The sequence below is a fragment of the Leptidea sinapis genome, chromosome 28 (assembly GCF_905404315.1).
Source record: "Leptidea sinapis chromosome 28, ilLepSina1.1, whole genome shotgun sequence".
Lineage (NCBI taxonomy): Eukaryota > Metazoa > Arthropoda > Insecta > Lepidoptera > Pieridae > Leptidea > Leptidea sinapis.
The window spans coordinates 6901923-6955559 of record NC_066292.1 but is presented as its reverse complement, the minus strand read 5'-3'; the positions used below and the strand labels follow the sequence as shown (position 1 = coordinate 6955559).

At 34.4% G+C, this 53637-nt stretch overlaps 1 protein-coding gene across 1 annotated transcript; it reads left to right on the top strand.

Moving 5' to 3' along the window:
* The first annotated feature begins 13159 nt into the window (after positions 1 to 13159).
* Positions 13160 to 53434, top strand: LOC126973061 (sodium channel protein Nach-like). Its single transcript, XM_050820175.1, has 9 exons — positions 13160 to 13229; positions 14244 to 14364; positions 21542 to 21703; positions 22473 to 22569; positions 23003 to 23077; positions 25392 to 25506; positions 27145 to 27239; positions 27763 to 27861; positions 53406 to 53434. The coding sequence occupies exons 1-9, from the start codon at positions 13168 to 13170 to the stop codon at positions 53432 to 53434; spliced, it is 855 nt and encodes a 284-aa protein (XP_050676132.1). The 5' UTR covers positions 13160 to 13167.
* Positions 53435 to 53637: the final 203 nt, after the last annotated feature.

The following is a 53637-nucleotide window of genomic DNA, read 5'->3' as shown; positions in this document are numbered from 1 at the left end:
TTTGGTGATATTCCATCTAAAAACGTTAAAAATGTATTTGGTCTTTAATAAGAATACAAAATACCTAATAAAGAATATCTGTTGTACTATTTATCCATTCCTGTTATATTTAATGCTCGTGCCACGAACTGAAACATAAAACAGAATATTTAAATTAGATGAAAGAATGTTCACATTGTAACGCTGAAGCGGAAATAATTTATTTTTATTTTTTACCGTTTAAAATCTAACATACATTTTTATAGTTATCGTATGAATATTGTATATACAATTAGGTATATTTTTATCACAATTGAATATCACAAATAATATTATAAGGTAATAGTTTATATCATAATATTATTAATACAGATCAAATTCACATATAATTAGACATTGTTTATAAGATGTCAAATGGTGTTGTTACTGTACAAATTTAATCATTTTTGAATTAAAGAAAAAACTGCAAGATACAATACAATTTTAACAGGTTAAAACACATCACAAGTCATTTGTTTGATAAGATCTCAACGTCTGTTTCAGTTGTAGTGTGTAGAAAGACCCTTACTACATGTATATGTAGTAAGGGTCGTTCTACACTCTACTGTAGAACTGCGCAAAAGTAGCTTTCTCGGTGTTACTTATTAGAAAGCTAATGGTTTGAGTCTTGATGGAATTGTTTTTGTACGAACTCACGAAAGTATTTCGAACCATTGATTTTGTCTTTTTTAAATATAAGATAGTTAACCCAGAATACATTGCAACATATAACGTTAACTAAACCATTTAAATGTATCGGGTTCAAATACCATACACATTTCATTGTTAATTACATTCTACATCAATAAGAATTAAAAATAATAACGATCTTTTAGCGGTATCTTACATTTGTTAATATAAGCTAATACGTAATTATATTAATATTTAATAAGATATAGAATGATTCCATATTACAACTATTAACAACATTTTAATATTGACAATTATTAGCAACAACTGAACTAATAGCGTAGATGTTTAGCTACAATTACCTTTTACTTTTACAAAGAAGGTATTAAGGCGACACTAAATGCCTGCGACCTTGAGCGATATGAGTTCACCACTGCCGGCCCGTCATCTATGTAACAAAGCCAATATTTTCAAAATTCTTGCGTGGAAAACAGTTTATATGCTTACAATCCTCGTAAGTCACTACTAATCTGAACCTACACAAAAAAGTACAAGCTATAAGAATAGCTTTTATGAGAGAAGTACCAAAAAAATGCGTCACGCCATGCCAAAAAACTTGTTTAACTTCAAAGAAAAGTGGAAAATCAAAAAGGCTCAGCAGTGTTAACTATAACCAAAAGCAAGCATTAGCAACCTACAAATCAAACCTACTAAGACTTAAAGATATGTGTAACAGGATTAAGTAGTGTTCATAGCTCGAAATGCTACACTTTCACCACAAAACTTGTCTAAAAACACGTAAGTCACTACTAATCTGAATAAATGAACCTACACAAAAAAGTACAAGCTATAAGAATAACTTTATGAGAGAAGTACCAAAAAAATGCGTCACGCCATGCCAAAAAACTTGTTTACCTTCAAAGAAAAGTGTAAGTTCAAAAAGGCTCGGCAGTGTTAACTATAACCAACAGCAAGCATTAGCAACCTACAAATAAGACTTAAGGATATGTGTAACAGGATTAAGTAGTGTTCATACCTCGAAATGCTACACTTTCACCACAAAACTTGTCTAAAAACACCATTCTTGCGTGTTTTCAGCTTACTCTTCGTTCTTTAAATTTTAAAAACATACGCTATTTTTAATAAAATCTCCCTCCGCTACGCTCAACACAGTAACAATTTAAAAAGTAATTATTTTTTATTCAATCTATTCCAATTAAATAGAAATCTTCGAAACAGAAAAGTTCCTAAACTAACGCTACTTTCTTATTCGTGAACATATTTGATATTATCAATCTATAATTTGTGTCAAAAACCATTACTCGAAACTACCATGTAATAAAAACACTAATACATATCAAATAAATATAGGCTAGAGCCTCGTATCCTTTTACAAATTGAATATAAAAAACCTACGGCTGCGTTGGTTTTGGATTGATTTTATAAAGAGACGAAAGCTTGTATTTAGATTAAGGATTGGTTCCGCTGCGCTCCAACTAAGATACCTACGGCTTCCTAAGAACAATAGCTTTTTTATTACGGCAGCTATAAGATGCTTGTGGGCGTGGCATCTTGACACTCAATGGCATCTTTCGAATTTCGTAAGATACGCTTCGAGTTATTTTACATTGTAATGATTAAAATACAAAATACTTACTGATGATAATATATGATCCCAGTGTCTCTTTTATTTCTTGTAGTATTATTTTTACAAAGTTTTACTACGCATACCGGCATTTTAGTTTCAATTATTAGCAAAAATTACCAGAACTTGTGGCTCGAGTACGCCCACTTGGACGTAGTATTAGTTGCCGCGCTTTGCGACTACGCCTACGGTATCTAGTTGGAGCGCAGCGGAGACCAATCCTTAATCTAAGAATGTGTCATTTATTTATAATGCTTAAAAGGCAGATTATTGGCCTTCTGTCAGACTCCTAGGGACAGCTCTGATTGTCTGGATAAGATCAATTCATGAAACAATATTATATGGATTTATAAATTACATTTCCCATCACTCCTTTGGTCATCTGTTTTATAACATAATGTAAATCCCTACTAATATTATAAATGTGGATGTAAGTTTGTTTGTTACACGTTTACGCCGGGGCTATTAAACCGTTTTTTATGAAATTTGGTACAGCGATAGACTACAGCTTGGGAAAGGACATAGGCTACATTTTACCTCGGAAAAATCCATAGTTACCGTGGGATTTGTGAAAAACTGAAATTCACATCGATAAGTTTTAACTATGCCAAAAGTAGATTTAGTTTGCCATAGCAATCTTCCTCGAAATAAGAATCATAGAATATGTTGGGAACGTGAGCGAAAACGGGACCCGGAACTAGAATAGGACATGAGATAATCTTCAATTCTTGCCTATTATTTTTAAAAAGCCCTTTTCCTACGCGAACGAAGTCGCGGGCATCAGCTAGTATAGAAATAAAACAGCAAAAAAAATACTAACCTATATCTTATGTATAAAATTCTCGTGTCGCAGTGTTTATAGTTACACTCCTCTGAAACGGCTTGGGTAGGTCTGAGAATCGAATAACATCTATTTTTCATCCTAAATGTTAAGGGTAGTCCACCCCAAATTTTTCTTCTAATTTAATTGTTTTTTTTTTTTGAAATTATTATTCAGCATTTAAAATACATACAAATTCTAATTTTCACCTATCTACGATCAACACCTACTTTTGTATCGCGATTTTAATATTATTCTAATCCATCCACAGGCACGCAATAGAGTTTCAATATGGCAATCGAATATAATGATTATTGTAGTACGATAAATTTAATTTACGATATATTTGGTAGGTCTGAGAATTGGTCGTCATCTATTTTATCAGCTAAAAATTTTAATTATTGATTTTTTTTTTATTACTTTATATGGCAATACAACGTTTGCTGGGTCAGCTAGTTGTGTTATAAAATTTTATATGGTGAATAATTATTATTGAAATTAACTTAGACTCAAATAACACATAGCAATATAACTGTGTACGTTATTAAACAAAAGTTATTAACGACCCTTTGTTAGAGTGCTACATTCAAACTTGAACGGGCAATCGTGTGAGTTGGTTTAGTAAAGATTCAAATTATATATTTTATTAATGGTACTGTTTGATTTTGTTATTAAGGATAGTATATTATTTTGGTGATAAGAGATAGATATAGGACAATTGCGTTTTGGTATTAATTATAACTACAGTGTGGTAGTATAGTATTTTGCTAGGGTTTGTGTTATCTTGTGAGAAACTTCCTTCCTTCTTTTAATGTGCATGTTCTCAACTTTAAAATGTATTAATAGATTTAGCAATAATTACCTAATAAGCCTATTCTATTAGATTATAGCAATCTTAAACTAAATTGGTAACCACCGTATGACTTACGGCCGTTCCCAATATTCAGTCTATCTCTAACTTGATATAAAAATCGTAACTATTGTTGTCTTTACTGTCCCAATAAACTTATTGACGGTAACTCACCTTATCCGTACACGCTGTCTGTCAATGGGACGACGTATAGCTTACCAGCGATAGCACTTTGTATGGAAATTGTAATCACGCGTCCCAATATAAGGCGATAAGAATGACTTATAGTAATTAGCTGTAAATTATCTGAAGCTGTCCCAATATACCCGATATGTCATTCCTTATATTGGGACCCAATATAACTTACCAGTGATAGAAGTTTGTATGAAAATTGCAATTCACGCGTCCCAATATAAGGCGATAAGAATGACTTATCGGGTATGTTAGGACCGCTTCCGATTATTGACAAATAATTAAGTAAGGTTAAAAAAAATGCAGTGATTTTCTTGCACAAAGTAAGTATTATTTTCAAGACACATCAAAAGCTATTTGTCGATATTGTATAAAATCGAGTTATACCAATATTTCCTATGTCAGTGACGATAGAAGATAACGGCTAATTAACTTCAAAGTTTGTCGAATATGAATCCAAAAAAAGATCTCCTGAAAAATACTTCAAGTTCAGTTTCTGCCCTCTGTTAAAAATCCATGTTGTGAACACGGACTAGTAGAAAAAGAAGGACTCCGCGCCGTGTTATTAGCAAGTGAAGCACCTTTATGCTAGTGTGTGTGACGGAGTATACCAGTTACACAATTTTTTCTCCCTTAAATAATCATATATCCACAAATACTTTTATAGTATTGTATTTACACTTTTACACAACGCACGACGGCATTTTTAAAATATTTTATTGCGACGCAAACTGATCTTTCACAGACTATGGCAAATCTCATAATGGCGGCCGATCGGCTTGTATTAGTGTAAGTGTATGCGTGGGGCTATGTATTTACACGTTTACCGGCTTTTTTTGGTGCCTCACTGGTGTAAGGTGACACCGAGTCCTTGTTTTTTTTATTCGTCCGTGGTTGTTAATCCAAGCTTTATTCCAGCAAAGGAAATTACGCCAAAATGTAAAATTCTAGCCGCATCATGTAGAGGTCTGGTTGTTGCCTCGCACTATGCCACTAACGGCCGTTCCCAGTATTCAGTCTATCTCTAACTTGAGATAAAAATCGGAACTATCCTTGACTTTTCTGTCCCAATAAACTTATCGACGGTAACTCACCACCTCCGTAAACGCTGTCCGTCAATCGGACGACGTATAGCTTACCAGCGATAGCACTTTGTATGGAAATTGTAATCACGCGTACCAATATAAGGCGACAAGAATGACTTATAGTAATTAGCTGTAAATTATCTGCAGCTATCCCAATATACCCGATATGTCATTCCTTATATTGGGACGCGTGAATTGCAATTTCCATACAAACTTCTATCGCTGGTAAATTTGAATTTGAATAAGTTTATTGGGACAGAAAAGTCAACGATAGTTACGATTTTTATCTAAAATAGGCCACAGCCGGAGATAAACTGAATATGGGAATGGTTGTTAGGGATATTCAAATTAAAAGATAATAAGACTATGAAATTCGTTGAATTCTAGGATAACGAACTACGTTATTATTAGTACTTTTACGGCTATTCCCAATATTCAGTCTATCTCTTAGTTGAGATCATCAATCGTCACTATGGTTAACTTTTTTGTCCCAATAAACTTATCGACGGTAACTCACCTTATGCGTACATGCTGTCTGTCAATGGGACGACGTTTACCTTACCAGCGATAGAAGTTTGGAAATTGCAATTCACACGTCCCAATATAAGGCGATAAGAATGACTTATCAGGTATATTGGAACAGCTTCAGATTATTGACAGCTAATTACTGACAGTAGATGGTAGTAATATATCTCGTAGATAGTATATTGGGAACGGCCGTAAGTAAAAGTTGTAGTTACATACACAGATTACTAATAATACACTCAAATAATTTTATAACAGCAGCTTCAATCGGCAGTATAAATTGAAGTTTGTCAGAAAATCTCATTGTAGCAAATACGCAATGAGTGCAAAAGTACTTGGGAGAGTGTTAAGAGCAAGATTCCAGGAATTCTGCGGTCACTGCACTCTTCACGGTTTCTACTACTTCTCAGTGAGCGCCCATTATGTCGTCTACTTCACGTGGGCTCTGGTGCTTATATCCAGTGTTTGTCTGTGGGCTTTTCTAAGCCACATGATTTGGATAAAGTTTCGACAGGACCCCACATTTACAGTGGTGAGTTTGGCTTTTAGCTAAATTATATCTCCTCCTATAAAGTCACTCGAGAGAGAATTTCTTGCACGTACAAGAATACTGTCAAGTGAACCTTATACATTGCTTGCAGGACGATACTGTCGACATGGATTTTTCGGTAGAGCGTTTTGTGAAACCAGTGCTTTATAATTTAAAATATTATTCTTTCTTTTTATCGTCCGCCTTATGGCGAGTTATGTATCTTTAAATGTGTCTAGGTCGTTTCTGATTGTATAATTATTTATTAATGTTAATAATCTATCACAACTTACTAAATTTTGTTCATATAAAAATATCTAAAATTTTCTAAACATTTTCATTTGATTAGAATAAACGCTTACAGTTGAAAACTTTCCAAATAATCCTATAAATCTCTAGATCATCATAGAATTTTCTAGAACAATCCAAATCATTTTTAACACATTTTTAACAATCACACATTTTTAACACATAAATCACATGTTTCGTAAATTTTGTGCACGATGGGAGCCTATTGCGAACACACACACAAAAATATTCATATATGTAATATATAAAATTCTCGTGTCACGGTGTATATAATTATACATATCTGCTAGGGTGGTGAATCGGCCAACATCTATTTTTCATCCCCCTAAATGTTAAGGGTGGTCGTTCACCCGAAAATTTTATTTTTTTATTTTTTTACATTTTTGTTTGTGATTCAGCATCAAAAAATACATACAATTTCAAGCAAGACACGCAATAGAGTTGCAATATGGCAATCGAACATAATGATTATTGTACTACGATAAATTTTATCTATATTAATATTATAAAGCTGCAGTGTTTGTTTGTTTGTTTGAACGCGCTAATCTCTGGTACAACTGGTCCGATTTGAATGATTCTTTCAGTGTTGGGTAGTCCATTTATTGAGGAAGGCTATAGGCTATGTTTTTTTTTTTCAAAATTAGGGATCCGTAATAAAATTGCTATTTTGTAACACAAGGTGTAAAATCGAAAACCTATTTTTGCGTGCGCTGCAAAAATTATTGACAATAGAACAAAATGATGTACAGGCTATAATATAGGCAATATTTTATTACTTATAAAACTATCGCGTGAATTATACTTTATATAGCAAAACAACGTTTGCCGGGTCAGCTAGTGTATGATATATTTGGTAGGTCTGAGTATCGGTCGCCATCTATTTTTATACCCTAAAAATTTTTTTTTTGTACTTTATATAGCAATACAACGTTTACTGGGTCAGCTAGTAAATATATATATCGATTATTAAGATTTGGGAGGGCAGCTGATATTGTTCAGGTCTTAATATGAAATAAGAAACCGGTATGTTAAACTTACGGCATGTCAGGTAGAGAGTCATAATCTAGGCTGGTTGACGTGGTACTGTTGGCACCTTAACTCTGTTACGGTGCTGAGTTTGCTGTTTGTTCTCTTCTAGTGGGAGGCTCCTTTGAACAGGAAGCCGGCTAGATTATGAGTCCACAACGGCGCCTATTTCAGCCGTGAAGCAGTAATGTGTACACGTTACTGTGTTTCGGTCTGAAGGGCGCCGTAGCTAGATTTAATTACTGGGCAAATGAGACTTAACATCTTATATCTCAAGGTGACGAGCGCAATTGTAGTGCCGCTCAGAATGCTGCATTGTAATGGGTAGGGCGTATCAAGTACCATGACCTGAACGTCCTCCTCGTCTCGTCCTTTATTTTCATATAAAAAAACATGTAACAACTCACTGAGATGGTCAGCATCACATTGTTTTATAACATTAAGAAATGAGACGAGCAGAACGTTCAGCTGATGGTAATTGATACGCCCTGCCCATTACAATGCAGTCTCGCTCAGAATACTTGCAAATCCCAAAAAACAAAATTCAACGCTCATCTCTTTGAGACACTAGATATAATTGTTTATTTGCTCAGTAATTTTACTAGCTACGGCGCCCTTCTAACCGAAACACAATAATGCTTACACATTATTGATTGACGGCAGAGTAAGGTGCCGTTATGGTACCTATAATCTATATAGCCGGCATCCTGTGCTGAGGAGCCTCCCACTGGTGAACCATAGGCAGTGGACTCTCTGAATTAAACATTTACCGAAAGAAAGAAGTAGTGGGATTCACCGTTTTGGTACCTGTCAGTTTGGGTTACCTTTCTCTTGGGTTTCTTTTCGCTTTGCGTATAACTAAAAAGTCCAAATAATTCGGTAGTAACTTTCTATTTACTATGTGAACTAATAATTGGATGAATTGAATAAATATGTTCTAGGAATGCAAATAATTTCGTTAGTCTCAGCTCAATAATATTAAGAAATCTAATTTCAAGTACATGTGACATTTTATCTTTAACAATGCGGGTGATGGGTCCAGTGTATTGTGTTCGAGGTAACGCACGCTCCGCTTTAAGGCTAGGGTTACTATGGATGCGAGTTCTGACGAAAATTTGTTCTGACGAGTACGTCCGAAATCCTCGTCATTCTTGAAAATTCGTTCGTTCTTGAAAGTCCATTATTTAAATTATTATTGTTAAATGGTGGAAAGACAGAGCATGTCAACGAGTTATTTTCTATAAGAGACGACAAAGGATAGTTTAAAATGTAGAGTGTTGAGTTTTGCTACTTTTGCCGAGAAATATATCTGTTGTGATAATTTTCGTCTCTCATATCCCACAAACACCTGTTCTCTTACACGAGACTGATCAATTTATCGTTATCCATGGTGGAAACCATATCACTCGAAATTCGCAGACGCAGGTCGTGCGAAAAAATCAAACTCGTTTGAACGCTCGAGTGGTACTGACGACGTCGTGCATGTTCTGACGCGTTCGTCGTTGCCAGTGTAAACACTGTCATTGGATACCTGGCGTTTGTTTCTTCTGACGAATCCGTCAGAACTCGTCAGAACAAATTTTCGTCAGAACTCGCATCCATAGTAACCCTGGCCTAAGGCGCTTATTATTGTGCTTTTCAACTGAGATTAATAGCTTTGCGTATCACGTTTTTGACTCGGCTAAAAGAGGTACTTCATCAAAATTATATTTTTTATGTTGCTATGGAAAAAACAGTACAGTCACTTAAATATACTCTGTTGTTAAGGAATATTTACTTCAGATATCCTAAGGGTGATACTAGGAATAAGTCATCGCTTTATATCCCACCAACAAGTACTAAATATGTTCAAAATACCTTTATTTAACGAGCTTGTAATAAGTGTAATGTAAAATTTAATAATATTGATTTGCATACTTGCTCGATCACACAATTTGAAAAATATATTAGAGAATACTTGTGTTAATAATTTGTTTTAAGCTAGCAATAATCCATTTCTTGTTTTTATTTTATTTTTTTCAAGTTTGTTTTTTATCCTCTGTTTGACTTCTCACGTCATATGTATATGTATATTTGTGTAAACTTAATTGGTTTGTGTACAATATTTTATGTATTTTTGTAAATGTTTTTAAATACTTTTTGTTTCCCAAATATTAAAAAATAAAATAGATCAAAGCCAGAGAAGTAGGTATTTGTTGTATGTAACACACATTCTAGTCAGTAATAGTCTTCAACCTAAACCTTTCTACATTAAATATTGAACAGCACATTACTTAGTACCGAAATAGTTTTATTTGGACGTTTTTTCCCAGCCTTTATCCTAAATTATAAGCGAGAAATTTTGCAGGTGGAATCTATTCACTATTCAACTGAAAACATTCCATTCCCCGCCGTAAGTATTTGCGATTCGAAAATGATTTACAGACCAGCTACTCGGAATATCACTGATATTTTGTAAGTTGGATTTATTATTTCTTTTAGTTGACATTTCTATATTTCCACTATATCGCAATATATAACACGTTATAACTATTTATAAAATATTCATCAAAATCAATGCTTATCATATCTGCTTATAACATGGAACTATTGCATGTGTGTGTAAATATTATGTGGTTTTTACGCAACTTCAATCCCGGGTATAACATCCCTTCAACACGGGGATTTTCCACATACATATTTCTGTAGGTACTGTTAAATTTATAAAAATTTGTACAGATCATAATAAGCTTCACGTACTGCACGTGTGTCAATTGTGTTATAACAAATTACTTTAATTAATTTGTGTATCAAAACCGTAATGAAATAGTAACACGAGGCAAACAATTGGAAATACTTGTTTCGGATTGTGATTATTTTTATTACGAATTACGAGTTCGTAAAAGGTGTTATACGAGAATACCCCTATAACACCTAACCTATAACGCGGATACACTCTACCGCTGTGAAATAACATGTGAAATAGGTATGAAAACATAGTTTTTCATAGCTTTGATCAACGCGAGTGTTATACATTTTAATAAAACACTTTAAAAGGATAAAAACCCGTGTAATTTAATAAATGTATTTTTACATTAGATTTTCGCCCAGAACTATCCAGATCTGTACCCAGTCCCCCTGAAAATGGGGTGTGTCAAGATCTTGAAACTGAATTGATTGAAATATTGAAGGATTGGCGAACAGACTTAGTTCAGCAGCATATCATAACCAGGAACAGACATAAACTTATAATGCCTACTAATCGGCTAAGTCAATTTAGTAAGTCGTTTGTCGGGCGATGTATATGCTTTTACAACAAAATCTCAGAAAATGTTCAAAACAAAAGTATTACGTTATTCATAAAAATTGTTTAAAAAAGGATTGTGTGGTAAAGGTATAACATAAATGACTCTCTTAATGTTACCACAGATTGGGAACAGAGCGACCTCCCTCAGACTATTATATAATAATAAGTTTAATTGTACAATATTATTTTGTAAACATATTTTTTCGATAAAATTTTGAATTGGAAAAAAAGATTGTTGTGCCCGTTCTTCTCATGTATGAGGCATTCGATTTGGAAAGGGTGGTAAGTTTTTAGCTCCTATTTTGAATAAAAACATTTGAATTTGAACCTATGGATTAAGTAAAATAAAAATAAAACTCTCTTTTTTCGAAAAAATTAAATTTTAGAACATAATGAAAATTACACGCGTTTTAATCCTTTAATAGCGTTTTATATGAAGGTATGAAAACAGTTTTTATTAGATTTCGTTGCTTAAATTTTATCTTTTCATCCTAAAGGTATCTTCGGGGATACAGAGAAGAGGATATAGAGCTGTTTCTTGATAGTTTTACAAGTATGAGGAGTAAGGCCTACAAAGTTACAAATGTTGTAAAAAGAATTCATAACGTTTTAGATGAGCTTGCTTACAGTTACAGTAATCTCATGTATAAGGCCAGTATCACTATCACTAATTGTTATATCAAACGAGACACTATATTCAACGTCACTTTGTATAATAACGTCACATTTAAGTAGATATTATACAGTAGGTACCCGATTTACCGAAGTAATCACAGTAATGTCGTTAGTAAATAATCAGTCATCGTCGTAAATCGTCAGTAATCAGTTATTATAGAGCAAGAGCCCGTGGACCACACACCAATGTCATTTTATAAAAGCTGAAAGTTTGTCAGCGCATGCTCCCAACACAGGTAAGAACGATGTTCCATTTTGGAGTTTGGGTTACAGTAGCTATGGCAGGTAAACGGTACTAAAGGTGTGTACCGATCTCAATACATCAAAGAATAAAGTGAGATTTTTTAGTATTACCTTCAGAATAATATTAAAAATCATGTTTTTCATTGAACGACACTTCATATCGGTGGCAAACGATTACCCTTAATGTTTATGAAATTACATACATACATAAAATCACGCCTCTTTCCCGTAGGGGTAGGCAGAGACCACTTCTTTCCACTTGCTACGATCCTTACATACTTGTTTCGCTTCGTCCACTTACATTATTCCTTTCATACATGCTCTCTGGTTTAGGGTACTCTTGACCTGCCCTTTTTTCAAGACGTCTCTGACTTGATCTTGAAACGTCCGCCTAGGTACTACCCCTTCCAACACTTTCATTCACACTAGCCTTATACACTTTCTTCGTCAATCGTTCTTCATTCATTCTCTCGACATGTCCAAGCCATCTTAGCATACCTTTCTCGATTTTTGTCACAACATCTTCTTTCAGACCACAACGTTTCCTTATCTCATTATTTCTTATCCTGGCACTCAGTTTAACTCCTATCATACTTCTAAGGCTCTCATCTCAACTGCATTTATCCTGATTTCATGTTTCTTCTGCCATACCCAACTTTCACTTCCGTACATGAGTGTTGGAACCAACACCCCCTCATACACAGCCAAACGAGCCGTATTAGACCTTCTGCCTACTCATAAAGGAGTGCAAAGCTCCATCCACCATGTTTCCTGCATTCACTCTTCTTTCAATATCACTCTCATACTTTCCATGAAATTATACCTATACTTATGAAAATACCTAGCGTGTGTAAGCCACGACTGTAAGTGTCTGGCAATGAATTACGTGATTTTTAATAATATTCTGAAGGTAATACCGAAAAATCGCACTTTATTATTTGATGTATTTAGATCGGTATTTTACACACCTTAAGTACCGTTTACCTGCCAAAGCCACTGTAACCCAAACTCCATAATGGAACATCGTTCTTACCTGTGTTGGGAGCATGCGCTGACAAACATTCAGCTTTTATAAAATGACGTAGGTCTGGAGTCCACGGGCTCTTAGACCATTATTTATGTATTATATAAAATATTTTTTAAATAAAACAGTTAGTCAGATATGCAAAGGTATTTCTGAATCAATAATCGATATTTTTTTTTTAAATATCTACTTTAACTTGAATCTTTACTTACGAAATTAAATATTTTGTTTATGGTTACAGTTCAGGACTCCGTGTGAAATAATGCTTAAATCATGTTATTGGAGATCTAATTTATATGACTGCTCATTGATGTTTCGAGAAGTGTTAACAATAAATGGATACTGTTGTCAATTCGACATCACTTATTTTAGGTGAGAATTTAGGATATCACACGAAATAAATTGTTGAATGATAACTTCAATACCAAAGTTAATTGAAATCCTGTAAGCAATATTTCTTTTATGACAGTAATTTACGAGACGAGTATGACGTTCAGCTGATGGTAATTAATACACCCTGCCATTAATTAAATAAAATACTTTTTTCCACTTTCCACCTTCGCACATTCCACCTTCGCACGACACGCCACAAGTTAGGATATCATCCCCACCATCTGGATTTGTGGCGGTCCTCCACAGTGCGGTTTTCAAGGAGCTTTCTTCCATGTACTACTAAGCTGTGGAATGAGCTTCATTGTGCGGTGTTTCCGGGACGATACGACATGGGTACCTTCAACAAAAACGCGTACATCTTCCTTAAAGGCCGGCAACGCTCTTGTGATTCCTCTGGTGTTGCAAGAGAATGTGGGCGGCGGTGATCACTTAACAACAGGTGACCTCCAACAGGTACGCTCGTTTGTCCTCCTATTCCATAAAAAAAACTTTTTAAGGTTTCAGGCAATGACGTTCTATGCATAGAACGGTTTCAGGCAAAGACGTGAGAGTGGAATGGAATGTCAACATAAACAAATAATATTATTTTTCAAGCAAACAAGCAATTTATTAAATTAGGCGTTTTGTTGGGAAAATCCATAACTTTCAAAAAATTTAATTATCTAATAGTCTAGTTGGTCTACATGCAGATTCGGCTATAAGACCAACCGCACGGCTTACGGTTTCTACCGAAGAATCGGTCCCCGCTGAACACCCGACAAAACGATCATGAAAATCTCTTGAGAGTGATCTCTCGATCCAGAGTGCGGCGAGACAACATCTTCTGAGGAATCTCCTTAAGATAATTCATAACACTTAGATAAAAAAGAAATAATAATGTCAATTCCACTTGCAGTTCAAACATATGATAACATTCATCAACAATCCTAAAGATTGATGTGCGCTTAGTTCGAGCTTGTAGATTTTGTAGTATTAAGTTATTATTATTTTCAGTCAATTCGTTTCAAATACTACTTACTTGAGAGCTGGCACAGAAGTATCGGATGCGCTTGAAATCAAAGTAAAAACACAAAAAATAGAGAGCAATGGGACTTCAACAGATAGTTATCTTCTGGTAAGGAACAACATATTTCTACTAGCCAAATTAGTTATAAATGATGGTCTTTGTAAATTATTTAAGGATTCCCGGCTCTAGAAGCTAAAATTTTACCTATTATTCCATAGAATTTCTATAGCAGAAACCAATTGTACCTATATTACTTTAAAAATATAATTAAAAATATATTATAACTGATAACCACAATATTCAATAAAATTTAATAAGTAAGAAATAAAAACAAAAACGTATTTCTGAATGATGCATATTATATTATCTTTTCATTTGGATAATGAAATCAAAAGGCAGCCATATTAGAAGAAGAAATGTTGTTTGACACCGAACCAAAGCTCAATAAATAAACCCAAAATTTGGAAGCCTCCTTCGGTCATAACTTATACCAATATATAAGAATTAAGATTATAAATACGTTGGTTACACTTAAATTTTTCCATAACTTAAAAAAACAACATGTTAAAATTCAAATTCAAATACTTTAATTCAAAACATCACTTATTGAATGTCATAAACTACCACCCATTCCAAAATGAATGCCTCGGACCTGAGAAGAACGGGCGCAACAACTCAGCGAGCTTTATTTTTCATCGAAAAAATATGTTTACAAAGTAATATTGTACAATTAAACTTATTATTTAACAGCTTGAGGGCGGTCACTCCATTCCCAATCTGTGGTATCATTAAGAAAGTCATTTATGTTATAGTAACCTTTACCACACAAACGTTTTTTAACAATTCTTTTGAATAACGTAATACTTTTATTTTGAACATTTCTGGAATCTTGTTGTAAAAGCATATATATCGTCCCACAAAAGACTTACTAACTCGACTTAGCCGAGTAGTAGACATTATAAGTTTATGTCTGTTCCTGGTGGTAACATTATGGTTATGACAATGTCTAACAAATTCACTTATGTGCCTATGAACATACATAACATTATCAAGAATATATTGTGAAGCAACAGTCAAGATGTTAATTTCTTTGAATTTTGTGAGTCTCTCAATGATTCTTTAGGACCTAGGTTATAAATAGCGCGAATAGCCCTCTTCTGCAGCACAAATATTGTATTAATATCGACAGCGTTGCCCGATAATAATATACCATAGAACATAATACTATGGAAATAAATAAAGTATTTAAAACATTGTTTCTGAACGGAAGTAACTAAGTGGTACTTGAGTTCAGAAAAACCAGAGTTACCCTCAAGTGGCGCCTAAAGAAGTCTTACTTTAACAAAGTCGCGCCGAATCTATGTCATTTAATTGTCTAATCTTTTTAATCGCATATGCTGCAGAACTAAGTCTGTTCGCCAATCCTTTCCGTTCGGTAGTTAAAGAAATTCGTCATGTAAAGAAACCCGACAACTCTCAAATTCAGCAAACCATCGCTTCACGGTGCTCAAAAGCATTTTGAAGACGAGCGGTACAGTCTTGCGGAGAGAGAGAACTTTTAAAATCATAAAAAATCATCGCCCTAAAATCTTTTCGACTTAATTCCATTTTCGTTGCGTACGTAGAACTTTGATGTGTGATAAAAAACAACAGAGAAATGATTTCCCGCCAATTGTTTTTTAATTACTAAGAAGGTTGCAACGCTTCAAGAAATATAAAAGGCATCAAGGCATAAAAGGCATTTACTTTCTCAAAATTGATTCCTTTAGAATTCTTTTTGATGTCATTTCTTATAACTACTAGATACTACTACCGCTTAAAAAAGGTAGACTAAAATAAGAAAAAGGGACCAAATAAATCAGTAGGTACTCATTCTTTTAAGTCAACATTTAAAGGTTTAAGAATTATATATAAAATATATTAAGACAACAAAAAAATACTGCGACTACCTTAAAGTACCTACATATAAAATATGTTTAGGCAAAAAAGTGTGTGCGTGTAATCTTAGCGCGATTGAAGTAAAACTGAATATTAGTTAACTTTAAGAATAAGTATCAGATATGTAAATATATAAATATATATTGGAATAGAAATAATAAAGAGGGTCCGTAGCTACTACGTACGTCGGTACTGGCTAGGCTGATCTACGGCCGTTTTCAATAACCTATCGACATAAAGCATTGGACTATAACTATATACATACATTCATAAGGATAGATAAGATCTTGTCATTAAACGGTGACATCAATGTAATAAAACTGAATGAAACACATCAATGTAGATGTGGCGTTCAGGTAGATGCTCTTGGACGCCACGGGTTATCCTGCCTAAAATTGGCAGGCCGTATCAGTCGTCACGCCAGCATTAATGAAGTCATTCGCAGGGCATTTGCCGCTCTTAATATACCAGCTGTTTAAGAGCCAAATGGTATAACCCGCCGCGATGGCAAGCGTCCTGATGGAATGACGCTGGTGGCTTGGGCACGGGGAAGGGCGCTGGTGTGGGACGCTACTTGCGTCGACACTCTGGCTCCTTCTCATGTCCAAGTTACGTCAGTTGGTGCTGGGGCTGCTGCTTCAACTGCCGAAGACAGCAAGCATCGCAAATATGTTGGTCTCAGTGAGTCACACATCTTTGTGCCGTTTGTTGTCGAGACACTTGGCCCGTGGGGCCCAGAGGCGCGGAGAATGTTCAAAATACTATCTTCGCGCCTCAATAAGGCTACTGGAAACCCAAGCGCTAGCAGCTATTTCGGTCAACGGATCAGCCTTGCTATCCAACGCGGTAATGCTGCCAGTATTCTTGGTACGCTTCCACGTAATGATAGTTTTAATTTTATGTAGTCGTAGTATTGTAAATATAGTTATAAGATTTGTTTTGATTCAATGTAATGAATGTGAACTTATAATGTCAAGAAAATATTACTAAACACTCACGTACTGCTAGAGATCTAGAAGCATTTTTGGATTATTTTCGGACCTCATAATTTGAGCAGCGTTGGCATATTCTCTACCAATAATAATTCTTCTCTACCTTTTACGTGGGTAACACTGAAAATGTTTAGAACTGGCCTGTTAGAAACATTGCTAATGAAAACTTTTTTTGAATTGCAATTTTAGAACTCTTTGGTAACCTAATGAAGTATATTGCATTTATATGTCATTTTGTTTTTGTGAATTGGCGGAAAATCTTAAACTCTTCTTACACGTGAAAAAGGATAGTTACTGCATACTCGTATGTCAATCGCTGTTTGCCTGTTGTCTTGGAAAAAAATCGGCAGCAGCGCCCTCGAAGCAGGATCCTCCTTCACCACGTTGTCGTTGCTACAGCGCACTCCGCTAAACGGACTGTTGAATATTTGACTATGGCAGGTGTCGAGATAATGAGTCATCCGCCATACAGTCCTGACCTGTCGCCCTGCGATATTTATTTATTCCCAAGAACTAAAGATAAAATTCAAGGTATTCGCTTTACGAGTCCTGAAGATGCAGTGAAAGCGTATGAAAATGCCATAGACGAGACCCCTAACGAAGAATGGGCCCACTGCTTATCTCAGTGGTTTCATCGAATGCAACGATGTGTAGAGAGGAACGGAGATTACTTCGTTTTTCATTTTCTTAACATTTTCAGTGTTATCTAGGTACCAGGTTCATTTTCTCCTTAATTCTTATTTATTATTGATGTGTAGTAAAATGTTCCTGGAACTTCCCCATTTCATTTTCGATTGTTATATACCCCCCCCCCCCCCCGCATTTAATATTCTATATTAGATTAATTCGTATCACTTTCATATTTAAAAAATAAACACTCCTTAATAAAATAGTTCAGAATAGGAAATTAATTAGAGTGAATATCTATCAGAATAACATTGTAATTGAGTATTACAGAATGTCGTTACAAACGTGAGAAACTTACTGAATGTTTTTCAAAATAATTTATTTATTAAAAAAGCAATTATAAATAAACAAATACACTTGGAGATTTTCAATGTTACTGAGCATATTGAAGCATTTTTTTAAAACCGTTCAGTTTTAACGGTATTTAAAACAAGTAACTGAGTAGTACCCTCAAGTGGCGCCTCAAGAAGTCTTACTCTAACAAAATATATAAATGTATTAAATTAAAACCACCACACACTGTGAAATTATAAATACTTAATGAAAATATAAAACATTATATAAAATCATACAATTAGAACACTTGGCAATATCATTTTGGGATATATGGGTCTTGTTTTGCACCGCTCACCTATTTCAAATGAGATCAACCAAATTGGTACTGCCTTGTACATTTATCAATTTAATATAAATTATTGTACGAAATGAGGGATCGTAGCTAGTGGAGTGGAATGTCTAACAATATTATATAAAAGTTATAAAATAGTTTGGAAGAGAACCGAGTTACTATTAATTGATTAATAGGTTTTGTCATGACAAAAATAAATGAATACAGAAATATATCTTATAGATAACTTCGCTTAGATCGCTTCATTGTGTGTCTTCTACCGCATTTATCACGGGGAGTGTTCCGAAGAGCTGTTTAACCTGATTCCTGCCGCTGAATTCTACCTTCGCACGATACGCCACAAGTTAGGATATGATCCCCACCATCTGGATGTGTGGCGGTCCTCCACAGTGCGGTTTTCAAGGAGCTTTCTCCCTCGTACTACAAAGCTGTGGAATGAGCTTCCTTGTTTCCGGGACGATACGACATGGGTACCTTCAAAAAAAGCGCGTACACCTTCCTTAAAGGCCGGCAACGCTCTTGTGATTCCTCTGGTGTTGCAAGAGAATGTGGACGGCGGTGAAAAAAAAAGTTATCCACATGAACGATATACTAGTAGATTTTTAAGTATTTAGTTACCTCTTTAGGTAGTAGGTATCAGCTAACGTATTTAGAATGGTATTTATTTATTTTATTATGGTGATCAATTCGATGTGGCTGATAGTAAAACCTCAAATCGATATCATCTGTCAACTGTCAATGTAATTTCTGTCTTAGTATTTGACTTTTACATTAGATTTTATTCATTTGGGATTTGCGAACTCTTGTTGGATGCTCTTTGTGTTTCTGTATTTTTTGCGATTATTAATTATAGGGAAGATGTAGAAAATGAGGAATCTAATTAATAAAGTTAATAAAATAATTATTGTTTCCTTGTTTTAATTATTTTGATAGAATGTTCTGACGAACTGAGAATCTCCTCTTTACTTTGAAGCTTATTCGAAAAAGTCTTGTTGAAAATTATCATCAGATGAAGTTATTATCGTACGTAACCGTTAGATTACCTTTCGTGGTCACCCTTCGGTGGAATGCATTGAGCATACATACTGTGGAATACTACTCTGGTAGTAGACTGTTCTAACATGCTTATTCAAACAATATTGTGGATTCATCGCTTTAGACATTTATTTGATCTTATTCTTACAAAAACAATCAAATTTTCTAATTATTTGCTATAAAAACAGGTTCTGGAAGTGTAAATAAAGCGGCTTTCATGAAATATAAAACTATGATATCTCATGAGGCTCACGCTAGCAATCTATCTATATCTTATATGTATAAAAATGAATTGCTGTTCGTTAGTCTCGCTAAAACTCGAGAACGGCTGGACCGATTTGGCTAATTTTGGTCTTGAATTATTTGTGGAAGTCCAGAGAAGGTTTAAAAGGTTAATAAATATTATGACAATGCTCGGAAGTAAATAAAAACAACGACTTTTTTTTCTTTGATGTGACCCCGTCGTTTAGAAAATACTAATTTATATAATAGTTTAAAATGAATAACTAATTAGAACTTTTATATATATCTAACCTTCTCAGGAGGTAAAAAAGAAACTTAATTTTAGCTTACTATAGTTGGTAGGTTACTTGCAATTGTTAACTATCTATCAGATTATTTTTAGATAAATGGATAAAATATGGTGATACCTTCATTTAATATAAAGTTAATAAAGTTTTAAGAAATAAAGATTTTTATAAGTACTACGTGCTAGTCATGTGTGTACGTGGACGAACTCGCGGGTATTAGCTAGTGTCTAATAAAAAATTAAAAGTATGCTAAAGCAGTAAAGTGTGTAGTGAAAAATGATAAAAATGCTAAAAACAATAGATCTATATTTATTATCTCTTACTTTGGATAGTAAAATTAAAACTAGGCCCTTATTAGGAGTAGAACTAAGTCTTATTTTCCATTATAATGATGATTTTCTATATCTGCATTTTCTAAAATAAATATATAATTCACACCGAGCCAAAGCCAAAGCTCAATAAATAAACTCAAAATTTTAAGGCCCGCTTATAATTTAACTTAAAAATATAAAAAATTTCCCTTAGTCTTTAATAAACAAATTCCGGAGAAGCTACAAACCAGTGTTCAAAACCGAAATGTAAAGTAATTATTTAAAATTGCATTGCTTCATATCGACTAATCTAAGAATAAAATTGAAAAATAATATTATTCTTATATTGCGCTGTTTTTATACGCTTTATATTAGCTTCACCTGTATGTTTGTAACCGACTGTTTTGGGCGCGATTTTGACCCACTTTAAACGGCTAGATTTCGTTCAAACTTTGTAGATTTATCGAGGACCGATGACATTACACTAATTTGATAAAATTATTCAATTTTTCAATTTGCAAGATATGATTTTTGTTATTTTATATAATTTTCATTTATAGTCGATAAGGCAGGAATTGATGTTAAAGTCCTTAATAGTTTTAAAAATAAGCTTTTAATGAAAATTTAACTAAAAAAATAAAAAATAAATAATAGTTAAAAAAAACTAAAAAGCACGCTTTATATAAATGTCAACTAAAAAATAGAAAATAAATTTTAATTGAAAATAGTGTAAAAAAATATATTTTATTGTAGAAAAGCGTGGGGTGCTTTTTAAGATATTATTAAAATAATAATTCTTCTACACCCCACGCTTTTTTTTACAATGAAATATATTTTTTTTACACTATTTTCAATTAAAATTTATTTTCCATTTTTCAGTTGAATTATAATATATAACATATACGATATTGTACCGTCATTGTTATTGGTATAAAATAATCACAATCTAGTCCCAGGCTGTCTGATCACTTATATTATATTCAGCCGTGGAATAGTGGAATTTGCGACGGAGACCTTAACAGTGGCTGAGACTTTAATATGAAAGTTTACATTAAAGCATAAACCTGTTATGTATCTTAAAGTGTTACAATTAAGTTGAATTCTCCTACTAAATGGGCTAAGAAATAATTATATTTCAAAAATCCAGACCAGTTTTATTTGCAGATGTACATTTTCGACCAATTCAGTAACCTGACACTTCTTGAGAATTCTATAGCACTAAGCCCAGATATGTTCTTCGATGTTAGTGTCGACGTATCCATGATAGACTCATCCTCTGATGTCACATCACTATCAGTGAAGAGCAGAAACTGCTTCGTAGAGTCGGTGAGTTACATAGTGAGTGTATTTAAATATCATTTAATTTTTAAATTATTCCATAGATATTGAGCACTAAATTGTATTTTATTATATTAAAACATTCTAATTCAAAATATAATAATATTTATTTTCTCTCACAATCACATAGTGTAAATACACAGTTTATGAGTATTGATATTTAGACATTGCTTTAATTGTGAGAGACCAGTGCATGAAATAGTTAAATAATACCTGTCCTACACGTCACTGGGCCCCCAAAGCACATGGTTTAAATTACGGAAAGGGTATGAAATATTATATATATATATTACAATGAGACTAAATTTAATAAAGAAGACGAATTGACGATGAAGAAAGTAATTGTGGGAGTGGGAGGCTCCTTTGCACAGGATGTCGTGATTTCGCCGCTATTTCTGCCGTGAAGCAGTAATGTGTAAACATTATTGTGTTTCGTTATCAAAGGCGCTGTAGCTAGTGAAATTACTGAGAAAACAGTCTTAACATACATATTTATGTCTCAAGGTGACCAGCGCAATTGAAGCGCCGCTCTGAGGTATTGGGGTTTTCAAGAATCCTTGAGCGGCACTGCATTTTAATGGGCAGTACTTATGAACTACCAACAGATTAACGTCCTGCTCGTCTCGTCCCCTATTGTCATAAAAAAAAACCTTTATAACATATTATGCAATTATAAGGATATACATTTGTAACTAGTTATGTATGTAACGAATGTAAGACAATATTTAACATTTATCAAAATTAGAGACTCTTACAGGATGGTTTTAACACGAATTCGTACCAAAGTTGCGTTACAATGTTGTTATTGAAGATAGCAGCTGATTACTGCCAATGTTTACCATTCTATTATACATGTAAGTATGTTAAAACTTTTTCAATATATTTTATGTGCAAAGCATCGTTATTTATGTTAAATTTTCAAAATATGCCGACAAAAAAAATATTTGATATTATTACTATGATCATCAACCGGAAGACGTCCATTGCTGGACAAAGGCCTCCCCCAACGATCTCCACGACGTTCGGTCCTGCGCTGCCATCATCCAACGTACTCCTGCGATCTTGACCAGATCGTCGGTCCATCTTGTGGGGGGGCCTACTAACACTCCATCTTCCGGTACGTGGTCGCCATTAGAGTACTTTTCTGTCCCACCAGCCATCTGTCCATCGATCTATGTGACCTGTCCACTGCTACTTTAGTTTCGCAATCATTTGGGCACATTTCTGATTCGATTTTGCAGGAAATGAGAGAATTCTTACTCATTAAGACATAATTATTTATTTCAGCACAAAATTTGAACCTAGTCAACGAGTATCTGCCATGCAATTGGGCGGGACATGTGTGTATATATCAGATGTTAGGTTTGTACTAATATTGATTAATTAATTTTAATTGATTAAGTTAATGTTAGGGCAAAATCAACATTGTATTATCATATGAAAATACTGTAATTTTTTTCTGTTATTACCTAGTCTGGCTGTAAGTTCTGTCACCTACTAAAAAAAACGCAATTATTTTTATGAAGTAATTTCTATATCTGCATTACCTAAAATAAATATGAATTTCACACCGAGCAAAAGTAAAATAAATAAACCCAAAATTGTAAATCCTCTTTCGTTCATAACTTGTAAAAATAAAAGAATTCCGTTTGTCTTTATGAAATAATAATTTCTTAAAACTACTGAAATCTCAGCAATAGATAAAAAAATAAGAAAATATATTGAATTAATCGTTGTTTTATTGTCCAGATGTTATGTCTTTTTAAGCGTAAATCCCGCTATTATTTGTGTTTAACCGATTCGACACATGTTTCTCCGATTTCAGTAAGGTCATTCAATCCAGTCTGGTTATGATAAAAAACTATCTATCTATGGACTTTCAATGAGAAATTTAGTAACTGCTTGTTCTAGAAATTTCTTAGGCGACTCGATGTCGAAGTATTGTTTATCGGAAGCACTTCTAAAACTGACGATAATTAAAGCCAAAGGGTTTGAGATCTGGACTAGACAAGTGACAATTCTTATAAAATCCGGAACATTGACCACCAGCCAAAATTGTATGTGTAGTGCCTTGACGTGTAGATAGAACCTTGCTGGGAAACCCAAGGTATATTTTTCATGTCTCTTGAAATAATTTGGCTGAGAGTATTTCCATTTTCACATAAATGAAGAATTTTGATTCCATGACAATAGACCCCTCACCAAACATTTTCACTTCGTGCAAGGCAATCAGTGCAGTTATAATTACGTATTTTTTAATATCCATTCCATTATTGTGATTTATAATGGTTCTAAAGAATCCCGTGAAAGAAGAAAACAAAAACGATGGAAAATGATCGAAGTGTAATTAATCGAACCCATTTGTCGTATCACCGCTCTCTTCGACAACACTTCCCTAAAAGCCTCGCCTAGAATACTTGGTCTCGAAATCTCGAGCGACTGCCAATTCCGTGGCCATCTGAAGGGCAAAGCCAAATTGTCTTCAAAGAAACTGGGCGTCATTAATAGAGCACGGCAATACTTCAAGCCGGCCCACATTCTAGCGCTGTACAAAGCGGCCACACATGGAGTATTGCTGTCATCTCTGGTCTGGCGCACCCCAGTATCAGCTCGATCCATTTGACCGCGTGCAACGCAGAGCAGCTCGAATTGTCGGGGACCCAGTATTCTGTGAACGGCTGGATCACTTGGCGTTGCGTAGAGACGTCGCTTCATTGTGCGTCTTCTACCGCATTTATCACGGGGAGTGTTCCGAAGAGCTGTTTAACCTAATTCCTGCCGCCGAATTCCATCTTCGCACGACACGCCACAATTTAGGATATCATCCTCACCATCTGGATGTGTGGCGGTCCTCCACAGTGCGGTTTACAAGGAGCTTTCTTCCACGTACTACAAAGCTGTGGAATGAACTTCCTTGTGCGGTGATTCCGAAACGATACGACATGGGTACCTTCAAAAAAAGCGCGTACATTTTCCTGAAAGGCCGGCAACGCTCCTGTGTTTCCTCTGGTGTTGCGAGAGAGTGTGGGCGGCGGTGATCATTTAACAACAGGTAAACCGTACGCTCGTTTGTCCTCCTATTCCATAAAAAAAAATTGTTCAACATAATAAAAGTTTACTGGATCGCGATATATTAGACGGGGCAAATTGAGAGTGACCTGATGGAAAGTAAAAAAACCAACCAACCATGCACATCAACAATCCCAGAGATGAAGAGATCCCTTGCCGGCTCTTGAGATGGGCATATACTCTTAGCTTCAAGGACCCTCGTAGCCTTGTCGTATCGGTTCGGGGATACAGTAGCCTAATCCACTCAAATACCCTGAGCACGCCTCGTGATATATCCGATAAAAGAGAGAGCCTACATTTTTACGCAACGCCAAAGAATCAAGCTGATCAGATATATTAGAGCCACTATTAGATAGGTGTGGTCAAAGTGGTCAAATTGAAGAAGGTAGTAATGGGGAGCCCCTGCCAAGTAGTGAGAACAGTAATCCGTGTAAAGCCAAATTTTCGCTGTATATCTAGTTATAGTCTCTACAAAATAATTCGATGATATCTGGTATAGCTTTTGGAAGATTTTTAGTACATAGTACAAAAAATTTTCAACTCTATCATTTAAAATTCAAAATATCAAATATATCCTGTCAATTATGTCCTTTTTTTATTACTTAAGGCCAGGTTCAAGAAGATTTACGCAAGATATTGTCAAACAACGATTGTTACCAGAAGTGCGATTTCGTACAGTATGAAACTGAAGCAGACTTTATAAAAGAAGATAGAAATGCGAGGTACTTACAAAGTGTTTAAATATTATACTTGAAAATTCTGCCAAAAAATACTATCTCTTCTATTGCAGAATTAAAAATCAATGCAAGTGGCTCTAATTAATGATTTACTAGATGACATTAATAATTATACTTTAGCAGTGGGAGGCTCCTTTGCTCAGAATGCCGGCTAGATTACGCATTATTGTGTTTCTGTCTGAAGGGTGACGTAGCTAGTGAAATTAGTATGCAAATGGGAGTTAACAAGTTATATCGCAAGGTGATTAGCGCAGTTGTAGTGCTGCTCAGAATTATTGGGTTTTTCAATTATCTTGAGCGGCACTGCACTGCAAGAAAGCTGAACGTCCTGCTCGTCTCGTCCCTTATGGTCACACCAGTGTGACAACGAGTAATTTTTTTTCCTCGTCGTCACACCAAGAGAGTTACTACATCCTGTTGGTAAGTGATGTAATTAGTGATGTGTCAATTTCTATTCTCATGATCTCGACATTCTCGATAGTTTAGATAACGAATGACTATGGACGGAAAATGCTTTTTCCTCGTCTTCATTGATATGAAGTGATCTTCATATTACTTTTACTACATCTTTTATATATTAACGTTAGTGGTGTGATAAGTAAAATCTGTCAAAATAGGCAAATATGTATAAATTTTGTACATAGGTATATTAATGAACGTCGTATTTCCATAAAGTGGCCTAAAGATATTTAATTATTAATAAGTTTCGTTTGCATATTAATAACCAATTTATGTTTTTTAATTTGTCTCTTCCTCCTTGGGCTTTTTGCAATATCAATTTCCATGTCCACTTTTAAGAACAAATACCTATTTCCTCGTCTTCATACCACGGGTTTTACTACACCTTTTATATATTAACTTTAGTGATGTGATGAGTACAATCTGTCAAGACAAAAAAAAATTTGCTCTCTTGTGAAACATACATTATAGTAAGAGAAACAATTAAGATAATAAATTTTTGTGACAATGAGATAATACCCTAGGCTAAAATGAGTTTCGGAACGCACAGGATCGCATTGTATATTTTTTTAACGCGCAGTAATCCCCGGATGTATGGCCCCGTGGAGTTCGAAATTTAAATCACTTTGCCGCACGTTTGCAGCAAAAAGCATTTTTGGTGCGAGTTTTCACGTAGCAATAGCGCCCTTTTCGTGCTGAAGAGGTGAAAAAAAAAAACATTTTCCGTCCGTTAGTCATTTGTTATCTCAACTATCACTATCTATGAGAATAGAAATTGACACATCACTAATTATATCACTTACCAACTGGGTGTAGTGAAACCCTAGTTGTGACGACGAGGAAAAAAAATTACTCGTAGTCACACTGGTGTGATAAACCGGTGTGACCACGGTATTTTTTTATATTTTTCTATTTACTTTATTTATTTAATACAAACAATTTGATTTTTTTTAGAGGCCTGTATATTAATATTTTTGATAGAATATTCAATTTTATCGATCTATTAATAGTAATAAAATACAACTATTTTGTTTACTATGGTCTGTTTCTTAATTAAATTGTATTAATAACATGTGTTGTACGTTCGTGCGTTGATCTACACTCATATCATCTCAAACAGTATAGTCGCTTGTATATTAACCATGGTTCACATTATAATTACAGGGAGGACGGTATGACTCGGGTGGCAGTACATTACGCTAATAACATGTGCATTAAATACAGAAGAGAAGTACTTTATACTTGGGATCAGATGCTCGGTGTGTACAAAACATACACGTTAAAATTATTTCATCATCATTATTTCAGCCGGAAGACGTCCACTGCTGGACAAATACCTCTCCCAAAGATCGCCATGACGATCGATCATGCGCTGCCCTCATCCAACCATCTTGTAGGGCGTATCAACAATACTTCTTCCATTACGTGGTCCCCGTTCGAGGACGTTACTACCCCAACGGCCGTCTTTCTGTCGAGCTATGTGCCCTGTCCACGTTCACTTCAGTTTCTCAACCATTTGAGCTATGATGGTGACTTTGGTTCTCAGTTTATTTACAATACAAAAATTCAAATTACGTTATAGGTTAATGTATTAGATTAATAAAACGTCGCTTCTATATTAATCAACTTGAATAACCAACAGACAAGTGAAACTCCATCTTAAACGCGTTCCTATAATCGAATATCTAAAACTACAAGTCACTATGATGCTAGCTTTTTCATTTATCGATACTTGTTTTATTTTTCACATAATTCATTTTGTTCTTTGTGAATTGTTCACAGCAAATCTCGGTGGAATCTTTGGTCTATGTTTGGGAGGATCCATCATCAGCATTATAGAGATCATTTGGTTTATACTGGAGATCATTGGTTTTATGCCCAGTATTCTATCTAAGGATATAAATAAGAATAAATCATTTAAACAGGCTTGGGTTGGAAAAAAGAAAGTACAGAAAAAAATACATTATCCGTATATAAATTAATTTAAGATTGTAAAAATTATCGAGTAATAAACTATCAGTCCTCAATTTATGTAATATCAATTTTATTCAAATCTCAATAATAATTCTGAACTAACTAACTAACCCACATAAGTTATAAGTAACGTTGTATCCTCAAATAATATGTTTTCTCTCGCACGCTTTGTTAGTCTTTACGCTAGTATTTTGATAGTCTATTTAATCATCTTATCTCAAAGATAATATATCACTTGATCTTATAATATCATTTTTACTAATAGAACCCAGAAAGTTGTTATTAATAATTAACATTCATTAGAAGCTGTAATGCGAATGGGCGTGCGTCAGTGTTCAATCCTAGGACCTTTCTTATTCCTCGTCCACATTGATGATTTACAATTTTTGTAGATACGAAAGAATGTGAGATTCCTTTTTTCGCAGACGACACTTCATTCGTTAAAATATTTACACAACTTAGATAACTAACCCGTCCTTAGAAAATATATCTATATGGTTCAGGGTGAATAATTTGTCACGTAACGCGAGTAAAACAAAATGTATTGAATTCTCATTTTTTTGAATTTCAAACATAAAAAAAATTATCAAAGAGTATAAGATGAAAAACTACAATGGGGGGCACCCCATTGTAGTTTAATATTGAGGCAATCTCAAATTAACACAGTCCTGCTAGTGCAGTTTGCTATCAGAAGAATTAAAAATCTTACTGATACTAACACATGGAGAGTGATAAATTTCAGTCAGTTCCCTTAGTTTTATGTCATATGGAGTTTTGTTATGCGGGAAAACAGCTGATATGGAAAAGGCAAAAAAGGGCGATGGTGAGACTATTAGAATCCCTTAGAAAACACCTTAAACACATAGGTATTCTTACACTAGCATCCCAAATTATTTGTAATAATATATGCATAGTTTGTAACAGAAAGATAGAATACATTCAATCTCCTTAATCAAAAAGCCGTGCTATAAGAATAAAGGAAAAATAAATTACGGTCGATCCGAGTTCGGGAAGTGGGAGGGGGTGAGTTTTTAAGGGAAAAAAATGGTTTATCTTGATTTCCGGCAATAGGTATTCCTCTCCTTTCTAATGAGTTACATCCTACTGTATTTTTTTTTCACTTTTACCGTTTTTGAAGGCTTCGGCCCTGGTCTATATATCATCGGCTTGCTGGTAAAACATGTTAAATCCATATTTTGTCCAAAATGAGTTAAATGTTTAGTGTTATGCCGTTATATGTATTTTTTGATGCTCTATCTACTGGCGATAATATAAAATAAGTGACAGGATTATTTAAAGCAAAGTTACTTATGTTAAAATATGATAAATGGCAATAAAATGTCATTAACAATTCTGTTGAACCGGAGTAAATACATTTATTTACTTTGTTTCGGCAAAAAATACAAGAGAACTCACATAAATACACATAGGTTTTTGGAGTTTACTAATTAAGAATCGGTTTTCATATAAGGCGCTCGGTATGAAAATAATATGGAGAGTAAAACCTACTCATCAAATGGGATAGTAACGTTTTTGGTGCGCATCATTTCTCGCGCACCTTTCACTTTTCAGTCGTGTGTGTGGGTGTGTGTATACTTGTGTGTAGCCAGCATACACAGTATACTGCGTGATAGCTTACACATGTAGTGTAATATACCTATTAGGGTGTGCTAAAATGTAACTTTCTTGATGGACCTTTTAAATTGGAATTTTGAGTTCCGCTTTTAATAGGAGTTGTGTTTGGGCATTTCCTGGCATAATTTGAGCGATAAGGATTTATTTAATTAATACGCTTTTATTAGCTTCTGCTGTATGTCTGTTTGTAACCGACTCCATTGAAATTGATTTTGCTTAGTACCTGTTTAAAGACAATCGTTCTTGAGGAGAAAACTAAAGTCGTGCGTCGGAGCTGACACACATACTTTTTTTTCTTGTCAGTTTAATCTAGTTAAAATACATCATTATTTACATTTCATTATCATTATTATCTGTATGAATCATCATGTCATCCCGCAGTTTAGGTCTAGTAACATAGTAAAAACATTTATTACTTTCTACTTATAGGAACTCTAGTGACATTCCTCCCTTATAACGATAATATTGAAGTGACACGTACGCACGCGCTTGCAGGAAATTTTTTTTTGTGATACAATGATATTAGGCTGTGGTTGAATTTTTTTTATTTTGAAGCAGGAGGACAACAATGAGAACAGCGTATGGGTCACCTGGTGTTAAGAAATCAAGTCGCTCACATTCTCTTGCAACACCAGAGGAATCAAAACAGTGTTGCCGGTGTTGAAGGTGTTCGCACATTTTTTGAAGGACCATGTAGTCGTCCCGGAAACACCGCATCAGGAAGCTCATTTCACAATTTTGTTTTACGTGGAAGAAAGTTTCTTGAAAGCGCACTGTGGAGGAACGCCACATATACAGAATGTGGGGTTATATCCTAATTTGTGGCACGCCACAGGACACGTCCTGCGAAGGTGAAATTCGGCGGCAGGAATCAGGTGAAACAACTCTTCGTAACACTCCTCGTGATAAATGAAATCCGTACTGTCGGTCGTTGATCAACAGGTGATCCTGTAGAGATACCAAGAGCTGTCGGTTAATTATGCTTTCAATAATTTGGAGAGCAGAGAGGTAATAAGCTGGATCCGTACTGCCGCCTTCCTTTTGATTCGGATGGATACGGGCTAACTTCCATGAGTCAAAGAATACGCCTTTTGTTTGAGTATGAGTGCCGGTATAAGCGCGTTAAGACTGGCAACGTTCAACAAAGGCACAAACGTTCTAAGCACAGTTGGAAAAATGCCATTCAGCTGGCTCAACTTCAGAAGCCCAGCTGTAATTCTATCATCACCCGACGCCTTGTTATTTTTAAGCTGTTTTAGGGCTATACTAAACTCGTACACGCTCACGTCTGGGATATCTTCGGTATAGTGTCGTGTTAATTGAAGACCTAACTTCAGCCTTGTTGGTAATAGTCCATCGAACTTCTCGACTTTCCTCAATTTATAGTTTTATTATGAGCTTACCATTATCATTCAACTTGCCAACTTTTTGACGATTCTATAATCGCTTACACTAGCTGTAATTGAAAAATTAGATATGAAATCTATATTTCATACCTATTTTTGATTTCATATCTATTTTTTCAATTACAGCTAGTGTAAGCTCCCGGTCAATATAATATTAATTATTCGTTAATTATCTCAAGTGCTGCTACTCAAGTCAATACAAATAAAGTTAAATACTTTATCTTATATTTGGTACATATCGTTTCACAGCAATACAATTTTATAATAGTCAAATATCGATCATTTAACACGTTTGACCAGTAAGCAAACGATATATTACATTACATAGAACCGTTTGGTGGGTTGGCTTTGTGAGAATTATTTTTGTAATTTTGTAGTTATCATTCGTATATATATGGTTCGTCATACAAATTATTTAAGTTTTCTTTAGTGTTAATTCCGCCAATATTTGTTTTTAAAACAATTCGACACGTGTTTCGCCTCTACACGAGGCATCCTCAGGACGTGTTGTCTCGCCAAAATCTGGCACGAGATTGAATCAAATGAGCCGAAAGCCGCTCTTTTATACCCTCGTCCCATGAAATGACGCGCTGTGATTGGTCGGCTATTGTGACGTATTACCCCCGGAAGAGACACGTAACAAAGGTGATGGGACTAAATTTTTTTGTTCATTCAACAATGTAAACATATTGTTATTTTTGTGTTTTATTATTTCTAATTGCTCTAAGACATTTAAGCGAAATCCTTTTTCACATATATGTAAAATATTATAATTATTATTGTTTCCGAGTGAGTGACCTGTATCAATTAAATGTTTCGCGAAGTGTGATTTTTCGGGATGATTATTCGTAAATGCGGCAATATGTTCCTTTAATCTAATTTCGAAATTTTCGACCTGTTTGACCTATATATACCCTAACTTAAATAATTTTTATACTTATGGATTTTCGCAAAGTAACACCTAATTCAATAAATTTTCATGGTTCGTCATGACCACGATGGCTAGTCCATGCGTCAAATCGTGAATAGGTGCTGCTTGTCGGTCTTCCTGGGTATCACGTTAGATAAAAAGCTTCAGTGGGGTCCACATATTACCCATCTAGCAGATAGACTCAGCTCTGCGGCATATGCAGTTAGAAAGATTAGAGAGTACACGAATGTTGCGACCGCTAGATTAGTGTACTTTAGTTATTTTCACAGCATCATGACGTACGGTATATTACTATGGGGTCATGCTGCTGACATTGATATAGTGTTTGCTCTGCAAAAGAGAGCTGTTCGTGCTATATATCAGCTTGGTTATAGACAGTCTCTCAAAGAAAAATTTAAAGAAATAAATATTATGACTGTTTATTGTCAGTACATTTATGAAAATTTAATATATGTTCACAAAAATCGTCACCTTTTTGCTCTTAATAGTGATTTTCATTATTATAACACTAGAAATAAGGGATTGCTTGTAACTAATTCTAGTAGGCTTCATAAGATACATAATAGCTTTAAGGGTAAATGTATACACTTCTACAATAAAGTCCCAGCCACTGTTCAGGCATTGTCTATAAATAAATTTAAATGTTTTATAAAAAAATGGCTCTGTCGTAAATCCTATTACTCCACTGCTTAATATCTAAATGATCGGACAGCCTGGGACTAGATTGTGATTATTTTATAGCAACTGTACAATATTGTATATTTTTATTGAAAAGAGCGCAAAAAAAAAGAATGCTGGGAGAGTTTCTTGCGCCGCTTCTTCTCTCTCAGAGCGCCATTTGTTTCCGAAGCGGTAGTAGTATCTAGTAGTATAAGAAATGACATCAAAAAGAATTCTAAAGGAATCAATTTTGAGAAAATAAATGCCTTTTATGCCTTGTGGTGCCAGGTTGATATGTTATAGTTAATAAGTCATTGTATTTGTTTAATGCGATTACTAATAATTATAACAGTAATCACGACCATCATGTTCACGAAGTATCCTTACATAAACAATTTAATATATATAATTTATATTTATACAGTTGCTACAACTTTGAATATGATTCTTATATTGGATGCAGTACCTCACAAACAACTAATTTATTATATTATCATTAAATCAAGCCATTGTAAAATACTCTATTTGATTCAAAAGAGTGGCTGTTGAGTTCCTTGTGTTTTCTTCTCCCGAGATGTACTTTTTCCGAACATATTATAGTAGATTCAGTAATTCAGATTACTTAAATATTTGTTATTATTTGATTAAAGTTAATATAAATTTGACTTGGAAAGGTCTGTCCAAGACCTCTGTTATTACAGATTAGAATATATTTTAACTATATCATCGGAAGTCATATAATGTGTATATTGAGAGCGAATTGAGAACCTCCTCCTTCTCTTAAAGTCAATTTAAAATAATTATCATTCACTCCGTGGTCTTAATCTACTAGTCTACGCAGCGAGAATATCGTCTCCGCCCTTGTAACAAAACAAGAATTCCTTATAATGTTGTCATCTGCATAATGAATAACCCTGCCCCACACTTTACATACAAATGAAGTTAGCATAAGTAGTACTTCAGAATGCAAATAACAAGTGACGAAGCTTGAAGAAAAATTTGTCTCAAATTATTGCAACTCGTCATATTTTCACTTGATTATGTTTTGAACAACTGGGAAAAGTAAACGGTTTTTAATTATTTCATAAATTAACTTGTATGTATCAACAAACAATCTTCGCTTAAATCATTCGATAACAAGTAGATGTTCTCGAAGCCATTTTAGAAGTAAAAAAGCATTAATACTTCCTACAATACTAAATATAATAATAATAAAGCCTTTATAACAGTTAATCAAACGTAATTTTTAAATACTAACAATAATATACATTTTAATTTATTAACTAAACTTACATTACTATATAAACTTAATTATATGCATTAACTTTAAAACAGTCTGTGTTCTCCTTCTGTTAACTTTTCCTTCGACAAAGGCCTCCTCCAAGGTCTTCCATTCTTTCCAGTTCCTTGGTTTTCTAGTCCATGGTGGTCCTCCTGTCTGTTTCAGTCCATTCTACCATCTTATGAACTGCCTTCCTCAGTACTCTATTCCTCTTATCTCCTCTGGGGTACCATTCACAATACTGAATATAGCTTGCTAGTAAAACTTCTGGTTGTAGCAAAAGTCGTCGTTCGTGAAATGATAATAAAATACAGATTTTGCAGTTTCACTCTCAACATCATAATTTTAGGTGGGAGGTAATTTTAGGTAGGTCATCTTTAAGAATATAACAAAATATTAAATCAGTTCTTTACTTCAAACTTGAACAAGCGCAATTAGTGAAAGTGATGATATGAAATTTCTTTATTATCTAAATTATTGCAGTTGTATGTTTCCAGTGTACATTAATAGATATGGCTTGTATTAGAAAAACTTTTAACAGGAATTTAAAATTACAATTACTTAATTTATGTATACTTCATTATTATAAATAACAAACAGATAACTTATATAATTATATGCATGCTTCAGAACCTAAGCAGCATTACATTTTATACAATATAGGTAGATAATCCAAATTATACATTTGTCCATAAATAACAGCAAGAAACAATGGCGTGAAGCGTGAAGGTGGCGATGCCGCCGTTTTGAGTGGTAACTGAGAATCAGGTTTGTAAGAGAATTTTTTTTGAGAATCAGTGCTACGCAAAAGTGGACGCGACCAGTCGTTGTCGCTCGCATGTCTCCAGCACCCTAGTTAGCTTCTGCATACGAGCGACAATATACAAAATCCTTTGTAGTTCGTACCTGCACGAGTATTTGTGCCTTTTGAGTGATGACTCATAGCTAGACAAGTCCAGTTGAGTAAGTGCCGATGTTAAATATTTTGTATTTATCGATAATGTTTAAATTTTTTAATGTTTAGTTTGTTTATTTTTTTTTTGTTTTATTTGGTTACCTACCTATGCTGGTAATTAACTCATCATTGTTTTTAGTATTGAGGTGTGAGTAAATTTTTTTGAAACTTTGTGTAAATAAGAATAGACATTAGACAGGCCAATATTGTTATGTAATTTAGTGAGATTTGTAAATATTGGGATATCGTATGAATATTTTACCGCTTTTTAAAATTCTTATTACACGTGTAGCTCGATACGGGACATTCGTAGGTTATACAGGGTCGGACTAGGGTGCGATAAATGCTAAATTTAGTTTGGCTGCTCAGACAGGATTTTCTGTTGAAGACTGGAATTAGAGCGTTCATGGCCTTCATACCTTCTTGGCGAAATCTTGAAGTTTTTGCTGTCCAGTTGAGTGTTTTATCTAAGGTGATACCTAAATATTTAACTGACTTGCTCCAAGAAATTTGGTAGTCATTGACCTTAATTTGACGTGTATTTTAGTGTGAGGTATTTTGCGTTTTCTAGTGAAAAGTATCGCTTCTGTTTTTGACGTGTTTATTTTAAGTTTCCATCTTTTGATATAGGCAAGAAGTAGGTCTATTGATAATCAGAGCCGGCTAACTATTAAATCTATATCGTTTGATGAGATAAAGGACGCTGTATCATCAGCAAAGCATGCGATGTTTGTGTGGTTTTGTATGGGGATGTCATTCACAAAGATTTGAAACAGATAAGGTCCCAGGACGGAGCCCTGGGGGACTCCAGCAGGTACTGATTTTGGAGATGAAGAGTTTTCACCAACATGAACTATAAAATGTATTTCAGTCAAGTACGATTTTATTAATTTCGCAAGCATAATAGGAGTATCCAGGCTAATCAGTTTACTCAGTAATGCATCGTGCCATACATTGTCAAAAGCCTTTTCGATGTCCAGTAGGAACATACCAGTCGACTTCTTTAGATTTAAGTTGTGTGACACATATTCAGTAACCCGCGCTAGTTGTTGAACAGTTGAGCTACCTCCCCGGAAACTAAAATTGCTCGTCTAATAGCTAGTAATTTACCTAGAGAAGGAAGTAAACTAATGGGCCGGTAGGCCCCAGGATCTGAAGACACTTTGCCGGGCTCGTGTAATGCAATCACTTTCGCTGTTTTCCAGATCGTAGGGAAATATATCAGCAATAAACAAGCGTTGAATATTTTAGAGAGCAACACTATGCACTTTTGAGGTAAGTTTTTGATGAGGAGATTTGTTATATCATCAGGACCTGTTGCTTTACGAGTTTTTTGTTTAGATATATAATCTTTAACTTCCAAGCGGACGGACAAGGGTCGCGGTGAGTTTGTCAAGAGGTTGATTATCTAAAGCAGCTACAGAACAGACGACTACTGCTGATTAGAGAATGTATATACAATCAGTATTTTTTTCACAGTTTCTCTATTAAATAAGTACAGTGTTGTTTTTGTGTGCGATATCCTTGTCCATGAATATAGCACGTCGGATCGAGAATCAATGTCGAGACATGATGGAGATGAATTTTTGTTTTGTTCATGAATCATAAATGAAATTTATTCTAAAAAAAACCTTTAACATGTGGACTGATTATACTTCAATTTACAGTGTAGATAATTCTTTCTTTCATTATTTTCATCACCACAAATAAAAATTATCTTTATCACCATTTCAGTGTGTGGCATTCCTACCCAGTATGGTTACAAGAAATTTTCTTTCACGCACAACCATACTTTTCGTCTTAGTGTTAATACTATATTAGCACCTTATAAAAAATAACATTTACTCATCTTTATGGCCAGTAAAGTTCATGTAATTCCACTTGTATTGATAGGTGATCACTTTTCCGTGACCCTTACTCGATATTTTATTTAATTTGGGACACAAAACAATTAGACACTAGATGATTACATTAGAGGAAGAAATAGCATAAGTAGCACTAAATGCATAACCAACGGCAATGTCCATGGGTTACTATATAAGTGTTAGATAACAAGAAAGAAAAACAGACTCTAATAACGCAGTTATCAAGAGATGGTTACAAGCAGATGTTGCTTACAATATTATTATGATGTTACGTATAAGTCTCCAATGAGAATATTTAATTCCATATCAACGAGATTTAAGTTTAAATTTAATTAAATAACATTAATTAAGTTGATGCTGTTTCAATGTGCTATTAATTACTAATTTGAACTGTAGTTGCTAATTTGAATTGTAGTTAGATATGAGCCGTATTCCATAAAAAGAGCTGTAGTACAGATAATAACAACAGATAATTTAATAGGAGTATATCAGACGTCTTCATGTACTAACTAAATCCAACATACATTCCCACCCACACACATGCAGAACTGTAATATTAACTGAATTATAGTCAATATCGCATAATATCAATTTTATATTCGCAAGCACGTTTCAGTTTTGTGATCGATACACTTAGATCTACAAATCTTCTATTTACACATACCACGTAGAGAAATCTTAAAGCACATTAAAGATTATTATTGCATAGTTGAATTGAATCTTACTTTTAAAAGTATTTAATGCATTTAGGTTTTTAAGTAATAAAGTATTATTAGTTTATGTTTAGCCTTTAGTCTTTTAGTTCAATATTATACTGTACTAGTATTGAACAAATAATTTATATTAAAAAACAATTAATTTATATTACAATACTATGATAACATAAAATTAAAACTATCAATACGAGGAAGTGTACAAAGGATTTCCACGTTGGAGAGCTAGGCTGATCCGTCAACCGAAATAGCTGCCAGTGCTTGGGTTGCCAGTAGGCCTATAGAGGCGAGAAGATAGATTTTTTTACATTCTCCGCGCCACGGGCCAAGTGCCACGACATAAGAATAAAATTATATTGGAATACAATAGTTGTATTTTCTTTGATTTACGCCAATATCATAAATACTGCTTAATTGCTTGAAATACAACGAAACCAAATAATCATTATTGTTAAAAAAATTATCATAATTATTTATACATGTCTTAATCTTTTTGAAATCTTTTATTTAATCAAGAAAATTATATTCGACTCTCTTAATTCTAAATAACCTTACATATAAATAATGAAAATGTTGTTTGTTTGAGGCTCAATCTCGCCTAAACCACTGATCGTATCGACATAAAACTGCGATACTGCGATGCAAAATTTATCCGAGATGGTTTATGGCTACTTATTTTTCAAATTCCAACGTTCCTTCATTTAAAAATTCGCCCAGCGAAGCCGGCGTCAACGGCTAGTTACATCTCGCTTACTTCCTGATAACTCAATAATTCAGTCTCAACCCACCTCGAGATTTTAATTAAAACAATAAAATTCTAAAATCAAGAAATACTTACTTAAAATTCCACAGTTGGCATTGCTTTTTTAATTTTCATTTGATTATAAGAATTACTTATCTGATACACGGACGAGTAAAAAAAGAAGGACTCCACGCCGTGATATTAGCCAGTGAAGCACCGTTATGCTAGTGTGTGTGCGGTTACGTGGGATACTATTTACACAATTTTTTCTCCCTTAAATAACCATAAATGGCCACAAATACTTATATAATATCGTTTTTACAATTTTTCACAACGCACGACGGCATATTTAAAATATTTTATTGAGACTCAAACTGATCTATCACATACGATTACAATTCTTACTATGGCCGCCTATCGGCCTGTAGTGGTGTAAGTGTGTGTGTGAGGCTATGTATTTACACGTTAATCGGCTTGTTTTGGTGCTACACTGTAATGTAAGGTGACCCAGAGTCCTTATTTTTTTACTAGTCCGTGATATAAGTAATTCTTATAATTTAGAAATTTTTTTATTTATTTGAATTCCGTCTTACTGATCGAAGTCAAAACCACTTTATATGATAAAATAATACATGTTTATTTTTATTCCAAAAGTCTTGGTTTAGTAAGAAAAATTTTGCGATACGAATGTATAGCAAATTTAAGACTGTTATGGTTTTCTCATGGATGCCACTGTCAGATCTGGACAAAAATACAATGGGACCACACGGGAAGCACCAGCTTTCAAATAGAAAAAAAAATATCTAAATCGGTTCACCCAGTCGAAAGTTTTGAGGTAACAAAGATAAAAAAAACATACCGACGAATTGAGATCCTCCTCCTTTTTAACATAATACTATAAACAAGCTTTTAATACATAAATAAGCATTAACATAGTTGAAGAAAATATTATATTGTCTTATTTCTTTATTGTAATATAAATGGGAACGACATGTTTCCATTTATTTGGCAAAATCAATCTGAACATTATTTACTCAACCTCATCAATTTCGTGAACATCGTAACTGTGCTCATAAACCTAAATGAGTATCGCACAGATCATTGTGTTGAGTAAATATCATCTGACAGAAACGTTTACATAACATACATTTAATTAGTTTTATGTTCAATTATTAATTATATATTAACGGATGAAAAGTAAGCTTTATTCGCTCTTAATAGTGATTTTCATTATTATAACACAAGAAATAAGGGATTGCTTGTAACTAATTCTAGTAGGCTTCATAAGATACATAATAGCTTTAAGGGTAAATGTATACACTTCTATAATAAAGTCCCAGCCACTGTTCAGGCATTATCTATAAATAAATTTAAATGTTTTATAAAAAAATTGCTCTGTCGTAAAAATCTAGACAAGATTGTGATTATTTTATAGCGATAGAATTGACTGTACAATATTGCATATTTTTATTGAAAGGAGCGCAAAAAAAGAATGCTGGGAGAGTTTCTTGCGCCGCTTCTTCTCTCTCAGAGCGCCATTTGTTTCCGAAGCGGTAGTAGTATCTAGTAGTTATTAGAAATGACATCAAAAATAATTCTAAAGGAATCAATTTTGAGAAAATTAATGCCTTTTATGCCTTTTATTTGATAAGACGAGCTAGACTTAGCCTGAGGGTATAGTGTAGAGTGTTAACGTCAAATAAACTTTATTTAATAAGGCTTAAACTTAGCGCTTTTGAATCGCCACCACAAATACTTATTTAAATTACTGAATTTACCATATGATCGTAAGAAGTCGAACTCATGAGAAGAACATCTAAGAATCTCAACAGCCACTCTTTTCAATCAAATAGAGTATTTAACAATGTCTACACGTTACAAATTAGTTTGTAACATACTGCATTGAAAATATGAGTCGTGTTTAAATAATGAAAATTATTTCAAAAAAAGTAATAAAAAATTAACTGTATCAATAGAAATTATCGTATATTGGATGCATCAACCTTTACAGCTTGAACTCATTGTTTGTGTAAGGATCCAGTAAGGTCCAGATTACTGTCACAATTAGTAATTGAATCCAATAAATACAATGATGTATAATGATTTAGTAGTGTATTACAACGAAGTGCCAATAGCTCAGGATTCCTGTAGCAACTACTGTAGAATTTTCACAATTTTTTTTTTAAATTTTGATGTTTATTGGACTCTTCTGGTCTTCTTCTCTCTAGGTCTAATTAAACAGTTTATATCGAATACAGGTACAATTAAATGAAATGAAATTATTTATTTGCAAGAAACATTATACTTAAGATTTAACTTAATATGTTTCGTCAATTGCCATGCAAAATATGTTATACATTGATTTATGTTCAAAGAGCCAACACATTACTGTCATACTAAAACATATCGGATTTCACAGGTCCATCATTAATAATAGTAAAAGTAAAAATAGCATTTACTATTCAAACAAAACAAATCTTATAACTATATTTACATGTCCAAGTTACGTCAGTTGGTGCTGGGGCTGCTGCTTCGACTGCCGAAGACAGCAAGCGTCGCAAATACGTTGGCCTCAGTGAGTCATACATCTTTGTGCCGTTTGGTGTCGAGACACTTGGCCCGTGGGGCCCAGAGGCGCGGAGAATGTTCAAAATACTATCTTCGCGCCTCAATAAGGCTACTGGAAACCCAAGCGCTGGCAGCTATTTCGGTCAACGGATCAGCCCTGCTATCTATCGCGGTAATGGTGCCAATATTCTTGGTACGCTTCCACGTAACGATAGTTTTAATTTTATGTAGTCATAGTATTGTGTAAATATAGTTATAAAATTAAAAAACAATTATAATATAAGGTGTAAATTATTAAATAATTCATTTGGTACCTATGTATAATGTCAACAAAAGTATGTAATTAACAAGTTGACTTGAGATACGAAGTTTTAGTTTGTTTCTGAAAATATTTCAAAAATTGCTATTATTTTAATATTTATGTAATATTCTGAACAAGTAGAACTTAATTTCAAATTATCATCTTTAAAAATAATATTATGGAACCTTTAATAAAACTAAATTTATTTATTAACAATAGTAGTTACTCAATGGGTCACCAGGGCGCTACTGAAAATCAGCGCTGTGTTGGTATTATACCAATACAGCATGACGCTGAGTCAGTTCCTTTTGATAACAATGACTGCTACACAGTACTTATTAAATTAAGATAATCACTATAATATTATGCATAAATTTGTTTCTTTTTTTTATCATTTGTATATTTTTATGCTATAAGTTTTTAATTATTTTTTTTTACCTCTAAGTCTTTTTTAGTTGTATTATTCTGTGTGGTTTGTGTTTGTTATTAATAAAGTTTTCATTCATTCATTCAGATAGAGAAGAATTTGATAATTATTTCTTAAAGGGATGTAACAAAGATTTCAATTAAAAGACTAGAGACAGAAATTATTTCGAAAAGAAAGTAAATATAGTTAAACATGTTTTAACTCCACAATCTTTAGGGTATTCTCAAAGCGTAAATGAATTTTTCTTTTCAAATAACCTGAAAAACCCAAGCATGACTGCTGCTGCTTTATGGAATAGCCATGAGATGTATTCATTCTTTATATGATATTTATTGTAAAATACCTTGTTATCTTGGCACTACTAAGGTTGAAACTATATTTTGAGATTATTAGCCTGAGCGAAAAGTGGTATATGGTCAAACCTATAATATCTTACACATATTAACGAAAGAGTAAAAAAATGACCGCATTATTTTTCGTTCACCGACATACGCACTTAACGAACCAGCCTGATGCTCATAAACGTCATCAAACCACTTTAACCAGTGGAAGGCTCCTTTGCACTGGATGCCGGCTCGATTATGGGTACCACAACGGCGCCTATTTCTGCCGTGAAGCAGTAATGTGTAAGCATTTTTGTGTTTCGGTCTGATGGGCGCCGTAGCTAGTGAAATTTCTGGGCAAATGAGACTTGACATCTTAAGTCTCAAGGTGACGAGCGAAATTGTGGTGCCGCCCAGAAGTCAAAAATCCTGATCGGCACTGCATTGTAATCCGCATGGCGTATCAATAACCATGAACTCAACATCCTGCTCGTCTTGTCCCTTATTTTCATTAAAAAAGCATTGTATGTATAACATATTTTTATAAAATGTTTGTTTATACTTAGAAAGCTTTTAAAGTAAGAACTTTATTACCAGGCATAGCGGAGAGGTAATAAGCTATTCACAGAAAATTTGTATAGAGTTTATTTAATTGATTTCTCACTAATTAAGCTTCCTTACTTCAGGAGAGACCCGATTTCATGTACGTTGCCTTTTAATGATAAGATTATAGCTGAAAACTTAAAAGGCGTTAGTAGCAGGTGAGATGAGTGGGCGATCAGCATTATTTTAATTTTAATAGTTTTCTGAGGCGAAGGTAGATTGCTTTTATATTCGCGCTGTTTATATCCTAGGTCCTAAACAATCATTAAGAGAAAAATTTAAAGAAATAAACATTTTGACTGTTGCTTCTCAATATAATCTTGATAATGTTCAATACGTTCATAAGCACATTAAGGAATTTGAACAAAACTTGTCATGCCTACTACTCGGTTAAGTCGAGTTAGTAAGTCTTTTATTGGGCGATGTATATGCTTCAACAACATGATCCCAGAAAATGTACAAAACAAATGTGTTACGAAATTTAAAAGAAATGTTAAAAAACGTTTGTGTGAGAAAGGTTACTATAGCATAAACGATTCTTCTTAATGATACCACAGCCTAGGAATGAAGCAAATAACCTCAGGTTCTTTAATTATAATTTCTTATTATACGATATTATATTTTAATCCATATTTATATAAAAAAGCCCGCTGAGTTTCTTGCGCCCATTTTCTCAGCTCTGAGGCAGTCTGTTTTGCATGGGTGGTTATTTTTGACGTTCAATAAGAGATTTTTAATCTTATCTATATATAAAAAAGGAATTGCTGTTCGTTAGTCTCGCTAACTCGAGAACGGCTGGACCGATTTGGCTAATTTGGTCTTGAATTATTTGTGGCAGTCCAGAGAAGGTTTAAAAGGTGAATAAATATGAAAATGATCGGAATTAAATAAAAACAACAATTTCATTTTTCCTTTTATGTGTCCCCCATCGTTCAGAAATCAAATTGAAAGAATAGTTTAAAATGAATAACTAATAAGAATTTTTATAATTCTCCAACTTTCACTGAGGTAAAAAATAAAATTAATTTTAGTTAATTATAGTTGGTAGGTTACTTACAGTTATAACTATCTATCAGATTATTTATATATAAATTTATAAAATGTGGCGATACCTTCATCTATATATATATGAGATTTCCACGAGGAAATATATACGAATATAGTCACTTATTACGATTTCTCTGGAACCATTAGAGCTAAAACCTTGAAATTTGGTAGAAAAATTTGGTTGAAATTCTTTTCACCGAGTAGAGGTCAGCTAAGAACGGATTTTCCAAAATTCCATCCGCAATAGTTTACTATTACGCCTTTATAAATAAGTCAATGATATTGACATTGTTAATTCTAATTGCTTAATTAATCAACCCGGGTTGGTTAAATAAATAACTTATAATAATTATCATGTTTTTTATCTCCAATGAACGAATCGATATTGTCATGCAAGTTAACTTTTAGTGCAGCACACACCATATTGTGACGCAAACTGATCTGTCACATACTATGGCAAATCTCATAATGGCGGCCGATCGGCTTGTATTAGTGTAAGTGTATGCGTGGAGCTTTGTATTTACACTATGTAAGTGTAAGTCACGGAGTTCTTATTTTTTTACTCGTCCGTGAACACAACATACATTTTTGTATTATTTTATTAAGTACTAGGTGATCCGACAGAAGTTGTTCTGTATATAATAAATAAAATTATTATTTTTATTAATTTTAATTTGTGACAAAACGTAAGATTTATCAATCTACATAAAAATAATGTGATAGATAATTAACAAGTGTAGTAAATCTACCAACTATAGTTACCTAAAATTGTTGTGTTTTTTTTAATTCCGAGTATTTTCATATTTATTCACCTTTTAAACCTTCTCTGGACTTCGACAAATAATTCAAGACCTAAATTGGCCAAATCAGTCCAGCCATTCCCGACTTTTAGCGAGACTAACGAACAGCAATTCATTTATATATATATATATATATATATATCTAGATAATATGTATACCGCCTCGCAATACTCGCAATATTTACACTTTATTAGTCATATTTCTCCAGTTATATCTAACACCAGCCAGGAAGTAGGAATGTACAAATATTAAATTCCTCTTGTGATGTGATCTGGCGTGGCACTATATTCAGACGCCGAGCATTGCGACTGCGGTACCTATGCAATTAACAATTAGATTGTTCTATACGGTGCAAACTACACTATTGTCTTGTACAGCGTAGTCTAGAACAAGAGCTCTAAATAGTACATAGCATGGACATACTTCTTGTTATTGATATGAAGCAGTGTGCTTTATGAAAAGAAAGAAGGAAGAAGACTTATATAATTAATACGTCTAGGTAGAGTCAATAAAATTAAAAAAAATTAATCAATTCAGTTAAAACTAGTAAATCAGATAGGCTTCAAAAAGATAAAATGAAATAACAATCTCATCAAGAAATCTGGCGGAATTTCTATGGCACCAACGATATCCAATGAATTATTGTAAAAGTCAACACTTGTCTAGAACATAGAATTCATACCAAAACACTTATACGCATTATTTGTCTTCTGAAGAAAGATACATAGAAAGGAAGAGTGTAATCGTTTTAAATTAAAATATACAGATATTAATGCAAGCATGAAGCCATAACCTGAGAGTTGAACAAGGCATACAAGATTTTATAACGATACGTCACTCGAACGGTTTGCTCAGTTGGCACCGTCACGGAACGCCGGATGTCGTGGGTCCCGCATCGTTCTAAATTTTATATTAATATTCAAATGATTTGAGTTTTCTTAAGTGTTAACTCCGCTAATATATGTCTTTAAGCAATTCGACACGTATTTCGCCTCTACACGAGGCATCCTCAGGACATGTTGAGTCGCCAAAATCTGGCACGAGACTCAATTATGGATTTCCGCATAGTAACGCCTACTTCAATAAATTTTACATATTAATATTAAAAAGGATGGGGATATGTTGGCAATAGTAAAAATTAAAACTTATAAGCTTGTTGTTGAATATAATTATGTAAAATAATAACATATTAAATTACTTATTGGGCTGTTGTTTACCAAATCAGAGCCATTGATTCTTTCAGTATGTAAAAAGTACATCGAAGCGAAAATATTTTTATATATTATGTGCACTTCTACCCTAACATACCGCCAAAACAGTATACAATTCCGTCTTTGTTTTTACGGAAAAATGTTTAGAAAACTAAGAAAAAATAGAAATAATTCATATGTCGTGACGTCGTTGCGACAGACATGCTGCGATAAGGGAAAACTAAACCGAATGTGTATAATTTATTTTATATTTTAATAAAAATTAAAAAAAAAAATAAGTATGGGAAAATAAATTATAATTCATTTGTTGTTAAATGTAACATTATATATAATAATATCTAATAATATTGACACACTTTTACACAAATTATCGTGCCCCAAATTAGTATCCTATGGGTTGGAAGACAACGAAATAATATTTAATACGATATACTTACAAAAACATACATAAATATATATAAATATCCATATAATGTTATATGTGGGTACCTTAAAAAATGCGTGTTCAATCACCTAAAACTAGGGCAACTCAATTGCGGGAGAGCAACGTTACTATCTATTCTAGTTAGTCCAAATCAAATATGGGAAATTTTGGAACACATTCAGCTTACATAAGCTCAAAATCTCATCTGTGTAAGTTTCAATTGAGTTTAGCTTACCTTTACGTTACCCTATCATGGAGTCAGTGATTGATTACACGTAGATGGAGCCTGTTACCTGATGCCGCTATATTTTACTTTAAGCTACAATGGGGTGCTCATATAAAAAACTTATATCGACTTACCTCTGGAGTATTTGCGATAAAAAACATTATGCAGCTGACAGATGTTGAAACGGCTGGATTTGTATATTTCAGCTACTTTCATAGTGTCATGTCTTACGGAATTATATTGCGGGGTAGGGCTGCAGATATTGAAAACATATTTGTGCTGCAGAAAAGAGCAATTCGAGCAGTCTATAAAATGCGTTCAAGGGATTCATTGAGAGAAAAGTTTAGTGAAATAAATATTATAACAGTACCCTGCCAGTACATATACGAGAACCTCCTATACACTCATAAAAATATTAGCCAATTTAAAAAGAATAGTGATGTACACAGTGTCAATACTCGAAACAAACATAAACTCTCAATTCCATCTACTAGGCTCCGTAAAATTGCTAAATCTTTTAAAGTGGATTGTGTTATATTTTATAATAAACTCCCAAATAAAATTAAAATATTACCTATTAAAAAATTTGAATGTATCGTAAAAACTAAATTAACATCTAAGGCCTATTATAATGTGAAAGATTTTTTGAATGATAAAGATAGTTGGAATTAATGTTCTAAATTTTGTTAATGAATATTGTTTTACTCATTTGAATGCTATTGTAACTTTTGTACTTCATCCTGACTTGCACTAAATAACTTATAAAGTTTTACAGTGAATAAAGTTTTTTTTTTGACTTTGACTTTGACTACTCGGCTAAGTCAAGTTATTAAATCTTTTGTGAGGCGATGTATATGCTTTTACAACAAGATCCCAGAAAAGGTTCAAAACAAATGTACTACGAAATTCAAAAGAATATTTGAAAAACGTTTGTGTGGTAATGGTTACTATTATATAAAAACTCTTTTAATGATGTCTCAGATTGGGAATGGAGCGACTGCCCTCAAGCTATGAAATAATAAGTTTTTATAATACATTGTCACCAACTTTTTTTAAGAAAAAAAGAAGCCCGCTGAAATTATTGCGCCCGTTCTTCTCAGGTGTGTGGCATAATTTTTAGAATGGGTGGTACTTTATGTAAGTAATATTTTATGCTATTTTGAATATTTAAATTTGAATTTGAAAATAGGTGGAGGTCACTGAGAGCTAGACCGGGACAATAAAGATGATGATTAAAAATTGCAGCCATATCACACGAATGTCACGCACACTAAACTAATATTCCTGGCCTGTTTTTATCCGCTGTCTCACAGCTAGAGTTTAAATTATCTTAGGATAATATAATTCCTATACATAATAATTATTTATTCCTTTTTTTTTTTTTTTCATCAATATATAAGCACTTGTAAGAAAGTATCAACACAATTAACTTTTTACTTTCGTGAGCCTTATGTATATTTTAAGCGAGAATTAAATTTTCTCGATCACTCAAGGGAGATTTAAATGCCAGCAAAAAAATCTTATAATTCTCTCCTGGCCTTTCAATGGAACCCTCCATTTCTGTGTCGAGGCAGTTTTTGTCTTCTCTAACAAGATTCCATTTTCTCAAAGATTGACCGAATTGTATTACGTGAGTTTTGATAAAAAGCTTTCAATATTTACAAGATTAAGTACTTTGCATAAATTATCTCTCCCATCTCTGTGTAAATATTTGTGATCTGAAATCGTCACTAATAGAAATTATAGCTTTAACTTAATTAAGCAGCCCAAAAAGGTATTTTAAAAGAAAATTAAGAAAGTATTATTATTAATGCACTTATTATAAACCATAAAAACTGGTAAAAAGGCCGATAGATATCAAGGCTTAAAACCGCTATCCCAAAAATTTGCCAAAATAGCGCATAATCGAAACCAATTCTTATATTTTACAAAAAATAATTATATATCTATGTTTTTTTTTAGATTGTGCGAAACAAAATCATCACAATATCCCTAAATTCGGAGTTGTACCCATGCTACTTTTACGAAATTTTATTAATTGTACACCAATACTGTTTACATGACATAGTTTTGTAAAGAAAATTGTATTATGTTTGTAATAAATTAAACATGCTTCTAATTCCGAATTAAAACAATGGCGATCTTGTGCGAGAGAAGTAATCTGGCTCCGCTGAATTCCTCAAGGCCAACAGGTCGTTCCCAAGCCTTAATTAGCAGGTTTATGTAATTTTTTATGGTTTCAATTCAGCAATAATACATGCTCCATCTATATTAACATTAGGTGATTGAAATCTACGTCAAACAATCAATGTAAACCAGCGGCATCAGAAGTTACAAATTATTAAGTGTATCATTACACACAGAGTGTTCCGAAGAGCTGTTTTACCTAATTCCTGCCGCCGTATTCCACCTTCGCACGACACGCCACAAGTTAGGATATCATCCTCACCATCTGGATGTATGGCGGTCCTCCACAGTGCGGTTTACAAGGAGCTTTCTTTCACGTACTACAAAGCTGTGGAATGAACTTCCTTGTGCGGTGTTTCCGGGACGATACGACATGGGTACCTTCAAAAAAAGCGCGTACACCTTCCTTAAAGGCCGGCAACGCTCCTGTGATTCCTCTGGTGTTGCAAGAGAGTATGGGCGGCGGTGATCACTTAACAACAGGTGACCCGTACGCTGGTTTGTCCTCCTATTCCATAAAAAAAAACACACAGACGTCTCTTTTCAGTTGCTTATGGAGGATTTTACCCCAGAATTTGTGATGAAAACATCATAATATTATCTTATATCGTCTATATACTATATAGGTATATCAATTATTGTTACTTTGGGCAAATAGGAAATGTAGAACGAAATTCAACATTTTGTTTATACAGAAATAATAATAATAATTAATAAAATTGTATGATATCCAGAAAAAATCCTAAATAACAGAAACATATCGCTTGTAGACAGTTGGCAAGGTTTGGCTCAAAAAATTCTAACAGCGCAATTATAATATAAAATATTGGGGTAGAAGTTATCACAAGTGTTTTCTGAACAATAATTTAATTTAATTTACATAAATATTATGTTATGTTTTTAAAGTGATAACCCTCGCTTGTAGGATTAATGGTGAACGGTTGGCTCAGTTGGTTAGAACAACGGCACGGAACGCCGTGGGTTCGAGTCCCGCATCGTTCATAAAATTTTGTTTTTCAAATTTTATTTGTGTATTAATCCTAGAAGTGAGGGTTATCACTTTAAAAACATAACATATTGTTTAGATTTACAAGAGCGACATCTCAAGTTAATTTCCTAATATATAAAATATTGGGGCTGAGCAGGTTATCAACTGTAAAATGGATCCTGTAGATGAAGCCACAACCTGAGAGTTGAACAAAGCAAACAGAATTTTGTAACGAGGCGGTACTCGAACGGTTGGCTGAGTTGGTTAGAGCACGGGCACGGAACGCCGGAGGTCTTGGGTTCGAGTCCCGCATCGTTCATAAAATTCTGTTTTTCAAATTTTATTTGTGTTACATAAATATGTAAGAAAATATGTTTTATCAGCTTGAGTTTGCGCTAGTTTATCTTTATTTTTTGTTTTTTTTTTATTTATAAAAAACTTCGTTACAATATTATGTATTATCGTTCGATAAAATGTATTATTATCTATGTAGCGTGAGGACGGTCGCTCCACTCCCACTCTGTGCTATCATTAAGAAAGTCATTTTTCGTAACACATTTTTTGTACATTTACTAGGCCCATGTTGCATAATTTACATAAATTAGATTTCCTTAAAATATATTTCTTTTCTCTGCATATTTGTGATACTTTTTTCCCAATATTTTCTCGGCTGTCGCTTTGTTAATATGAAGTATTTTGTTTACAATTTGCCGGACAATATATAAAATTGAATTGAAATTATTTGGTACGGAATAAGTTAATAAATAAGATTTATATGACACTTTACCAAATGCGCCCAATATTATCCAGCAGTTGCACGTTGGTGCACTGAATTTAAAAGTGGAAGAACATCTACCTAGCAAAGGTTCGGTTAACAATGGTAGTGACCGAACAAATGATGTAAAAGAAATAAAAAAAACTTATTTATTTTTTTAAAGTAATTATTTGTATTTCTATAATCTTCCTAGCGACATAAATATATATATATATATATATATATTTATGTCGCTATGTATGTTATATATATATATATATATATATATATATATATCTTTGTATGTTTAAAATGTTCCTTTTGTATGTACGAAAAACATCCACTTACCATAATCTTTGTCCTACGCTCTAAGCGTAGTATGTAACTTTGTTGCAACACCTACCTTGACCCATGCTACGGATAAACCGTAGTATTACTACAAACGAAAAATTGGTATTAGTCGCGACCACGGTTAATACAATTGGATCGAAATATCGGCCGCAAATTAATAAAATATATATCGTGAGTACCTGTTATAATAATAAAAATATGAACACAGCAACACGAACTCAAAAATATCTCTCACCGTCGAGTCACACTTCAATCAATCTTAAGATTGGACACATCATTGTGATGGAGGCAGTAAGATATGATCGGGGAATTAATTAGTATTCTAAGAATAACAGGTCATTTAAAGATGCGTTTAAGACTCAAGTCATAATCATACACGGTGGCTCATCATCTTAATCAGCCGGAAGACGTCCACTGCTGGACAAAGGCCTCCCCCAAAGATTTCCACGATGATCGGTCCTGAGCTGCCCTCATCCAACGTATTCCGGCGATCTTGACTAGATCGTTGGTCCATCTTGTGGGGGGCCTACCAACACTGCGTCTTCCGGTACCTACTTGGTCGCTATTCCAGGACTTTACTGCCCCAACGGCTATCTGTCCGTCGAACTATGTGCCCTGACACTTCAGTTTCGCAATCCTTTGCACTATACACTAATAGCCTGAGGCCTCAATTCCCAATCTGTAGTATCACTAAGAAAGTCATTTATGTTATAGTAACCTTTACCACACCAAGTATTTCAACAATTCTTTTGAATAACGTAATAATTTTGTTTTGAACATATTCTGGGTTCTTGCTGTAAAAGCATACATCGCCCCACAAAAGACTAACTAACTCGACTTAACCGAGTAGTAGGCATTATAAGCATATGTCTGTTCCTGGTGTTAACATTATGGTAATGACAGTTTTTTTATGGAATAGCAGGACAAACGAGCGTACGGGTCACCTGGTGTAAAGTGATCACCGTCGCCCACATTCTCTTGCAACACCAGAGGAATCACAACGAACGTTGCCGGCCTTTAAGGAGGGTGTACGCACTTTTTTTTAAAGAACCCATGTCATATTGTCCCGGAAACACCGCACAAGGAAGCTCATTCCACAGCTTTGTAGTACGAGGAAGAAAGCTCCTTGAAAACCGCAGTGTGGAGGACCGCCACACATCCAGATGGTGGAAGCTGTATTGAGGCAATCGAGCATATGGCTTAAGTCTTCTTAATGGTATCTGCCATGATTTCGATATCGTTTGCGAATCGAAGGTGAATGATGTATTCGCCATTGATGTTGAGGCCCAGTCCATTCCCTTCCAGAAGCTTAAAAGTATCTTATAACGCAGCGGTGGACAGCTGCTGGGGCGACATGACATCGCCTTGCCTGGCTCCTCGCTGCAGTCCGGTAGGCTTCGAGATCTGATCCTGGAGACGGACTGATATGGTGGCGTTTCTATACAAACCCTTCAACGCTTCGATATATTGTTAATCCAAGTGACACCTCTGGAGAGATTGAAGCACCGCCCTGGTCCTGATCGAATCAAAGGCTTTCTCATAGTCCACGAACGCTCAAAGGCTTTCTCATAGTCCACGAACGCCAAGATGTATGTGGTCAATGGTGGTTTTTGTAATGGTAAAGGAGGATAAACGAGGGTACGGGTCACCTGGTGTTAAGTGTTCACCGCCGCCCACATTCTTTTGCAACACCAGAGGAATCACAGGAGCGTTGCCGGCAATCGAGGAAGGTTTACGCGCTTTTTTTGAAGTTACCCATGTCGTATCGTCCCGGAAACACCGCACAAGGAAGTTCATTCCACAGCTTTGTAGTACGTGGAAAAAAGCTCCTTAAAAACCACACTGTGGAGAACTGCCACACATCCAGATGCTGGGGAATCCCTTGAAACAGCTCTTCGGAACACTTCCCATGATAAATGCGGTAGAGTACACACAATGAAGCGATGTCTCTACGCAACGAAAAGTGATCCAACCATTCACAGTGTACTGGGTCCCCGACAATTCGAGCTACTCTGCGTTGCACGCAATCAAATGGATCGGGCTGATACTGGGGTGCGCCAGACCAGAGATGACAGCAATACTCCATATGTGGCCGGACCTGTGCTTTGTACAGCGGTAAAATGTGGGTCGGCTTGAAGTATTGCCGTGCTCTATTTATGATGCCCAGTTTCTTTGAAGCCAATATGGCTTTGCTGTCCAGATGGCCGCGGAATTGGCAATCCCTCGAGATATCCGATATAAGATACGACAAATGGGGTTTTTTAGAGGTAAACGCGCGAACTTGAGTCTTCTGGGGGTTAAATTGGATAAGATTCAATTTACCCTAATCCGCGACATTCTTAAGAGAGGACTCAATAAAAGACACAAGTTCCTACCGGGACTGGTCGACGATTTCTCTAGAGAGACCTGCATGGCCTGTGTATTCGGCATCGGCCGTGCTGTCGTCTGCATAGCAATGTATGTTGGAGGTGTCCAACATATATGCGGAAGAAACAGTGTGGGAGATAGCACACAGTCTTGGGGTACTCCATCGTTCACGGGCTTGGGATTTGAGCAGTAACCGTCGATAACCACCTGTATGCTGCGCCCAGTGAGGAAGCTGGAGGTCCACTTGCATATACTCTCGTGAAGCCCAAATGATGGATGTTTTGCGAGAAGCGTCTTGTGCTATGGTGCTAAAGCCTTTTCGAATGGAGCTAGTTCAGGAGGCTGGAAGTCGTCAAGCCTACGCACGAGACGATTCGTGATAACCCTATGTTCTTCAATAGCATTTTGTCGCCCTTTTTGAAGAACAGCACCACTATACTTCTGTGCCGTGCCTGCGGCGTTTTGCCCTCGTCCATGACGGAATTGAATAGTTTCTCGAGTGTCTTAAGTACAGAGATACCACCAGCTCTCAGAAGCTCAGCTGTAATTCCATCATCACCCCGCGCTTTATTGTTTTTAAGCTGTTAAAACATAAGGGGTCATACTAATTTCGTACAGGCTGACGTCTGGGATATCTTCGGTATAGTGTCAGGTTAATTGCGTTTATAAGGCTCTTGGGTCAAGGATCACTTCCTTCAAAAGTTAGAGCTTAGACAAAAAGCAACCCTGCCGTCACCGGTCTTCAACTTCGTCATTTGACTCTGCCCAATAAACAAATCTCGTGCGAATACTTTTGAGCCTTTGCAATGCTCTTTGGCCGCCTTCACACAACCTGTATTTTGGCGACGTATATCGCGAGTCAATGACTTGGAGATCTGTCTATTTAGCTGCTAGGAAGCATCGTTCGGAGACTGAA

Coding starts and splice junctions, on each gene's coding strand:
- LOC126973061 (XM_050820175.1), top strand. CDS start 13,168: ATGTTTCGAGAAGTGTTAACAATAAATGGATACTGTTGTCAATTCGAC. Junction 14,365..21,541: donor CAACAGATAGTTATCTTCTG/GTAAGGAACAAC, acceptor TTTTATTTGCAG/ATGTACATTTTCGACCAATT. Junction 23,078..25,391: donor GTGTATATATCAGATGTTAG/GTTTGTACTAAT, acceptor TTATTACTTAAG/GCCAGGTTCAAGAAGATTTA.